Source organism: Triticum dicoccoides, chromosome 4B (assembly GCF_002162155.2).
Source record: "Triticum dicoccoides isolate Atlit2015 ecotype Zavitan chromosome 4B, WEW_v2.0, whole genome shotgun sequence".
Taxonomy (NCBI): Eukaryota; Viridiplantae; Streptophyta; class Magnoliopsida; order Poales; family Poaceae; genus Triticum; species Triticum dicoccoides.
This window is the reverse complement of record NC_041387.1, coordinates 547,054,963-547,127,051: the sequence shown is the minus strand read 5'-3', so window position 1 is coordinate 547,127,051 and position 72,089 is coordinate 547,054,963. Positions and strand designations below refer to the sequence as shown.

The window sequence follows — 72,089 nt, the reverse complement described above, 5'->3', positions numbered from 1 at the left end:
ATCACCTAGTAATCCAGCCATGCTTTGTGTTCCCAGTGTGATGATTCTGGCCATCATTCTCGAAAGCATCCCGTGATGCCACCTAGTTAGTAGGCATTCTACTCCTGGGTTTTGAACCCAAGATTCACCCTACTTCATGTTGTTTGTATTTGCTAGTTCCTTTAAGATATTAGTAACCTTTGCGATAGTCCTCGAGGTCCATGGTATATCGTTCTTCCAAATACCATGAACCATTCTTGGCAGGAGTTCTTTTGAACCAAAAGATCACAACTAGAGTGCTTTTGATGAGTTCTCCATTCTATATTGTGAATCTGCCAGTTCTACCTCTCTGCATGGGTTATCCGGAAGAAATATGTTGAACTTCGTTCGACATGCTAAACCATGCATCCACAACTTAGAAAATCGTATGTTCCTTTGAGTTGTCCCGCTCTAGTTGTCTTCTGACCCTCGTCTATCAATTGATAGTCAAGAGTATATGTGCATTCGTTCATCGATGCCTATTACTCTTGTGGTCCATCAAGCCATTCTATTCCAGAGTGACTAGGAGAAACAAACTCCAGTACCCTTTTCCATTTCCAGGATTGGGTCAAAGCAGTTGTGTTCCGCAGATCAAGTTGCAATCCAGCTTCTAGTCTGTTCTACCTTGAGGTATTACCATTTTTATATCAGGAATATCATGGGAATTGCACACCATCCTATGAACTCTCGATACAGTGATACTCTCTCCATCATTATTCACTCCTCAGTACCCGTGTTGCTGCAACCGGAATGCCGACATGTCAACTATGATGTGTGAAATCAATCCTCCTAGAAACCTTGTTACTTGGTAGTAAAGGACAATAATTTCATTCTTAGTGTGTTGGTTCTTGAATCACCATTCTAAGATAGATTGTGCTACCTAGTCCTTATTTCCTGGTGCACTCTTTGATTAATGAGTTAGGATTTTGTCAAGTCCTCGCTCATTTGATCATATCATCTTGCCCTGAAAAGCAAGATTGTTCTCGAGCTTAGTAACATGTCGGTGGTTCGTGATTTTCCGTATACCTTCTCGGAAGTATTACCAGGTTGTCACCTGACCGCTATGTTGAGTTCATGATCAAGTTGGTTTATTCCTATAAACCACCCTTTCTCCAAGAATTCGTGTTGGATACCTCTGAGCTAGTTGGTTAAGCTAAACGACAACTTGGAGAGTTGGAAGATAAAAGCTTACCTAACTTAGTTCGTTTCAAAGGGATATCCTGGTGTTGGTGTGTTAGTTGAAGAAAGATGATATCTTCATCGATTGGTCCCTGTGATCAGTTATTGGACCTATTGTCTTATAAAAACTTTGATTTAAGTATGGGCTATCGTCAAATCAAATCAGAACCAACGATGTTCGAAATGTTGTCTTACTCGTGGCTGTCCCTCGAGCATACACCATTATATCTTTTGGTCTAACCAATACTATCACCTTGTTCACATGATGGTGGAAGTCCAGTGATATGGGAATTCCGATGAGTTGTTGTTGAGCCTATCAGCAGCATTTTGTCTCCCCCATGATTCATGTTGAACATCAACCTAGTGTTGGAAACTTTGTAAGCAATGCCTTCGTGTTCCGTTCATGAAGCCTATGCTTGGATGGAAGAAGTGACTTCCTCTAATTCATGTGCATTTGGTGCAAGTTGCCGCCGTGGGTTTGAGAAAGGTTTGTTTTGTTTCCTCTGGAATCGTCCCAAGTCAGTCATGCATGTGCAAAGTATACTATGGTTTGGTAGATTAATTACCTCCACTCCATATGTATTCCGTAGCACCCCAAGCCACTAATTGATTTGTTCAAGGAGAAGGAGTTCCTTCATAAGAGCTAATCCGGACTTATGAAAGAACTTCGATATCCTCAATGATGGCTCCCTACCAGAACTCGGTAGTGTTTTATTGTAAGACTACCATGTGATCATGATTGCCTGGAACAGCGTGTTCACACGTGCGTAGCAGAACCAGCTCATGCTTTGGAGCTTGCTATCGTAGTTCATTTCCCGAGAATCTCGCAACGTCATCTCGTCAATTTGTGTTGCAAACTTTCATTTTTCTTCCTAGACTCGATGAGTCTGGATTATTCTGACACCAACCAGATCTGAATCTCAGGCAGATATGATGGTTGGAACATTTCCCAAGAACTATAATATTGGTCCCTCGATAACTGGTAAAGTGGATGTCGTGGCCAGCACCACCCAGCCGAAGGACCTATTATTGTAGTATCTTGATTGAAGAAGTTGGCCACCTTCCCATAAGGACTTCGTAGGATTTACTCCCTAGTTGTGCCTTATGATTTTTGTGTTCCCGAAGTCTGACCTTACTTGATGTTCTAGATATCAAACCTTATGAATGGGATACACTAGCACATCAAGGAGAACATTAGAAGCGGAGTGCTAAATGTCTCTCGGTCGATCATCCAGATTTTGTTTCCTTGGCCTCGCTAAGGTGAAATCTGAGAAGGTGTTATCTTCCTTTGCATCTGCATCTTCCACCGGTATTCATCATGGTAGTAAGTTGTGTTGCCAGGATCCTTGACACGGATATTGGTAAAACCTTGATAAATATGGAAATGCTCAAGTTCTTGAGAGCACGCACAAGCAAAATCATCCCTTGTGCTGTTTTCAACAAGGTAATCCACATCATCCAATCTAATCCGGGTATGCCATTCTACCAAACCCCTCCAAACGATCGCTCGAGAATTGCCTTAGGCTGGTATAAAGAGTTTCAATGATCTTTGAATCAAAGGTAATTCTTTTTGCCACTTAAGGGGATATTTCTACGAGTCACCATCCCTAAGGTGCCCCATTATGGTATCATGGCAATTCAACTCCTCGCTACGTTGACAACCGATCACCACATTCTTAAGTCTGGAATTGTTGTCTACTTAGCGAGCCCTCGTCATCTGTCTCACTCCATTTCTTCAGATGTATGCTTCGTGTCTCAGCTCAAGAGATGTTGCTATGACTCACTTTGTGAGCTGATCCTAAGTTGATTGATCTTCGAGAAGATCGATTCTTCCGGAGTTGTCCTTTTCCTCTTGCTGTCATGCTAGTTGGAGTTCTCAGAGCAAGACGACGGGACAAAGATGGTGATCGAATCAATGCTTTTATGAAGTGCACCCTGGATCGTGAAGAGTATACTAGTTTGCGTTTCCCCTTCATCTTACCCTACGCTTGAATCTCGAGACGAGATTCTTGTTTAGTGGGGGTGAGTTGTCACATCCCTAGCTTCTGGTGCTGCCTAGTGTTTGCATCATGTTTAAAATTTTGAAACTTGAACTGAGGAAATTTGGAAGCCTCAAAAACTTAAATAAAAGAAGGGCAAAAACCCTAAAATCTCATTCATTGTTCCAAAATGCTCTTCTTAAATGTTTGATAATTTTTGGCAAGGGTTCTGGTCCCAACCAAAATATTGAACATTTTTAAGGACTTAATCTTGGGACTTTGAATTTAAATCATTAGCTATTTGAATTTTAATTATATTCAGATAATTAGAATATAATTTCAAATACCCCTGAAATATTTTATGAGCTTTTGGAAAAGTCCATCTAGCAAAATAAAAATATTCAGAGGAGTTTTTGGCATTGTTTGAATTATTTTAAATTCAAAACAGTGGCAAAACAAATTTTAAAAAATAAAACCAAACAGAAAATAAAATAGAGCACTTACCTGGCGTTCACCTCGCAGCCCACCTGGTGGCCCAACAGGACCGGCCCAGCGCGGCCCAGCCCACCTCCTCCTGTCGTCTTCCCCGCGCCAGTAGGCAGCGCGCGTGGCCGACGGGCGCCGACGCTGCCTCGGCCACCTCCTGCTTCCTCGGCCACCTCCTGCTTCCCCGGCCCCTTCTAGCGATGCCTGGAGGCGCCACGCAGCCCCCTGGTCCCTCTCGCTCACTCCCTCGAGCTCATCCCCCTCCTCTGTTCTCTCTCTCGCACGCAGCCACCGAACCCACCCACCGCCGCCGTTCGTTGCCGCCGTGGCCACAGCCACTGCTTCGCCCCGCCGATGCTCTCAGAGGCGCCGCCGCCACCTACTCTCCCTCCTCTCCGAGCTACACGAGCCAGGACGGCCCCAAGACAATGCTTGCAGCCTTCTTCTCCGATCACGGCCGCCGGATGCCGCCGTCCGATTCGCCGTCTCCACCGCCTCCCCGAGCACGCCGACCTTCTCTTCGAACTCACCATGAGCCCCTGTCCATTTCCCCTCTCTCCCCGTGCCTGTCCGCACCTTCTAACCACCGTGGCTGTCAGAGCCGACAGTTCCTCGCTGCCGGCGATGACGCAGACGAGGCTAGAGCCACCGTAGCTAACTCCCGACCACGGCAACATGCTCAGCACTCTTCCAGGAGACGGGCGCGCCCACCCGTGCTACCTGCCGTGCCCCCAAGCGCCAACCCCGACCTCGCCGTGCTCCGGCCGCCACCCCGCTCGCCGCCGTCGCCAAGTCCGACCTCCCCAGCACGAACGGATGCCACGATTCGATGCGCGCACACACCAGCTACGCGTAGAGCCCCTCAGTCGCCGATTTGGTCGCCGAAGGAGCGTTTCCGACGCCCTCCGCTATTGCTGGCATCACCGGCGACGAGCCGCGAGTCAACTCCAGCGAGTTTGACCCAGGTTTGACCCCAGTTGGACGCCCCTGACTCAATGACAGGTGGGGCCCAGCCATGTTAGCTAATTAGGATTAGCACAATCGAATTAGTTAAACTAATTTCACTGACATGCGGGACCCACGTGTCAGGTTTGACCCGGACCGTGCCTCGTTGACTTGCTGACGTCATGATGATGTCAGGCTGATGCAGTAAGTCATTTTCTGGATTTATTATAATTCAGGAAATTTCAGAAAATAGCTAAAACTTCTAAAATTCATAGAAATTCAACCGTAACTCCAAATGAAATAATTTATATATGAAAAATGATCAGAAAAATCCAATCTATCCATCTGTACTATTTTCATGCATGTTAGAACAACTTATAGCTGCAGTTTAGCACAAATCATATAAATGACATTTGAATTTCACATATGGAGTTTGGTTTTGAACTTAGGGTTGAAACCAACTTCATTTAACTTTGTTGCTAGCTGCATTAGCTCAAACCACAGCATATTGCCATGTCACACTCATGCATCATATTGTTGCATTGCATTGATTGTGTTCTTCTCTGTTGCCGGTGTTTGTCCCCTCTCGATAGACGTGGTTCGACGATGAGTTCGATGACACCGATGAAGAGCTATACTATCTTCAGAAGTGCCAGGCAAGCAAAACCCCCTTGTTCATTCCGATACAATCCCACTCTCTCGCTCCTTCTCTCTTTTACTGCATTAGGACAACACCGATTCAACTGTTACATGCTGCGGTAGTTGAACCCCTTTATCCTCTACATGACCTGTCATTGCCACAGTAAATAGATGAAACCCACTAGCATGAGTAGGAGTTGTTTGAGCCCTGTTGTGCCTACTCATTCATGCTTGTTTGTCATGCCTGCTACTGCTTAGAGTTGAGTCAGGTCTGATTCATCGGGGATGAATCAGAGGTGTGTGAACATGTCCTACCGTTGAGAGCTAAGTGTGTGAACACGATTTGGTAAAGGTAGCGGTGAGAGGCCATGTAGGAGTAAATGGTGGGTTGTCTCATTGCAGCCGTCTTCAGGAACTGAGTTCTGTGTTTGTGATCCATGACCAGTTACTACCACACATTGGGTTCCGGTAACTCGACCCCTCTCGACTTATTAATCAACATGATCTATGTCCAGGAGTTGCAACTAGTTTCTGGTGTTTGTAGGTAGTGTTAGTAGTCTACCAAGTGGCACCCGGTACAGGTGGGCTTGGGACAGACTAGGCACAGTGGCACGGTGTACCAAGCGTAGATCCACCCGTCGAGGTGGGCTTGGGAACCCTGCACACATCGTTTGGGGCCGTGAGTGACACCCCGGCCGGATCTCCTTGCGGATGGAACCCGAATAGGCGACAAACTTGGACGAGAGACTTGTGTGGTTAGTCAGGTCGTGGCCGACTCCCTCGCCAGGCTTCCGCTTGAAGGTTGCCGAGATACACGAGGTGTACATGGCGGTAAGTGGCGAGAGCATGTGTGAAGAAGTACACCCCTGCAGGGTTAATATGATCTATTCGAATAGCCGTGTCCGCGGTAAAGGACTTCTGGGTTGCCTGTACAGTTCATAGACAAGTGAAAGTGGATACTCTAAAATACGCAAGATAAGCGTGAGTGCTATGGATGGCGTTCTCGTAGGGAGACGGGAGCGGATCCATAGTGGTGTATTGATATGGTGAATATGTGGACTCATGTTCGCCACCTCAAAAGAGTTACTTGCAGTCGTAGTTCAGGATAGCCACCGAGTCAAAGTTGGCTTGCTGCAGTTAAACCCCCACCATCCCTTTGTTGATAATGATGCATATGTAGTTAATTCTGATGTAAGTCTTGCTGGGTACATTTGTACTCACGTTTGCCTATTTTATGTTTTTGCAGAGAGACTTCGGTCTCGCTAGTAGTTCCGCGTGGACTTCGATGTTTAGCTTGTTACCTCAGCTACGATCTTGTGCCTTCGGCAGGATCTGGTAGATAGTCAGGCTTCTTAGCCTTTTTCATTTGTAGATGTCTGTACTCAGACATGCTAAGCTTCCGCATGTGCTTTGCCTTGTATGCTCTGAATGTTGGGTCATGAGACCCCTGTTTGTAATATCTCGCTCCCCGGAGCCTTTTGAATAAATACTTGAGTCGTAGAGTCATGTTGTGATGCCATGTTGTATTTGCACATATCGAGCATATTGTGTGTATGTTATTGAAATGCTTGGTATGTGTGGGATCTGACTATCTAGTTGTTTATCTTTAGTAGCCTCTCTTACCGGGAAATGTCTCCTAGTGTTTCCATTGAGCCATGGTAGCTTGCTACTGCTCCGGAACACTTAGGCTGGCCGGCATGTGTCCTTCTTCGTTCCTGTGTCTGTCCCTTCGGGGAAATGTCACGCATTGAGTACCAGAGCCCTGTTAGCCCGCTATAGCCCAGTTTACCGGAGTCCTGCTAGCCCAGTGCTACAGCTCGGACCCACTTGCTGATGACCGACACGTTCGATGCTGGGTCATGGATGCCTGTCCCTGTAAGTCTGTGCCACTTTGGGTTTACGACTAGTCATGTCAGCCCGGGCTCCTTATCATATGGATGCTAGCGACATCATCTTATACGTGAGCCAAAAGGCGCAAACAGTCCCGGGCAAAGGTAAGGCGACACCCGTGGGAATACCGTGCGTGAGGCCGCAAAGTGATATGAGGTGTTACAGGCTAGATCGATGTGACATTGAGTCGGGGTCCTGACATGAGAACTCCCATCATGCTGTGCTGGTGTATAATAAGTCATGCCGGGTTATGAAAAACACCGGATGATCATCCTGGCGACGTATAGCCAATGCCAGACCGGGTTAACAATCACCGATTTATAATTGAATGTGGTCTAACAACTTGTAGCTGAAAGCCAAGCCGGGTTAACAAACACCGGGTAAATTTGATGACTGAAAAGCCAGACCGGATCAAAATATACCGGTTCAACATAAAATTCATCCAAGAAGAGAAAACTTCTGACAAAGGCAAATAAAACCGTGTAGTCGAGGCTTTTCAAGGGCTGCCAGGCCCAAATTCGAGGCTTTTCATGGGCTGCCAGGCCGCTGAGTTAAACCATTTGACAAAGCCTTTTAAGATGGACCTCCAACTAACTAATCGTCATTTTAACTTTGACAAGTTCAGGGTCTATATAAGAGTAACTTGTCAAACGTTCGGCGGGTCATGCCAGGATTACCTGGATAGGAGTGGCTTACTTGATGAAGGCAGGTTAACCCGGGGTTTTAGGTGAATACACCAGGCTTCCAAGCCATGGGTCGATACCCAGCTACAAGGGTCCTTTCAAACTCTTTGTTACTTTACACAAAGATCCCCCAAGTAACTTGATGAGCTGTACTCATTGGGTGCCTATGTTCGAGTTGTGCGTAGCAACAAGACTCTCTTTGGCCCCTTGGGTGTGAAGCTCCCAAGCTTTGTTGTGGCGTGATAGCCGGATTAATGGACAGAACTCCGCTTTGTCAGCTGAAGCCCTCATGTAACCAATAATATGATAAGCCAATAAGGCGGGAAACCTATGTTTGAACCGCGCATCATGGCAGCAGGTCCTCTTCGGCAACTTTTAACGTTTTGCAAGAGATAAATTCTTCTTGAACCGGATATTGAGAGCTTCAAAGTTTTGTGGGAGACATCTTTCCCTTGAACCGGATTTTAAACCGGAATCTTTATTTTCAGCCGGAAATTTTCTGATGGCCTTTAAACTCGAACTTGCGAGAAGTTAATTCCTTTTTGAACCGGGCATTTTTAAACCGGATTTGAGAGCTTCAGAGCTTTGTGGGAGAACAGATTTCTCTTGAACCGGATTGTAAACCAGATATTTGAGAGCTTCAGTGAGACTGACTTCCCTTGAGCCGGATTGTAAACCGGAATCCTTTATGATGACCCGGAACTTCTTCATTGAGCCGGGATTTTGTAACTGTCATATACTTTCTAAGCCAGAAATTTTCTGACGGCCTTTAAATTTTCATGAATATAACAGTAGCCTCCGGGACCGGGTTATCCTTCCCTCCATCGTACTGGGGTTCTTAAATTTGCTAAAACTGGCAAGATTTGCTGAGTCATTGTAGCCCCTGAGTCTCAAAGGTGACTCGAAGAGTTGGCTTGAGACTCTTCCATATTTGACCGTGATATAAACCGGCATAACTTGTATATCATTGGTGTTGACAGCATGATGTGAATCCACAGAAGGTTGAGGTGACTGCGGCGGGTTATAAATGATCCCGTATGAGCCGTGTCAGCAACTCGGCCAACGGTTCCTTTCAACTGGCGATTCGAAGTTTAACCAAACTGTAGTGGCGGCGACTTGTGCGCCTGCCCATTGAGCCACCCAGCGTATACGGCGGTTGATGACAATTTGCCACCAATTTGAAATAAAACCGGGCTACCCAAGCTGTGACTTGCTTTATACTCAATAAACACCTCATGCAGACAGGTGCGGCCCGGTGTGTTGATGTAAACCAGGCCACGAGAGGCGGACGGAAAAGATGACCTCAGCATCAGAGGTGGCTCAAACAGATGAACCGGCTGCGGTGTTGTAAACCAGTCTGAACGGGGAAAATCGACACCGGTGTCATAAACCGGTACGGACGGGCGAGGTAATCGTGGGCACGGTCCCGGCAAGCTGATGTAAACCGGGCCACAGGGACGGTGACTTGCTCACGTTCATCCACCAGGTGACATGACATGGACGAAACGCCAGTGCCGAACGTTACTAGCGCGTGCTCCGTGCCCGTAATATAACGCCTTATTTGTAATGAACAATTGTCCTGCGTCAAAAAATATCACATGCCATATGCGCTAATAAAATAGGCCCTAGATGGATATCACCTGATATGTTAGGCCGGAAATTATCCACCGCGGAGTTGATAACCACCATGGTGACGCTGAAATCAATCACGACGGAGTAGACAGATGAGTCGGCCGAGGTGCTGTAAACCGGTATGGACAAGTAAGTTGTCCTCCGCGTTGTAAACCGACGCGGACGCGTGAACCGGTGGCCAGGGCGGACTGGTGAGTCGTCTGTGGTGTTGTAAGGTGGTGCGGACGGGCGAGTCGGTCGGCGCGTTGATGTAAACCAGACCGTGATATGTGTGTCTGTGAAGCTGCGCGGCACAGCCGAACGTGCCTCCGCGGTATAATACCACCCCTTTTTCTTTTATTAGTCGTCATGCATAAAAATATTACATGCCAGAGTAATTGTTGTTGGATAAATTAGCATGTACTTATAAAATACATAAGAAAAATAACACCTGGTATTTTTTGCCGGATGAACACAGATACATAGGACGGAGTGGCCGCTTGCCAACGGAGACCGGCTCAGGTGGAAAGCAAGCCAACAATATGCAGTTGCGACAGCAGAGTCCAGGTCGTAGTCGACTTCCAACTCTCGTCTGATCAAGTGTCCAAACCGGTATAGCAGCTATCTTGTACTTGCCCTTCTTTTTGATTCCCATGTTGAGTGGATGTACTTGGCTTGTTCCTTTCCTTCTTTGATTTGACTAGCCCTTCTTCTAGCACCATATACGTTGTTGTTCATGCAATTGTAGCCAGCCCATCCAATAATTTCCTTTGTTTTTTCTTTTTTTTCTCTAATCTACTAGTACTCAGACAGTACTATCCTTTTTATAGTACTAGTAGAAGTGCTCGGGGATTCTCTGGATTTGGCTCGGTCTTCAGGCCAGAAAAAAGTAGCAGCAATGATAACTCGATGATTTGACGCATACGCTGCTAGCTTTGCCTCTGCTGCCATGATTTACCCTTGGGAGCAACAACCATCAAAGTAACCCATACTGGGTCAGTACGTCTAGATTTAAACGCAGAAAAATAGAGCTCCGAATTGGATTTACAAACGGACACAGAGGCATCAAATCTGTCGGACTCGGCGACTTGTATCTCCTATTTCATACTGATTGATTTCTGAAAGAGACTTCGACTTGCTGCGGCAGCAAAAATTAACCCGGCCTCTGATCATCCGGTCGTGTGTGCTGGCGCCTAGATGCAACCCTAATTTTCTCTTGATCTTAAATCCTGTATATGTCGCTTTGACTGTTCATCGGACGTCTTCTGTGCCGGTTCTTTTTCATCCAACACATCGCAAACTTCTCAATCCCTGAAATACATCCCTCCAAGAACTCAACACCACCGTGCGCGGGCCCCACGGTGGGCGCCAACTGTCGTGGAATTAACACGTCAGATGTCCTTAGTTTCAGGACTTAGTCGCGAGGCCACACATCTATGTGATAGCTTGAGAGGGGTTGAGCGGAATCGAGAGACGCAACACAAGACAAGGGTTTAGACAGCTTCGGGCCCCGGGAAACATCATCCGGTAACAACCCTACATGCTGTTTGAGGCTAGATCTCATTATCATCACGAGGGAGTCGCCGTAAACTGGCTCTCCTCTAGTTGTGTCTAGCCCTAGAGATTGTTTCTTGCTTGTCCCTCTTTGGGGAGCCCTGCCCCTCCTTATATAAGTTGAAGGGGCGGTTTACATGACTAGTCCCAGTTGGATTAGGATTACTCTATTACAAGTGGAGTCCTAGTCTTGCTTCCTTTGTAGTAGAATACTCCTTATGTCTTCCTCTTAAACCAGCCCACCATAGCGTGATCCGGCCTTCCATAAACCGCCCGTTGGGCCACCGAGTCTTGTCGCTCCTCTGACCCGCCTGCCGGATTACCAATGAATCGTAAACCGCCAGGTCCAAGTGGGTCACCAGTGAATCGCCAAACTCTAGCCGGGTCATACATCCGGCGGTTTATACCGTGGGTTATATCCCCGACATATAGGGCACTCTGAATTTGTTTAATTCAAATGAAGATTTTTCAAAGTTTTGACAAACAAAAACAAGGGAGTATTTCTTGACCACCTAACTAACCTAATCTGAAGATGCTGAACTATATGACCTTAACAAATTGAAATTTGTCGTGTCCCCTCAACAGAAGGATTTAGCCATAAAGACGCAGATACTTCTTGCCTTCTTTTTTTCTCATTGTCATTTTGTGCGCCACCTCACAACTAGCAAGTCGGGACTATCAACGTTCACATCATAAACACCTCACTATAGCTCTGGACAACGTCGCAAATAAAAAGGCTTCCCAATATCAGTTCCCTCCAGCATCCCAAAGATCGAGAATTGAGTGGCTCGCATCAGGAGACAAAACACCGATTTTTTGATTTGCGTGCAAGTATGAGAAGAAAGAAGAATATGATAAAAGCCTTAGCAAATTCATTGGGAGCACAGGTTCAGGATTCGGCGGAATTGAAGGAGATGGTTACTGCATTTTATAAAAGCCTATACACAACGGAGGGGGTGACAAATATGGACCGAGTGCTCCAACATGCTCCAAGTAAAGAAACACCACAGATGAATGAGATGCCGGTGTAAGTGCATCTAGTGCCCCTTAGTGATTTTGGTGTATTGAAGACTTATAGGTTGAGGGACTGATGCGTTTGTGAGTGTACACAGGTCTATAAGTCTATGAGGAGTTTGATGTTTACAGAGAATGTCGACCCCTAAAAATAAAGTTCTTCGACTAAAGACTTTGGATTTCTGAAGACTTTCTGAAGACTTCGAAAGTGAAGAAATTGGTGTGACCTTGAAGACTTGGTAATCATTCGAGGAACATGAAGCGTGAAGACTTTTGTTTTCGTAGTTTAATTTTCTCTTTCTTGAGTCATAGGAAACATCGTACTGTTAAAGGGGGTCGAGGAAATACTAAGGAAAAATTTCCATGTGATGCTCAACTGAAAATCCTCTACCTACCAATCCTTTCGAGTGAAGCCATTGGAAATCTCGCACAATTCAGTCATGTTCTTCAGTGACAGAGACGAAGTTCTTCTGGTCTCTAAGGAATTTGTTCTAGCTGAAGAGTTCAGAATTTGCCAGTGCAGATTGCCTACAAAGTGAGGAACATGATAGTTCTGAGGAATTCGAACCTCAAATATTCCGACCGTTGTTGTGCTACGCGCCAGCTGTCCAAAAATATCTACCCACCTAACGGTCATATCAGACAAGGGCATTTATGTCTTATCATGACGGGCTGCTCTCCGGCTATAAATAGCCGCCCCCTACAACCACTAGTTGGTTGGTTGCTCCGAGATAAACTGACACTTGTCATTTGAGAGCAACCCATCCTCCAAGGACTTTGAGCGAAAATCATCAAGTGAGGAAATCCCAAACCCAAACCTACAAAACCCCAAAGTGATTGAGCATCACTGAAGAGATTGATCCTGCGTGGATTCGACGCTTGTTTCCTTTGAAGACTGTGCTTATTCCAGACGGTTAGGCGTCAAGGTCTAGAGCATCCAAGAGGAATTGTGGATCGCCGAGTGACCGAGTTTGTGAAGGTTTGGAAGTCACCTGAAGACTTACCACAAGTGATTGGGCGAGGTCTGTGTGACCTTAGCTCAAGGAGAATACGGTGAGGACTGTGTGTTCGGGACTGGGTGTCCTCGAGTTTAAATACTCAGCCGCTCCAACCAGATGTACAACTAAGACAGCAGTTGGAACTGGTCTACCAAATCATTGTCTTCACCGAGCTAACTGGTTCTATCTCCTCAACTCTTTCATTTCCTCATCTATGTTGTTGTGTGTCTGCTCATATCTGTTTGAAGACATTGACTAAAGACTTTCTCAATTTCCTCATTTCTATTTCTTCAGTCTGTCCGTCTTCTTCCTTGTGTTATCGTGTGTTTACGCTTTCTGTACTCTGTGTTTGTCTTCATTTCATCATGATGACCATGCATGTGTTCTGTTATGTTCCTTTCTGAGTACTTATTCCACTGCACGTAGTTCTTCATTTAGGAATTTCCTCACCAGCAAATTCCTCAGTGAATAATTTATAAAAATCACCTATTCACCCCCCTCTAGTCGATATAACGCACTTTCAATTGGTATCAGAGCAAGGTACTCCCTTGTTTTGTGTGATTTTGGTTTAACCACTTGGAGTTCTAGTTATGTCGACCGCAGGTATGATCAAGGTCTCTGCTGGGTGTCCTACCTTCGATGGCACGGACTACCCCTACTGGAAGAATAAGATGTGAATGCATCTTGAGGCAATTGACAACGATCTCTGGTATGCTGTGGAAAATGGTGTTCCCTAAGTCACACCTTCCCTGAATACTGCTGATGTGAAGAGCTTCAAGAAACTCGATTCTCAAGCAAAGAATATCATATGTGGCCATCTGAGTAAAGGGCAGTATGGTAAGTGAGTGCTTTGGAAACTACCAAGCTTATCTGGGATAGGCTCTCCAAAGTAAACAAAGGAGTCTCAACTCAACGTAACTCTCGTGTTGACGTTCTTCGCAATCTCTTCAACCGCTTCAAAAGACTCGACAATGAAAATGTTCAGCAAACCTTCGATCGCCTCACTGATATCTCAAATGAGCTTCAAGCGCTCGGCGCCGCTGACATCACCAACCATGAGGTGGTGAAGAAATTGCTGAGATCGCTCGATTCATCATTTGATACTCTGGCACTGATGATCCAAGAGTGTGCTGACTACAAGTCACTTCATCCCGCTGATATCCTCGAGAGGCTAAATACTCATGAGTTCTAGCTTGCTAAGAAGAGAGAGTCTATGGTCCGAGCTATGGCAAACCACGTGCTCTGAAGACCAAGGCAGTCTCTGAGTCTGAGGAAGAAGACTCTACCAGCAGCCTTGGTGATCCTGAAGAACTGAGTCAGGAACTAGCACTGCTCGTGAATAAATTTCAGAAGTTCTCAAGACGTGGTCGCTTTGGAAAATCCTCAAGGAGCAACGATTCCTCATCTAGTGACTACAAGAAAAGGATGTGCCACAAATACAAGAAACCTGGTCACTACATTCAAGATCGTCCTCAGTGGGACAAGGAATTAAAGAAGAAGAAATACAAGGATTACAGTTGTCGTGGAATTGTCACGTCAGATGTCCTCGTGAAAAGACTTAGTTGTGGAGCCATCGCAACTAGGAAGCTTGAAGGGGTTAATCGGGACAAAGGACACGGGAGGCTTTTATACTAGTTCGGCCCCTTACGGTGAAGGTAAGGCCTACGTCTAGTTGGGTTGGTATTGATGTTTCGGTGACCAGGGAGCGAGATACGCTATGCCTGGCTCTTGTTGAGTTGTTTCTTGCCCTAAGCCGCCAGCGGGTCGTCCCCTTATATACACGGGTGGACGCCCTGCGGCTTACAGAGTCCCGACCGGCTTATAAACAATGTCCGGATCGGTGACTAGTTAAGTCTACCTTATAATACAAGTAATATTATTACAGCGGTTTACTACAACGGGCCTTAAGTCGCCTGTGGGCCTTAAGCTCTCTATGAACCGCCATCTTCATGCTTTGGTCTTGGGTTTCTCTTTGGTGAATCCTCTTTGCGTAACCCGGCCCCCTCCTGGGCGGCTTACACAAATAGTTATATCCCCAACATTAGGCCCCAGATTGATTTGAACCTGTTCATGTCAATCTTAAAATACCTTATGAACTATCCTGCAGTCTTTTGTCTTGCTGAAGAATTTTAACCCGTCGTGACATCATCATCTAGGTTCGGGTTAAATCACCGTGACGTCATCTTCAATAAAACTTTATTTTTATTCCGTCATATCTTCAACGGATCTTTGTCTTTACTGACCATCCCGAGAATCGAGGCACCAGAGCTGTTGGATAATAAATGTTATCTCCTCGTTTTTCGCACCCTCTCGGTCAGTCTTCTCTTATAAATAGGGCGACCTAGGTCTTTCCGTCTTCCTTTCTTCATTCGTCTTCTTCCTCTTGCTTTCTCTCAAGCTCCGCCGCCGCCGTCGAACCCCTTGTCTTCACCGACTCAGGCCGCTGCATCAACCTGACTCTGACCAGAGATCGACGGCGCACCTCGGCAGCTCGTCCGCATCCGTGAGTTCCTCTCGTTCCCTTTCTCAGATCTGCATTAGGACTTGTCGAGTTTGTCGGTGTTCATCACTGCCTGACGCAAACCCTCGCTAGTTCTTACCTTCAATGCCCTGCTTAGATCGTAAAAACTATGTAGAACTGTTGCGGTACTTGTTTGTGTTGACCTTGCATAGAAATAGATCTCATTTCCCTTGTTTGGAAACCCTCTTCGAATGTACGAACTTCTCTGCCCTGTTTTTAGGTCTTGAAAATCCTCTTTTCAGAGAAATACTTTGATCCAGAGTAATAACTGTTATCTGTGAAACTTGTTTCTATCACCCGGAAACCTCTTCTGGTAAATGCCCTGAAACACAACTGTCGAGGTGTCCGGCTTAAATAAATGATCCGAACAATTTTTGAACTGCTGTTGATACTTGTAGCGGCTTAAATATTGTTTGCATAGTCATCCTTATATCATTAGGCCCCTCATTAAGCCGCCACTTTGAATAATTAGGTTTTTTCTCCTGGGTAAAAATTGAACCGGATCTTCTTGTTTTTTCATAGGCCAATTGTTGTAATGGCTCCTAAGGCTACCAAGGCCCCTGTAACTTGCAATTGGGTTCCATCCGTAGTTACCAATAGCAAACTAGCTGAGTTTGTGAAGTCTGGGCATCTGCCAAAAAAGGATGTCATGTCTTACCGTGCCCCTGACCCGTCTGAAGAAAAGCCTCACCCCAAAGCAGGGGAAGTAATAATTTTTACGGATCATATGAGCCGTGGATTTGCTCCTCCCGGCTCAAAATTCTTCAGGGAGGTTTTGAATTTCTTTGACCTTAGACCTCAAGACATTGGACCCAATTCCGTGTCAAATATTTGCAATTTTCAAGTCTTCTGCGAGGTGTACCTGGGTGAGGAGCCAAGTCTGCTATTGTTCAGGGAACTTTTTTACATGAACCGGCAAAATGAACGTGCGAATGGGACCAGTCTTGAGCTTGGCGGCATCTCAATCCAGCGACGGAGAGACTGTCTTTTCCCTTATGCTGAGTTGCCGAGTCACCCAAAATCTTGGAACCAGACGTGGTTCTACTGTCAGGACACTTCTCCGGCTGATGAAAAACCTCTGCCCGACTTTCGTGCCCTGCGCCTTGAGTCTAACCATCAGCTACCAGACAAGCTGACAACCCTTGAATGCGTGCCTCTCAATTCCACTATCAGGAAGATTAAAGGTCTCTTGGGAAATGGTTTAAACGGCATCGATTTGGTCCGAGTCTGGGTCACTTGGCGAATACTTCCATTAAGCCGCCGTCCCGGCTTAATGTGTACTTATACAGGCGAGAAGAATGATCCGTTACGCCATAGCCCTAACGACTTACCAGATGACGTGGTGGATGCTACGACCTAGTCACTGCTGAAGGAAGGCACTGTGATGAGCAACGCCTTCGGCTTACTTCCATTTTGCAAGAATAACCCGGCCCCCGCAGTAAGTTATCAATCGTAACAAATACTTATTGCTATACTATACCTTTCTTGGTACTCATAATTCCTTAACTTTTTCCATAGGCCGATGATAACTTCTGGAAAGCCAAATATGACCATGAGGCTGCCAAACAAGCCAGGACAACCAAGAAAGCTGAAAGGAAAGCCGCCATGGCAGGAACCTCAAAGAAGAAGAAACCCAGCACCTCCTACTTACTCAGATTGGAGGATAGCTCTTCGGATGATGAAGAGGTAATCTTTAAATTTTCTTAAGTCCTTTGTTATCACCTGTCTGACATTCTATCCCTTCATGAGGATACGGGGAACAGTCGAGCAGCCAATGAAGAGGTAACTATAATCTCCTCCGACTCAGAGCCTTTGCCAAAGCAAAAGATCCGAAGGGTGACCCGGAAAGTAAGATTTTCACATGCACTTGCTTATCAAGATCCTCAATTTTTTTTGAAGCAACAACATCTTGAGAGCCGGAGGCAGACCCGGAGCAACAAGGATGCAGAACTCTCCTCCGGCTTACCTGACGTAACCAGGAAGCGTCGGACTGAGGTTATCTCTGATTTACATTCTGTTTTACCTTTAGTGGCCTTAATTCATCATCCTCTCAATTCGTCTGACTCCAATTATCAGGATACTTCTCCTTCTTCCGGTGAATCCATGCAGTCAAACATGCCGACTTTCAAAACTGCTCCCGAGTAATCTAACCTTATGCACTTTTACTTTACCCATGCTTGCATATTTATCCTTCTACTTTTGTTAACAGCATGCAAGTGAAGCCCAGTAAACGGGCAAAGAAGAATAAGCCATCCGAAGAACTGGTCGTAGTTGAACCGGTGATTAATGCATCTGCTCCAGACAACTCTGCCCATCAGCCACCGCCAGATCCGGCTTCTGATATTCCAATGCCAACTTCTGATCCACCTGCCGAAGATACTTTCCACACAAGTGACCCGGAAACTCCTAGCCCGGTCAAAACAAATGAAGCGGAAGTTGAGATTGTGAAGTCTCAGTTTGTTGAACCAGGACGGCCTACCGTCCTTGCCAAATGTACCGCCAAGGAAGAATTTGCCCAATGCCAAAAAGCCAAGCAGGACATTACTAATTTTACTCACTTAAGCATTGGTGATATAGTCTCGGGCTATCTGAATCAAGTGCATAATAGCTGTGACCTGGAAATTGACATGGTGAAACAAATACAGCACAAATCTGAGGTATTACTTATACTTTTTACCTGAGTCTTACATACTGTACCAGCCCCCAAGTCTATTGCGTATTGAACAAATATGCTGTAGACTTTAGAAACCTGCTTTACCTGTTAACTTATCCGGCTCAAAAAGAATTTACTTAACCCGGTTATAACATAAGGCTTTTAAATTTGCACTACACATTAGCCCCCAAGTGTCAAGTATCTTTACTTGTAAGGTGCTTGAGACTTTAATATATGTGACCGGCAAAAGAAGGTTTAAAATTCTTCAGCATACATTAGCCCCCAAGTGTCAAGTATCTTTACTTGTAAGGTGCTTGAGACTTTAATGTTACCTTATAATCCTTACCATAACCTATTGTCAATGCAGGCTACCATAAGTCAGTTTGAATCAGAGCTTGCGGTTCTGAAGAGTCATCTGGAAACTCAAGAACTTGAGACACAGAATGCTAACTCCAAATTTGAATTCAGTGTCTCTGAAAATGAGAAACTAAAGAAAAAATTTGAGTCAGAGAAGAAAACTTGGGCTGATGAGAAGGCTTCCCTGGTGACTCGGGCCGAAACAGCCGAAGCATCTCTTGCAGAAGCAACAACCGAGCTATTCGACTTAAAACAGCAGATATCTCAAATGGTCTCAGCCATCTTCGGTAAGTTATTGTAAAACAGCCTTAAACATTGTAGCCTTATAATGACTATTGCATTAATTACTTTCGGCTGGTGGTTATGCTTATGCACATATAGGCCCCAGGAGTACCAATCTGAAGCAAAATATGCTGATCAAGCTTAAAGCAGTTTACACCTTAGTAGAACAGTTGTACGCCGAGTCACAACGCGCCTTGGCCGTTGTAGCTTTATCAACTCCACATCCCCGCCTTCTGCAAGACGTGTTGAAGAGCCTCGCTTTTCTTCCTCAGCGGATCCAAGACTTAAGGCGGGCGTCCTCAAGAGCCGGGGCTGGTGCCGCATTGAGCCTGGCTAAAGCATCGCTCCCAGAACTAGACCCGGCCGACCTTGCCCTTGGGTACCCAAGTCTGAAGGAGGACGACACTGCATTTGATGACCATGATTTCACCGCCTGCGTCAGAGCCATACGTCCGGTGGCAACCCTTATTGGAAACAACACTGATCTTAGCAAGTATGCGTCGGCTTATGACAGTGAAAACCGAAGAATACCAAACGCTCCAGATGATCAAATCAGCCTGATCCCTCCAATTCGTAAGCATACTTTTGCCCCTGAAGTGGACCCGGCAGGTTTAATAGATGACGAAGCTGAGTTTGAAGCTTTGAGTGGCATTGACTGGGCCTCGTCAACTTTCCAGGACAAAACAGTCGACGGAGAAGCGAAGAAGGATAACCCGGAGCCTTCCAGCCCACCGAAGGAGTGAATCGCGAGGCGTTTTGTAAAAAACAATGCTTCATATATTTAGACTCGGGGAGTCTTGTAATAGGGTAGAAAAAACTTCCCAATACTCGTCATGCCTTCGTGCATGCTCTTATCGCTTAACGCTTTCCGTAAGCCGCCATGGCTGTATATTTCTGGCTTTAGTTCCTTGGCATTTTAAATTTTGCTTGCCTTATTCTGCACAGAAAGTATTGATAACCTGGAACACAAACCAAAAGACTTATATGCAGGCTGGTTTAAGACTATTTTGTTAAACTTAAGCATAATAGCATACCTGCGATCCTTTGATAATCTCCCGGCTCATATAATGTTCACCCGGCACTTAACAACCTAGGGTGATGAATATTAAACCGGCAAGACAAAAAACATCTTATAATGCTTTCCACAAGGTTTCAGGATAATCAAAATACTTTACAGGCTTCTGATTCGGATACGATCAGTAAACCGTTCCAAAGGGGTTAAGCTAAGATTCGGATACGATCATATAGCCCCCAGTGGCTTGGCGATGTCGATCAAGTGGGTATCGACAGCTATGTTCTCTTTAGTTCGAATACGACCTATGTTTGAACAGGAAGCCCCCAAGTGACCATAAGATTTGTTTAATGACGCTGATTCGTATACGATCCACGTCAGCCCTAAAGGGGTTAAGCTGTGATTCAAATATGATCAAGAAGCCCCCAAGTAGGTTTGGCAGTATGCCGATCAAGTGGGTATCGACAGCTATGTTCTCTTTGGTTCGGATACGACCTATGTTTGAACAGGAAGCCCCCAAGAGATCATGGCTAGATTCAGATATGATCATAAGCCGGACCAAAGGCAAAGCCGGATTCAGATATGATCCAGTCCCTATTGGTTGTTTCCACCACCTGTCAAAAAGACATATACACTTTTTTGAGGGTGGAAAAAGGATAGAGGTCCTACTTTATTACTTTATATAATATATACATTGTCAAAAAATATATACATCTAAAGAGTCGGTGGCTCAAGTATAGTAAGGCCGAAGATGGGCTATATTCCACGGCCGGCGGGCCTCCTCCTCCGACTTACATGAGTCTTTGTGCTATCGAATATCAATGAGGTAGTATGACCCGTTGTTCAAATTCTTGCTGACCACAAAGGGTCCTTCCCAAGGAGGGGATAGCTTGTGCATATCGGACTGATCCTGGATGAGCCGGAGCACTAGATCGCCCTCCTGAAAGGTTCTGCTTCTGACCCGGCGGCTGTGATAGCGATGAAGGTCTTGCTGGTAAATCACCGAGCAGGCAATTGCCAAGTCTCGCTCCTCATCCAACAAGTCAAGAGCCTCCTGTCGAGCCTTCTCATTATCAGCCTCAACGTAAGCCGCCACACGGGGCGAATCGTGCCGGATATCACTTGGCAGAACTGCCTCTGCTCCATAAACCATGAAAAAAGGTGTGTAACCCGTGGATCTGTTAGGCGTAGTGTTGATGCTCCACAGCACAGAGGGCAACTCTTCCACCCAACAACCCGGAGTCCGTTGTAAAGGGACCAAGAGCCGTGGTTTGATACCCCTTAAGATCTCCTGATTAGCTCTTTCTGCTTGACCATTGGATTGAGGATGAGCAACAGCCAAAACGTCAAGCCGGATATGTAACCGTTGACAGAACTCTTCCATGGCACCCTTGGAGAGATTAGTGCCATTATCAGTTATGATGCTATGTGGAAAACCAAAACGAAAGATCACCTTTTTGATGAACTGAACGGCTATGGCCGCATCACACTGAGTGACCGGCTCTGCCTCAATCCACTTTGTAAATTTATCCACTGCCACCAGGAGGTGTGTCTTTTTATCCTTAGACCTTTTGAAAGGTCCCACCATGTCAAGCCCCCAGACTGCAAACGGCCAAGTAATTGGAATCATCCTCAATTCTTGGGCCGGCATATGAGCTCGTCGTGAGAATTTCTGACATCCGTCACACTTGCTAACAAGATCTTCTGCATCAGCATGAGCCGTCAGCCAATAAAAACCATGACGGAAAGCCTTGGCCACCAGAGATTTTGAACTGGCATGATGACCATCCTTCATGGATCTCTCGAAGTATCTCTTGACCCTCTGCAGGTGACACACAACGCTAGAACGCCCCTGTGACACTGATGTCATGTAACTCGCCATTAACAATTGTCATGGATTTGGACCGCCTGACAATTTGTCTCGCCAAGGTCTCATCCTCAGGCAGCTCTCCCCGGGTCATATAAGCCAAGTATGGCAATGTCCAATCCGGGATGACGTGAAGTGCGGCCACCAACTGTGCCTCCGGGTCTGGCACCGCAAGCTCTTCCTCTGTAGGTACTTTGACAGAAGGATTATGCAGAACGTCAAGAAAGGTGTTAGGCGGCACCAGCTTACACTGAGAGCCCAACCGGCTTAAAGCATCAGCCGCCTCATTCTTCCTTCTATCAATATGCTCCACATGATACCCTTTGAAGTACCCAGCTATAGCATCTACTTCACGGTGATAAGCCGCCATAAGGGGATCCTTAGAATCCCATGTGCCCGAGACCTGTTGAGCCACGAGGTCTGAGTCACCCAAGCACCTTACCCGGCTTAAATTCATCTCCTTAGCCATCCGAAGACCATGGAGCAAGGCCTCGTATTCAGCTGCATTGTTAGTACAGGGAAACATGAGCCGGAGCACATAACGAAATTTGTCACCTCGAGGGGAAGTTAAGACAACTCCAGCCCCTGATCCTTCTAACTGCCTGGACCCATCAAAGTGAATAGTCCAATACGTATTGTCCGACTTTTCCTCGGGTTCCTGCAACTCTGTCCAATCATTGATAAAATCAACCAAGGCCTGAGACTTGATGGCAGTGCGGGCATATACTTCAGATCATAAGGCCCAAGCTCAATGGCCCACTTAGCGATTCGTCCTGTGGCTTCCCTGTTCTGAATGATGTCTCCCAAAGGAGCTGAACTTACCACCGTTATAGGATGACTTTGGAAGTACTGCTTCAACTTCTGGTTTGCCATGAACACACTGTAAACAAGCTTTTGCCAATGTGGATACCTTTGTTTAGACTCAATGAGCACCTCGCTGATGTAGTAAACCGGCTGTTGAACCGGATGCTCCTTGCCTGCCTCCTTACGCTCCACCACGATGGCAACACTGACGGCCCGTGAGTTAGCAGCCACATATAACAATAGTGGCTCTCTATCAATGGGAGTTGCAAGAACCGGTGGCTCAGACAACTGTCTCTTTAAATCTTCAAAGGCAGTGTTAGCAGCATCGCTCCAGACAAAAGTGTATGTTTTCTTCATCATCTGATATAGCGGTAAGGCCTTCTCCCCTAACCGGCTTATGAACCGGCTTAAAGCAGCAACACGTCCCGCCAGGCGCTGAACATCATTGATACATGCCAGCTTAGCCAGAGAGGTAATCGCCGTGATCTTCTCCGGATTAGCTTCAATGCCTCTATTTGACACCAGAAAACCCAAGAGATTGCCTGCAGGTACACCAAACACACACTTGGCCGGGTTAAGCATCATCTTGTAAACCCGGAGATTGTCAAAGGTCTCTCTCAAGTCGGATATTAAAGTTTCCTTTTCTTTGTACTTCACCACGATGTCATCCACATAAGCATGAACATTGCGCCCAATTTGATCGTGCAAACAGTTCTGCACACATTGCTGATAAGTTGCCTGGGCACTTTTGAGCTCAAACGGCATAGATACATAACAGAAGGCCCCAAACGGAGTGATAAAAGCTGTCTTCTCCTGGTCCTTAACTGCCATCTTGATCTGATGATAACCAGAGTAAGCATCCAAAAAGCTCAAACGTTCACAACCCGCCGTAGCATCAATGATTTGATCAATATGGGGGAGAGCAAAGGGATCAGCCGGACAAGCCTTGTTTAAGTCCGTGTAATCCACACACATCCGCCAAGTGCCATTCTTCTTGAGCACCAGCACCGGGTTAGCCAACCACTCCGGATGAAAAACTTCAACAATAAACCCGGCCGCTAAGAGCCGGGCCACCTCTTCCCCAATAGTTGTCCGTCTCTCTTCGTTGAACCGTCGGAGAAACTGCCTGACCGGCTTATACTTCGGATCAATATTGAGAGTGTGCTCAGCGAGTTCCCTCGGTACACCCGGCATGTTAGAAGGCTTCCATGCAAAGATGTCCCGGTTCTCACGGATGAACTCAATGAGCGCGCTTTCCTATTTAGGATCCAAATTGGCACTGATACTGAACTGCTTAGATGCGTCTCCCGGGGTGAAGTCAACAAGCTTTGTCTCAGCGGCCGATTTAAACTTTAACGTCGGGTCATGCTCAGTAGTTGGTTTCTTGAGGGAGGTCATATCCGCCGGGTCAACATTATCTTGATAGAATTTGAGTTCCTCCGCGGCACAGGCCGTCTCAGTGTAAGCCGCGTCGCCTTCTTCACATTCCAAGGCCACCTTTCGACCCCCATGCATAGTGATGGTGCCCTTGTAACCCGGCATCTTGAGCTATAAGTAAACATAACACAGCCGCGCCATGAACTTAGCGTAAGCCGGTTGACCGAACAGAGCGTGATATGGACTCCTGATTTTGACCACTTCAAACATCAACTTCTCTGCCTGGGAATCATACTCATCTCCAAAGGCCACCTCTAGTTCAATCTTACCAACTGGGTAAGCCGACTTACCTGGAACTACCCCATGAAAAACAGTATTGGATGTTCTCAGATTCTTCTCAGTCAACCCCATGCGTTGGAAAGTCTCATAATAGAGGATATTGATGCTGCTACCTCCGTCCATGAGTACTTTAGTGAATTTATATCCACCAACCTGGGGTGCTACCACCAAGGCTAACTGGCCTGGATTATCGACTCGTGGAGGGTGATCCTCTCTCCTCCAAATGATAGGTTGCTCTGACCATCTCAAATAATGAGGGACTGTCAGCCCGAATTTACAGCCCTCTTATGAACCTTCCGGTCACGTTTGCATAAGCTAGTGGTAAACACATGGTACTGCCCACCGCTCAACTGTTTTGGCTGGCTCTGGTAACCCGACTGCTGCTGCTGTTGTCCTCCCTGACCAGCTTGCTGCTGATTATTTCCACCCGGCTGTCCCTAAAAACCGGAATTTGAACCGCCGCCCAGGCCATGAAAGCCGCCAGCCCCTGAACCGCCGCCAGGTCCGTGACTACCATGAAAGGTATTGAAATTTTTAAATGCCTTCATGATCGCACAATCCTTCCAGAGGTGTGTAGCGGGGTGCTCCCGGGTGCCGTGTTTCGGGCAGGGCTCATTGAGTAGCTGCTCAAGAGATGGGCCTGACCCGCCGGATCAAGGCCACTTACCCTTACGTCTCTGATTGTTACCCTATGTACTAGCATTGGCCACAAGCTCCGGGCTGCCGTCCGCCTTACGCTTATTGCCGCTTTGATTCCCCGGGTTGTGCTGTTGACCCTTTCCATTACCGTTCATTTTTCCCTTCCCTGTCTTCTCATCGTCAGACGCGGGGTCCTTGGTACTATCAGAATCAGCATATTTGAATAAAGCCGCCATCAGCGTTCCCATATCGCTACAATCACGCTTAAGGCGCCCTAATTTCTGCCTCAGCGGTTCAAAGTTGCAATTTTTCTCCAGCATGAGGACAGCAGAGCCGGCATCCATCTTATCAGATGAATGAATTATCTCCTTGACTCGGCGTACCCAATGGGTGGTGGATTCACCCTCCCCCTGCTTACAATTCGTCAAGTCCATGATTGACTTAGATTGCTTACAGGTGTCCTTGAAGTTTTGGATGAAACGGGCTTTTAACTCCTCCCACGAACCAATGGAATTAGGTGGTAAACCTTTTAACCAAGACCGGGCCGTTCCATCTAACATCATGGTGAACTATTTAGCCATTGCCGCGTCACTGACCTCCAACAGCTCCATGGCCATCTCATAACTCTCAATCCATGCTCCAGGCTGTAAGTCGTCCGTGTAATTCGGCACCTTTCGAGGCCCCTTGAAGTCCTTGGGCAGGTGCACGTTGCGCAAAGCCGGTATTAAACAAGGAACACCACCGGTTCTGGTGGCTACTCCCATCTCAATAGAAGTCGTTGGATACTATGGAATATCTTGATGAGCCACCTATTGACCCGCCTGTTGAGCCGCCAGCTGAGCCGCCCGCTCGTTCTCCTGACGTACTCGGTCTTGCACCGGGTTATAGCCACCATGTTGGTCACGGCGTTGGGCGTTGCTTGACAAATCTTCGGACTCCATGTGCCTGCTGTAACTTGGGCTCCGGTTCTGACGAGGTGGTGCTAACCAAGGCGGAGGGGTTGAATGAATCCTATCCCAGCTGTAAGAATAAGTCTCTTGCTGGGCCAGGGCCGTCTGGACAAGCTCCCTAATCCTCCGGGTCTCCACTGCTGTTGGATCATCACCATCCACTGGAAGAGCCACCAGACGCGCTGATGCTGCGATTAAATTCTCCATGGGGTTGGAAAAGTGACCCTTTGGTATCGGCACATAACGCAGTGGTGCCATGCTCATATGAGGAGGTGGCATCTCTCGACGCTGAGCCGGTCCTCATGCTCCGGATGTCATAAACTGATTAGCATCGGGCGGGTTACTTGGGCCGGCTTCGGGTGTAGCGAAAAGAACCCTAGGGTCGTAATTCGGAGGTAACCGGGATTGGGTCTTCTGGTGTCTCCTCCTCATTACCTCATTGGACGCATTTAAGCTCATTGTGAGCTGGTAAGCCTCTGACTGCAACCGCTGTGCCCGGGCGTCGAGAGCCGCCCACTCCGTGGCTAGTCTAGTATCCTCAGCTGCTAAGGCCTCCTTGGCCTAAGCTATCTCCTCACGTACCCATGCTACCTCTGCGTCATGCTCATCTTTGTTCGCAGGGATAACCGTGGCGGTTAACAGGGCCGTAAGCTTGTCCATGAGATCTATCAGCACTTGAGCCGGTGGACGCACAGGGCCTCCTGCCCCGGTCGCTCCTAACCCGGACGTAATTGCAGTAGCAGCCTTAGAATTTTGACCGGGTTGAGTCCCAGCCATGAAGACTCCTGCCCAATTCGTCGATTCACAGGGGTCCGGAATACTGAAGCCATCGGAACAGCCCCCGAGCACACCGTCTTGAACTTGATATAGAGAATCTGTTGAACCGGCGGATGAATCACCGTCAAAGTGGACGGCCGTCTCACCACCGTCTTCAGGTCCTTCAGAAAGATCTTCTCCGTGGACGCAGCCCACAAAGACACGCTTTACGCCGGGTTGAGCTCGGGCGGGTTTCGCACGCTGAGCCGTCTCGACGAGGTCGGTGCAGTTGTCCGGCTCAGGCCCCGGCTCACCAATCCGGCCGATGAAGACGTGGATCCCTCCGAAGGGGACCCGGTACCCGTACTCAATTGAGCCGGCATCGGGGCCCCAGCCTTCGTCGTCGATGTAGATCTTGCCGCAACGACTCTTGGTCATCCGGCCCACTATGTATCCCTTGAGCCCTTCGAAGTTGCCCTTCAAGAAATCAAATCCACCGTGCGCTGGCCCCACGGTGGGCGCCAACTGTCGTGGAATTGTCACGTCAGATGTCCCCGTGAAAGGACTTAGTTGTGGAGCCATCGCAACTAGGAATCTTGAAGGGGTTAATCGGGACAAAGGACATGGGAGGCTTTTATACTAGTTAGGCCCCTTACGGTGAAGGTAAGGCCTACGTCTAGTTGGGTTGGTATTGATGTTTCGATGACCAGGGAGCAAGATACGCTATGCCTGGCTCTCGTTGAGTTGTTTCTTGCCCTAAGCCGCCAGCGGGTCGTCCCCTTATATACACGGGTGGACGCCCTGCGGCTTACAGAGTCCTGACCGGCTTATAAACAATGTCCGGCTCGGTGACTAGTTAAGTCTACCTTATAATACAAGTAATATTATGACAGCGGTTTACTACAACGGGCCTTAAGTCGCCTGTGGGCCTTAAGCTCTCTATGAACCACAATCTTCATGCTTTGGTATTGGGCTTCTCTTTGGTGAATCCTCTTTGCGTAACCCGACCCCCTCCTGGGCGGCTTACACAAATAGTTATATCCCCAAGAACAGTTCTGATGATGCCAAGAAGAAGAAGAAATCTTCAAAATCTTCATCATCAAAATCCTCGAAGTCTTCATCTCACAAGAAGAGCACTCCAAGAAGGCTCGGGCATTCATTGGCAAGGAAATGGATTCTGAGGCTGAATCTAAGGATCATGAGGAAGAGGAGGCATCCAAGGAGTCCGAGTTTGGTGCGGCAAGCCTGGCTCTTGCTACCGCATTTGTCAGCAAGTTTATCTTCAACTCTGAAGAAAATGGCAACACCAACAATGCTGATGAAGGCAATGATGACTATGCTCCCACCTATTGCTGCATGGCAAAGGGTGTCAAGGTAACTAAATACCCCTCCTCTGAATCAAGTGAGGATGAATCTGATGAAAACCTTAAGCCAAGCTACTCTAAACTTGCTAAGATTGTTGTGAAACAACAAAATGCTATTGAAAAACTTCAAAACATGCTAGAAAAAAGTGATGATATGTTCGGTGATGAAATGGATCGCACTAAAGACTTAACTGAAAATCTTCACAGACTTCAGTCTAAGTTTGACAACCTTCAAAGTCATCATAACACTCTCTTATCTGATCATGAGAAGCTTTCTTATGAATTTCTTCAAAGAAAGCAAGATCTTGAAAAGCTAAGAGTGTGTTATGAAGATCTTCAGAAGGAGCGTGATTCCTTACTTGCTCAACAAATCAGTGCTACTCAGCAAGAATTTGTTCCTCCATGTCTTAGGTGCATAGAACGTGAATCTACTAATTCTTCACCTGAATGTTCAAATTCTTCAAAAGTCACAAATTCTTCACCTATCTCTGCTATCACTAATTCCTCATCTGAGAACAATGCTAGTACTACTAATGATGCAGGGCTGAAGGAATTGTACACAACAGGCATGTACAAAAGCCTCAAAGGGCATCAGATTCTTTGTGATGTGCTCAAAAAGCATATCCTCAACAGAAACCCTAGGAAAGAGGGTATTGCCTTTGAGACCAAACTCAATGCTGATGGAACATATTGGAAGCCTGAGTAGTACCCCAAAACCTCATGGGTTGCTGCAAAGGGACCTCCAGTTGATCCATCCAACTTATCTGGCTTTACATGTGAATCTCCTCATTCTTCTGATGAGTCATTTGACTCTAACTATAAACTGTTCAAAAATCAGAATGGTGAAGTATTTGCTAGATATGTTGGCACTAACTGCAGGAACGGTTCCCCTATGAAGAAAATCTGGGTTCCCAAAAGTTGCCTTGAAAGTCTTCAGGTGAATGTCCTCATGACACCACCAGTGAAGAACAGGAACCCCAGATCTAGTTCTTCATATGGACCTAATTCTTCATATGGATCAAATTCCTCAAATGGATCAAAGTCCTCATATGATCATTATCGTGCTAACCCTTCTGTTTCACAGGGTAGAGCTAAAGGCTATGAATATGTGCATTATTCTTCAAATCATTATGTTCATAAGTCCTCGAAGAATTTATCTGCTTATTCATATGCTTACCCTAACCCCTCTTATGTGAAACGAAGTGGACTGGCGTCCATGCCACCTTTCTCATATGTTGCTCGCAGAGTGATGAATTCTTTGCCACCCCTTCAGATGTGGGTGGTGAAGAAAAAGAACTAATCTCTTATGCAGGGTCAGGTCTCCAGTCATGCTCAAAACGACTGAAGAATTTGCTGGAGACCTGAACAGTGCCTGAAAGGACGCAGGCTAATCATGAAGAAATGAACTTTCATTTCTCACGTCCTCTTACTGATTTATCTGTGCTATTTCTTGATGAAATTGATCTGATGATATTGATATCATATTCTTCACTGATGAAGTATATGAATTCGTAAGTTGCACTAATTCATCTGCAGGATGATCAACCCAAAGCAAACGAGTGGGTCCTCGATAGTGGATGTACGAATCACATGACTGGTGACAAGAATCTATTGATGGATGCTCCTTTATCACCGTCACATCTGAAGCATATCATCTTTACAGACAAAGGCAAAAGTCAGGTATTGGGTCTAGGTAAGGTTGCGATCTCAAAGGATCGACACATGGACAAAGTCATGCTTGTCAAGTCCTTAGGATACAACCTCATGTCTGTCTCAATGCTTTGTGATCTCGATATGGTTGTTGTCTTTGGAAGATATCGTTGCGTTGTGATCATGGAAGCTGACCATTCCAAAGTCTTCGAAGGCTTTAGGAGAGGAGATCTGTATATTGTTGATTTCTCTACAGGACCGCAACCAGCCGTGTGCTTACTTGCAAAAGCTTCAGAAGGCTGGTTATGGCATCGACGACTTGGTCATGCTGGCATGAGGAATTTGCACACGCTTGCAAAGAACAAGCATGTCATTGGCATTGAGAATGTCAAATTCCTCAAGGATCACTTATGCGGAGCTTGTGAAGCTGGAAAGATGACAAAGGCCAAGCATCCTGCGAAGACTGTCATGACTACCACTCGACCATTTGAATTGCTTCACATGGATCTCTTTGGTTCTAACCACTATTCTGCAATTCTGAATGATGCATCTCAATATGGATTTGTTATTGTTGATGATTATTCTCATTACACATGGGTGCACATTGTCACTTACAAACATGAAGTGCAGGAAGTCTTCAAGAGATTTTCCTCGAGGGCTTCAACCAACTTTGGTGTGAAGATCAAGCACATCAGAACTCACAATGGGATCGAGTTCAAGAATTCCGGTCTAGATGGCTATCTTGATGAACTTGGTATTACTCATGAGTTATCTGCTCCTTATACTCCTCAGCAGAATGGCGTCGTGGAGCGCAAGAATAGAACCCTTGCTGAAATGGCTCGCACTATGCTTGATGAATACAAGACGCCTCGTCGCTTCTGGATTGAGGCAATTGGTACTGCGTGCCAAGTCATCAACAGGGTATATCTTCACAAATTCTTCAAGAAAACTGCGTATGAACTCCTCACTGACAAAAAGCCCAATGTGAGTTATTTCAAAGTCTTCGGTGCTAAATGTTGGATTAGTGATCCTCATCACACTTCTAAATTCTCACCGAAAGCACATGAAGGTTTTATGCTTGGTTACGGAAAGGACTCACACACCTACAGAGTCTTCAATAGCGTTCTTCACAAAGTTGTTGAAACTGTAGATGTGTGGTTCGATGAATCTAATGGCTCGCAAAGAGAGCACCTACCTTTTGTGATAGATTAACCAGCACCTGAAGATTCTATCAAGTTCAAGGCTACTGAGGATGTCATTCCTACCGAAGAATCTAAAAGAATTCATTCCTGATCGTGATGATCACCGGGCTGGCGCACCTGAAGAAAATGGTGCTGAAGAAAATGCTCCTGAAGGGAATGCTGATCAAATTCCTCAAAGACAACCCACTCATCCTTGCATTGCTAACGAAGTGCAAATTGAGAAGATCATTGATGATATTGAAGCACTAGGTCCTCTCACTCGCTCAAAATCTTCACATTTATCTAACTTTTGTGGGCACTTTGCTTTTGTCTCTATCTCAGAGCCCACTAAGGTAGATTAAGCATTTTTGGAGCCTGAGTGGATTCAGGCTATGCAAGAAGAATTACATCAGTTCAAGCTCAACAACGTCTGGGAACTGGTCAAACGTCCAGATCCTCGCAAGCACAACGTCATTGGCACAAAATGGATCTACCACAACAAGCAAGATGAAAATGGCCTTGTGGTGAGGAATAAGGCATGGCTTGTAGCTCAAGGCTACACACAGGTTGAAGGAATTGATTTCGATGAAACTTTTGCACCTTTTGCTAGACTTGAGGCTATTCGCATATTACTTGCTTATGCTAACCATCATGATATTATCTTACAACAAATGGATGTGAAAAGTGCATTCCTCAATGGTAAGCTTGAGGAAGAAGTATGTGTTGCTCAACCACCAGGTTTTGCAGATCCAAAGAATCCCGACAAAGTCTTCAAACTCAACAAGGCCCTGTATGGCCTCAAGCAAGCCCCTCGGGCGTGGTATGATACTTTGAAGGAATTCTTCATGAAGAAAGGCTTCAAACCCGGTTCACTCGACCCAACTCTTTTCACTAAATCTTATGATGGTGAATTGTTTGTGTGCCAAATCTATGTTGATGATATTATCTTTGGCTGTACTGACCAACGTTATAGTGATGAATTTGCCTATATGATGAGTGAATAATATCAAATGTCTATGATGGGAGAATTGAAATTCTTTTGAGGTCTTCAAATTCGTCAGCAACGCAATGGCATATTCATATCTCAGGAGAAATACCTCAAAGATGTATTGAGGAAATTCGGCATGCAAGATTGCAAGGGGGTCAAAATTCCAATGCCCACAAATGGCCATCTATGCACTGATGAAAATGTTAAAGACTTCGATCAAGAGGTATACCGCTCCATGATTGCCTCTTTATTGTACCTAAGTGCATCTAGGCCAGATATTTTGCTTAGTGTTTGCATGTGTGCCCGATTTCAAGCTACACCGAAGGAATCACACAATAAGGCTGTGAAGCATATTCTTCAATATCTAGCTCACACACCAACACTTGGATTATGGTATCCCAAGGGCTCTTCATTTGATCTCATTAGATATTCAGACTCTGACTATGTTGGTGATCGCGTCGACCGCAAGTCAACATCAGGCACATGCCATTTCCTCAGACGGTCTTTGGTCTGTTGGTCCTCGAAGAAACAGAACTATGTATCTCTCTCCACTGCAGAAGCTGAGTACATTGCTACTGGATCGTGCTGTGCTCAATTACTATGGATGAAGCAAACACTCAAGGACTATGGCATCGATGTGAAGAATGTGCCTCTCTACTGCGACAATGAGAGCGCTATCAAGATTTCTCGCAACCCAGTTCAGCACTCGAAGACAAAGCACATCCAGATTCGTCATCATTTTCTTCGTGATCATGTGTTGAAGGGCGACATCTCCATCGACCATGTCAGCACTGAAGATCAGCTGCCGATATCTTCACTAAGCCCTTGGATGAGAAGAGATTTAGCAAGTTGCGGTGTGAGCTAAATATCTTAAAATCTTCGAATGTTCTTTGAAATGGACACTCATCCTAACACTTATGCTGACTTGATGACTTAGATGTGCAACACACGAAGTAACGTTTTTCTTCAATCAATGAAGACTAACCCCCTAAGTGTGAACAAATTAACGAAGAAATTGACTCTCAGAGCCCTACAACAATTGTACGCGGTGTCTGAATCCAACTTTCTTATACGGTGGGTTACGCCACCACAAAAGGTTGAAAATCTTCAATTTGAGTTTTTTTTCTCAGATTTGAAATTCCTCAGTTTTTCAAATTCTTCAACTTTGCATTGTCTTCACAATTTCCATCATTTGTCTTCATTTGAATATATATATATATATATATATATATATATATATATATATATATATATATATATATATATATTTGAGTTTATGTCCTCTACATCATTCACTTATTGCTAATTCTTCAAGTTGACTTCTTCTGCTAAGTGAATGTGATCGGACCCTTCCCCCTCTATGCTAAACTCAATCTAATCTTTTCACAAATTCTTCATGTGCGTTCTGATTTGAAACTCGTTCAAAATCTTCACTATGTCCTTAACGGCTGAAGAAATTGCGAACGGAAACCTAAAATAATCTTATCTGAATTTTCGGCTTTGCCGCTCAAACCGTTCCGCATTTCACGATAAAGTACTTATCTATTCACACACGATCCTACAAGATCGCCACCTCACAGTACGTGGGTGACACATGTCATGTGAATGAGAAGGGCCAGGGGCACGTCCGTTCGAAATCTTCGGGCGCACAGTTTTTCACTACCGTTATAAATACCCCTGCCTCTTCCTCACTTCACTTTTACTCCGCTCGACCTCTCTCCTGCTTGAGCTTCCCAAACCCTAGCACCGCCGCTACTTCATCGTCGCCGGTGAGGAATAGCTTCACTACCTCGACCTCATTGCCGTCGTACTCACGCCGGTTGCGGATTTCTTCACTCCGCCGCCGCCGTAGCTGTCTTCCTCTGCCGAGTTAGGGCGTGGAAGATCTGAACGGACGAACTTCACCTCAACACTTCCCAGTTCGTCGTGTTCTTCACTTCGGGTAATTAAAAGTTACTTTTATTACCCGCTTTGATTCATGTGTTTTCTCAAAAATCTTCAAAGGTGTTTATTCTTCAAATCTTCACACACTAAACACCTCACATGTTATCTGTTCTTGATTCATTTCTCTAAGCAATGATTTTCTTCAAGATTCCTCAATTGTGTGGATTTTCAAATCTGTACAACTCTGGAACCTAAGATAAAGAATGCTTAGCGAAATTCTTCAAGACTCATCGGTCAAATTCCTCAAACCTGTTCTCTTTTGAAAATCTTCTCAGAACGCATATGACCTCTCCAAATTCCTCGCAACTATACTCTGTTCACAGGTACAAATGTCCGCTGCTAAATCACTAGGTTCTCATCAACTTAACTCATTTGCAGCATTCCTCGAAGAAAAGTTGCATACCTCTTCAGAAACTTCAGTTGTTCATCCTCAGCTGAAGAAAATGAGTGACAAAAGGCCGCATAAGGGAGGAAAGAGGCCTGAGGTCAATACAGCATTTGAAATACCTGAGGATATTTATGCTAGATACTGCACTCGTGATGAGGCCAAGTTTGGCAAGGAGGACAAGAATCAGCGCAAAGTGCGCATACAACGGAGAGGAGATGGGCACGAGAATGGAGGGAGTACAGGTATGTTATTCCCAAGTACATGAAGAAATTCGCGCTCAACCCTCCATGCTCAAGACCTACATTGCGACCTGGCCAACTAGCGGATCCCACCAGCCTCAAGCGCGGTGAGGACTATGCTGCTGAATGGGCTAGGCGCCAGGCCAAACTGTCTAAGCAAGCAAAACAAGCAATGAGGAAATTCAATGAAGATTCTGCTGCTGCTGCTAACGCTGTTGAGGCTTCTGGTAGTAAGCCCAGGAAGGCTATGCCAAAGAAGCCTGCCCACAAGTCTAGTATTTCTCCTTCAATGCCCTCACGGCCAAGCTCCTCAGCAATGCCCTCAAGGCTAGATTCTTCAAAGCCCTCATGGAAAATTCCTCTGTCTGCTCCTCCTCCAAAGTCCTCGGTTCCTCCGACAAAGTCTTCGGCTGCTCCGACCAAATCCTCGGCACCTGTGCATCTTGCCACGTGCCAAAGGACTCAAGGCATCTCTATTGCCTCAGGAGCATCTACTAGCTCCACTGCTGCACCAAGTTCCTCAGCCGGACCATCTCTGCTGAAGAAAAAGGCCACTATTGGACGAGGCCTTTGCCCAAGTCCTCACAAGAAGCAGGTTGCCTTCCAAATCCCCTCTGATGATGATGAGGCTGATGATGAAGAACTTGCCGAAATCATCAGGGACAGGCAAGCCAAGGCCGCTAGAGCCAAAGGCAGCAATGTGCCACTACTTCTGGATCCCAAGTTGATCCTCGACTTCATTGACTTATGGCACAATGACCCCACTACACCTTTTCCGGAGATGAACCTCACTCCTGGTCAAAGTCATGTTCTCACTCACTTCATTGAGGAAGAGAAGTGGAAATATGAAGAAGGACGAAGGCTGAAGAAAGCGCAATACAAGAAACAACGCTACCTCAAGGACAATGTCCTCACTATCACTCCTAAACAACTCATTGTTGTACAAGCTGAAATCAAGCAATTAAGTGATGATTTCAATCAGTACCATGCTGATTGGAAGGGAGCAAAGGTTCGGTTCGTCAATTTGACGAAGACTTTCTCTTCAACTGCCACTACTCCGGTGCACGTTGAAACTCCTCAGGCTGAAGCATCTGCCCAGCCTACTAAAGAACATGCCAGCACCGCTGATGTAAGTCAGGCCGCTGAAGAAAATGAGAGTGCCAGGGCTGATGACTTTATTCCAGCCAATGAAGAAATTGCCAGGGCATCCACTAGTGGTGCGCCTGAGGAAAGTGAACAAGTCAGGGCAACTGCAACATTTGTGCCTGAAGAAAATGCACCAACATCCTCTGCACCTCCTGCGCCTACACCAACTCCTATCCTTCCATCTGCCTTAGATGTGAAGAAGACCAAGGCTGCAGAGCGTGCAGCGATGAAAAAGAGGAAGGCATCAGCTTCATCAAATTCTTCAGCTCCAAAGAAGATGAAGACTCTGATCAGTTCTATTGACAATCCAATTGATGTTGTTCCATTATCATCAATGCCATCAAAGGACCTTGTTCCTTTTGGTGAAGAATATGTGATTCCTGATGAATCTGATGAAGAAACTCCTTCTGCTGCTTCGATAGAGCAGTTGGACGAAGAAATTGAAGTGGATAAGATCCCTTCAACTCCAGTCATCTCCTCACCTATGCTTCAGTTCACTGCTGAAGAGGCAGGTGTTGAAGAAATGGAAGATGAGGACGTGGACATCGGCTGTACCACACCCATTCTGAATGATGATTTTTGGGAAAGTCAGCATCCCAACTCTCCATTGTTCACTCCTCTCCAAGCTGTTCCTCAGTCCCCAGCCGCTACTGAAGTACAAGTGGGATCTGATGAACCTCGTGCAACCTCGTCTGTCCATGAAGAAATTCCAGCCACTAGTGTTGAAGAAACTGTGAATGAAGAATTGATGACCCAGGCTGCAACTACAGAAGAACCTGAAATTCCTCAGCATGAGGAACCTGAGATTGCGATTCCTGAGGTGGTTCTGCAGATCACTGACACCCTTCAACCCAAGCCAAAGAATCCCTTCTCCAAGAAGCCAAAATTCAAGGCTGGTGATTTCTTCGGCGAGCACGTATTCTTCACTGAATTCAACCCCTATGACAATGCTCGTCTTAGAAGGAAGCGCTTCTGGACTGCCAGCCAGGCGAACTTCTATTCCTCAGTTCTTTTCTACAAGGACAAAGTCTTCGATCACGAGCACATTCCTCACGTGGACATGGAATCTATGCCTTGCTTCACACCGGTTCTCAGTATGCTTCACGATACAGGTCTGCTTAACTTTTGCACTGACATCATTGACTGGAATGAAGAGCTAATTCTTCAATTCTATGCAACACTGCATATCACTGGTGAAGCACATGACATCAACTCCTGGGTGTTGGACTGGATGACATAAAACACTCATTACAAGGCACCAGCCTCTGAGTTGCTTCGTGCCTTGCCAATCAGTCCTCCACCATAAGGCGCTCGTTGTCTGTATGATGAACCTGAACTCACTAACCACTATATGCAAGTGCTCATGAAGCCGCTGAAGCCTGGACAAGCCCAAAGGACCAATTTCCTCGTGAAGGAATTGATGTATGTACCAAGGACCATCTATCGCATTCTGACAAAGACTATCAGTCCAATCAAAGGTCATGATTCATCAGATGAAGAAATTGTGGGGATGATGAAGAATATGCTCTTCAACATCATGCATGGTATCCCTATCAATTACCATGATTTCTTCATGAGGACTCTAGCGAATGTTGCACTCTCACCGTTTGAGCTGAAGCCTTATGCTCCATGGATCATGAGATTCCTCAGATCAAGGTCTTCACTCAACTATAAGGCTGATTTTCAGAATCATCTCAGCTACTTGCCCCCGATTGAAGTCCTCAAACGGACATATTCCTCATCTGACAGAAAGGGCAAGGCACCTGCTATTATCGATGAAGGCACTCGTCCATTGCATGGTCAGTTCCGCAAAGCAGCGTCTTAGTCCACCAATGATGACTCTGCCACTCATGATACTGCTGCTAATGCTCCCAAGTCAAGTCCTCAAGCTACTGCTCCTCGTGTGATGACTGGCCCTGAGCTGCTTATAAGTCTTCACCAGAAGGTGGATCGAAACCACAAGTGGGTTAAGCGTCAGTTTGGCTCTATTCTTCACAACATGACCTCTACGCATAATGCAGTGAAGAAAAACCACTACTACCTCCATGAAGTGTTTGATCGCACCTGGGCTATTCTGTCACATCTATATGGTGAAGAAGATCTAAAGCAAATGGGCTTCAAGGAAGACTTTGACTGGTCTGCACCTCCATCGAAGAGATACAAGAAAGTCAAGGTTCCTTCCTTGGTGGCCAGCTCATATTCCTCATCGCGCGCCACGGACAAGCATGAAGACTTGGAAGACACTGCAGCAGGCCCTACAACGACTCAAGACCCTGACAACGCTGGCGCTCCTCCATCAGCATGATATTCTTCAAGGGCGTTAGTCCTCATTTTCAACCCTTTTGGTCATTCAATGACAAAGGGGGAGAAATTTGAGTTAGTCTTCAAGCGGGTCTATATATGGGTTTTTTTTTGCTAAGTTACAACTCTCATTCTTCTGATGACTTTGCTGATCGAGTTGTAATCTTAAACTCTATGGTGGTCTGATACTTTTGCTATGTTCTTCTGCATGCTTATTCCTCATTTAATGTTAATGCACGCATGCTGAATTACATCAGTTACCATATTTCATCATGCATTTCAAATTCTTCATATTATATATCAAATGCGTGTACGAATTACAAGATATAGGGGGAGATCTCCATGATTATACTCTTCAAGTGTGCATTGCTTCAAAAGCAAATCCCTCATTATGCACATCTTCAGGGGGAGTTCTTCTATATCTTGCAATCAAATTCCTCAATATCAGTATTTACACTTCACATGTTTATCCCCGTTGAAAACTTAACCTATATTGTCATCAATCACCAAAAAGGGGGAGATTGTAAGTGCATCTAGTGCCCCTTAGTGATTTTGGTGTATTGAAGACTTATAGGTTAAGGGACTGATGCGTTTGTGAGTGTACACATGTCTATAAGTCTATGAGGAGTTTGATGTTTACAAAGAATGTCGACCCCTAAAAATGAAGTTCTTCGACTGAAGACTTTGGATTTCTGAAGACTTTCTGAAGACTATGAAAGTGAAGAAATTGGTGTGACCTTGAAGACTTGGTAATCATTCGAGGAATGTGAAGCGTGGAGACTTTTGTTTTCGTAGTTTCATTTTCTCTTTCTTGAGTCATAGGAAACACCGTACTGTTAAAGGGGGTCAAGGAAATACTAAGGAAAAATTTCCATGTGATGCTCAACTCAAAATCCTACACCTACCAATCCTTTCGAGTGAAGCCATTGGAAATCTCGCACAGTTCAGTCATGTTCTTCAGTGACAGAGACGAAGTTCTTCTGGTCTTTGAGGAATTTGTTCTAACTGAAGAGTTAGGAATTCGCCAGTGCGGATTGCCTACAAAGTGAGGAACATGATAGCCCTGAGGAATTCGAACCTCAAATATTCCGACCGTTGCTGTGATACGCGCTAGCTGTCCCAAAATATCTACCCACCTAACTGTCATATCAGACAAGGGCATTTATGTCTTATCATGACGGGCTGCTCCCCGGCTATAAATAGTCGCCCCCTACAACCACTACTTGGTTGGCTGCTCCGAGAGAAACTGACACTTGTCATTTGAGAGCAACCCATCCTCCGAGGACTTTGAGCGAAAATCATCAAGTGAGGAAATCCCAAACCCAAACCTACAAAACCCCAAAGTGATTGAGCATCACTGAAGAGATTGATCCTGCATGGATCCAACGCTTGTTTCCTTTGAAGACTGTGCTTCTTCCATATGGTTAGGCGTCAAGGTCTAGAGCATCCAAGAGGAATTGTGGATCGCCGAGTGACCGAGTTTGTGAAGGTTCGGAAGTCACCTGAAGACTTACCACGAGTGATTGGGCGAGGTCTGTGTGACCTTAGCTCAAGGAGAATACGGTGAGGACTGTGTGTCCGGGACTAGGTGTCCTCGAGTTTAAATACTCAGCCGCTCCAACCAGATGTACAACTGAGACAGCAGTTGGAACTGGTCTACCAAATCATTGTCTTCACCGAGCTAACTAGTTCTATCTCCTCAACTCTTTCATTTCCTCATCTATGTTGTTGTGTGTCTGTTCATATCTGTTTGAAGACATTGACTGAAGACTTTCTCAATTTCCTCAGTTCTATTTCTTCAGTATGTCCGGCTTCTTCCTTGTGTTATCTTGTGTTTACGCTTTCTGTACTCTGTGTTTGTCTTCATTTCATCATGATGACCATGCTTGTGTTCTGTTATGTTCCTTTCTGAGTACTTATTCCACTGCAAGTATTTCTTCATTTAGGAATTTCCTCACCAGCAAATTCCTCAGTGAAGAATTCATAAAAATCGCCTATTCACCCCCCCCCTCTAGGTGATATAACGCACTTTCAGCTGGCGGATCCATATACGAAAGAGGAGATAAATAAGGCGCTTTTCCAGATGGGCCCTACAAAGTCACCGGGACCGGATGGTTTTCCAGCCCATTTTTACCAGAGGCACTGGGATATTTGTGGTGACGAAGTGACTGCAGCAGTTTTTCGGATAATTAGAGGGGAGGAAAGTGTGGTGTGTGTTAATGATACAGTACTAGTGCTTATTCCCAAGGTAATGAACCCCACTCTCCTAACCCAATTCTGGCCCATCAGTTTATGCAATGCCATATACAAAATTGCCTCCAAGGTTGTTGCAAACATGTTGAAAATCATCTTGCCCGACATCATATCAGAGGAACAGTCCGCCTTTGTTCTAGGCCGGCTTATAACTGATAATATCATTTGTGCTTACGAGTGTTTGCATTTTATGAAGAGGAGTAGGTCCAGGTCAAACAGCCATTGCGCACTGAAGTTGGACATGATGAAAGCATATGACAGAGTGGAATGGCCGTACCTCAAGGCAATTATGATCAAGCTAGGCTTTACACATCAGTGGGTTGACATCATCATGAGCGTGATCAGTTTTGTCTCTTTCTTAGTGCTATTTAATGGGGAGAAGTTAGAGTCTTTCACACCATCACGAGGTATTCGACAGGGAGATCCAATCTCCCCTACCTCTTCTTGATCGCAGCAGAGGGCCTTTCATGCCTACTTAAAACCAATTCTCAGTCATCTGTGTTGGGTGGGATCAAGGTGGCAACTCCAGCTCGGGCTGTAAATCACCTCCTATTTGCGGATGATAGCCTGTTGTTGTTCAAGTCGAGTAATGAGGGGGCAGTAGAGGTTTCAAACCTATTGGATGTTTATTGTAGGGCTTCGGGACAGAAAATCAGCCACGGCAAATCATCAATATTTTTTAGCAAAGGATGTCCACAACAGTTGAGAGATAGCATCAAGGCAACTCCGAATGTTCAGAATGAGTCTCTTAACGAGCGTTATTTGGGCATGCCCATTGATGTCGGCCATTCAAAGATGGACACCTTCAGATACCTTAGAGATCGGGTGTGGGAGAAGGTGAAGGGATGAATGGAGGAGCTTCTGTTGGCAGGGGAAAGGAAGTGCTAATCAAAGCAGTGGCACAAGCACTTCCGGTTTATTCCATGGCATGTTTCAGACTTCCAAGGGGACTCTGTGAGAATATAACCTCCATCATACACCAGTTCTGATGGGGGTTAAGGCCGGCAAACGAAAATCAGCGTGGGTGGCATGGGATATTATGACACGGCCGAAGCACCTAGGGGGACTTAGATTCAGGGATATGGAGATTTTTAACCTTGCCTTATTAGCAAGACAGGCTTGGAGAGTCTTGACAGAACCAACATCGCTGAGTGCGCGTGTTTTGAAGGCCTCACATTTCCCTGAAACTTCCATTTTGGACGCGGAGCTGGGGGCAGACCCTCGCAAATCTGGCGAGCAATTTTAGATGGCAGGGATATGCTTAAGCTGGGTATAGTCCGGAGAATTGGCAACGGGCAAACAAAGTTTGGACACACAATTGGATTCCGAGATCGGGAATGATGAGACCGGTGTCGCCCTTAATACCAAATCCGCCACATTTGGTGTCGGAGTTGATAAATGTCTATGAGGCCACTTGGAATGAGCAGCTTGTCCAGTCTATCTTTTTGTCCGTTTATGCAGAAGCAATACTGTCTATTCCTCTATGTACTCACAACATAGAAGACTTTTGGGCATGGAGTGGAGAAAAGAAGGGTAATTTCTCTGTAAAATCGGCCTATAGGCTGATTGTGCAAGCAAAGTTAGCGGGGGAGCAGGGAATTGAAGATACTGAAGGAACATCAGCATCTGAACATGCGAGTAATGAATGGACAAAACTATGGAGGACGGATGTGCCGTCGAAGGTGAAGATGTTCCTATGGCGTTTTGTGCAAAGCTTCATCCCAACAGCAGAACTCCTCCACCATAGAAATATGTCGACTACAGCTACATGTGTGTTATGTGGTGCCAGGGACTCATGGAGGCACGCTTTGCTTGAATGCCCGATGGCAAGCAGTGTGTGGGCTCTATCTGATGATGCTCTTGTCGAACATATGAGTCAGCATGACGGTGAAAATGCAAGGGAATGAATTTTTGCATGAATGTTTTGTACGTATGACGGTTACCTTGTGGGCAGTTTGGGCAGCAAGGAGAAAAACCATCCATGAGGATATATTCCAGAGTCCTTCAACTACACACTCTTTCATTAATTCTTTCCTGAGTGATCTACAAGTCGTCAAGAACCTGAGCAATTCAGTGGTGCAGCCAGAGTGGCGTGACCAACACACTGGTTACAACCGCCTATAGGCATCTCCAAAGTAAATGTTGATGCGACCTGCATGGGAAGTTCAAGCATTGGTTCAGTTGCGGCGGTGTGTAGGAACAGGGAGGCGGGTCTTCCTCGGTGCATCTGCTATTGTGGTCAAGGGTATCTCCGATCCTACGGCCCTAGAAGCCATGGCAGTCAGAGAATCAATGGCACTAGCAGGGGACCTTCACTTGCAAGCTATTCACGTGGCGACATATTGCATGGACGTGGTGAACGGCAGAAGAGTAGCCCGAGCTATGGGCCATTATACATGAGATTATAGAGTACTCTAGTAGCTTTAATTTATGTACTTTTGCTCATGAGTTTAGGAACTCGAATTTCGAAACTTACAATCTAGCGAAGCATGCTTTGGGACTAGGGATAGGTCATCATATTTGGTTAGGCCACCACGGTAATCTTAATTTCATTCCTGTAAACATTGTGACGGTTTAATAAAAGCTTCACATGATTGTCTCAAAAAAGAAAAAACAGTTCTTCCAACTGTTACTAAAAAAACAGTTCTTCCGACTTGATTTCTAGGGTAAATTGTGAAACTCTCTTTCTTTTTTTTTTAAACTCTCTTTCAATAATTTGTGCTTGAACTTCAGAACTTTTCTGCCACATTCGCTTACACAAATCGTTTAGTACATTTAATCATGCACGTTCAACAAAAACAAAACAAAAATCACCCATAGCGCTATCTGAATTCCGAAAACGCAAAAGATGAGCACGGTGAACTGCTTCAAAACAAAGTGTCATGTGTCATTGATGATGCATATACCATCTACAGTTCCTGCAAATTACCGCGACCTGTTCCATTTGCCCCAATGGCAATTTGTACTGAACTTGCAATGTTTCACCACAAAACATCAGGTGCCACCTCAACTGCTCAGGAACCCAACACAGGGTTCTTCCTATTATTGCTATATATCTATACGCAATTGCCCCAAGCAGTGGTTGGCAGATGAAGCCAGTACTCATCAGCTTAAGCGTGCCGCGCACACAATTAGCTTGCATCAGTTTGGTGAAGACCAGCCACTGACGCATGTCTACTGCAGCACATCTTGGGACACATAATCAGATGTCACCAGCTTCCTATGGTCAGAGGAGAGCTCAACGGGAGTTCAGCTGCAGGCGCCTCCAATGTCACCTGAGAGATACGGACAATGAGCTCTAGCAAGGAAAGATGGAGCAGTAAGTATTGACTACTGCTGCTGCAATAGACTAATATGTTTTTATACGTCCGTGACATACTTGCAGTGGTGTCAACATCTTGTAAAACATGGAGGCAACAAGCTTACTGTTACTAGCAAGACATGAAGCTGCTTGGAATAATTAATCGAACATCATAGTACCAGACAAGTCATGGAGGATTGTAACATTTTCAGTAACAAGAATCTATAGTATGCTGAGATAGTATTTGCAGAAGTGGGAGTGTCAAAAATCCATACCTCCTTAAAAACTGCACTATGGGAAGCATCCTTGAAGCCCTGAATTCAGACCACAGAACATACAATTGTGATCAGTAATCAGAAACAAGCGAGGAAAAGGGGGGGAGAACGGTGGGTTTATCTGCTCACCAATTTTCTGAAGAGCTTTAACGATGCAGTATTTGAGTCACTAATTTTTGCTCTGAAAGTGTGAATTCCGTATTTCTCTACTGCAAATGACATCATCATTAAGGTCACTTCTTGACCTAGTCCCTTTCCACGGCTGCAACATGAAGCCATGGAAGTATGGAACCATGAGTAACATAACTAAACACCATCAGTCCATTACAATCTCATTTCAAACAACCTGCTAAACTCTACATTATACATAAATACTGCATCAAATAATAATAGTAGAGGTAAAGGACTGTTAATTATGTTCTGTTCGTTAACAATTTAATTACTTCATAACAGTGAGATCATGTCAAGGGCTTTCAGGATCATGAGCGTTTGGGCAATACAGAGGTTAAAGATTCGCAACACTAAGTTTATGTTATCTTGAGAGAAAACATATTCCTAGTGGATTATTAAATAGTACTCCGAAAGTTAGTACAAAGTTGAGACACTTATTTTGGGACGGAGGGGGTAGCATATTGATGAGATTTCATATGAGTGCAGTTGGTGAAAAAGTATCAGTGTATCACACTACTGATAATTCAAAGGATAATAGGTTGAGTAGTTGCAATTGTTGCTAGTTTAAGCTAAAACAAATACTCAGGACCTACAGAATTCAATGTGATGCCCAAATTGGACTATCAAAGCCTATTGGCTGTCAGACTGGACAGAATATGCATGTAATTTCCCATGAATCAAAAATAATGAAATATAGAACATATATCTAAGGTGATGAGAAGAGGTACTAGACCAATACTAAAAAGATGGTACCTCTTTTGTTCAGCTATCATAATCTCTATCTCCGCAAGTTCCAAATCATCAGGGTCATTCATATAGATGTTGACATCGCCAATCATAGCTGCAACAGATTAGGAAGAGCATTAGCACTAGCAGGACCTGGCAAGCTGCTGAACGTGAAATCAACGCAAATTTAACTAATCACATTCATACACTGGATTATTTGAGGAGACCTTGCTTGTGCTAAACCAATCTACTGCTAGGAGATTCTTGTACATTGGTTGGAAGTCTGAAGTTATGAACATATACTAGTAATTAAGGCTGAAGGACAGGCAAGTGAGCTACAGAAGCTAGAGGAGGAGAACAGTCCTGTCATAACTGTTGTATGCATGGAACAATGATCTAGACTTATAGATCACTAAATCAACATCAGGATCCTAAAACACTATAGTAGAGGCGTGAATTCAAATTTAACTTGAAGAGTACATTTGGGCCCTATAAATACTGGTAGTGAAACTTCTGTAAATTCATTTGAGTTGCTTTCTGTGTCAACTAGAGATGTAAAGTTTATATATAACTGACATCAAATACACGGTTTGATGATCATGCAGTCAAACGCGTATTGTTTCTACCTGCAAATGTGTATTATCCATCTCTATGTTCTAGTAACCCTGGCATATAATTGAAGGACTGAACTGGCATTCCTCCTCCCCTTATCCATGTTCCAACTGGAAGATCTGGGTGCTCTCCACCCCGCTTGACAGCTGAGCCTCCTCCTCCCAACAACGTTGCTGCATTGCATAACTCTAACACACTAAATTTCATTTTCCCAAACCGTTCCTCTTTTGAGGAAACTCATTCCGTAATGGCCTACACATTCCATCTCATCTCACTACAGGGAATAACTAAAGGTACAGAAATGGCATGGTTTTGTGTTTGCATTCTGAACATTCGAGCTTCAGTCAATCTACGCTTACACCAGAAGCCACAAATATGTATGCAAAATTTCAACCAGAATCGTACCAGATCCATGTAACCTCTGATTTCCGATTCATGATCATGGACTGAGCTAAGCAAGTTAAAACATTACTAAAAGCAACGTAGATGAGAGAGTAGCAAACCTTCAGTGTGTGGGTTCCCGACTACGAACTCTCCCTCGATCAACTCCTTATCCAGCACTATGAAAGTATGTTCTGCAAACAAACAAGCATCTCACCGAATCAGTCACAGTACGTCAGCTCACCACCAAATCGAGGGAAGCTAGAGGGAGATCAGGGGAAGCAGCGAGGGGGCAGGAGCCGAACTGAGAGGGTCGAGGGTCCAGGAGCGGTGGACCTCGAACTCCTGGGCGAGGGAGAGCGGCTCCGACGCGGTGGCCTCCAGCAGAGCCGGGTCCTGCATCCACTCGTGGTACCGCGGGACGTGCTCCCGCAGGTACGGCACCAGCACCGCGCGCTCCCCCACCGCGTACCAGCTTCCCTTCCGACCCCTCCCGTCCTCCTCCCCGCCCATGGCCGCAGCAGCGGCCGCCGCCTCCATTGCAGCCGCAGGGTTTCAACTTCCCCCCACGGTTTTCTCAGATATTTTTTGTTTTTGCCCCCACGGGCCACCTAACAGCGGGTCACCATAACACCTATAGGCTTATTCTGCTAACACCTGATTATTGTGAGTATGAGCGAGATGGGTCCACCACGTATCGACGTCCTCAGGCGATAGCTGGCGATCACGAGGCGGCCGTGCGGCTGTGCTAGGGTTAGGGTTTCGTGTACGGGGGTGTTGTGATTCCGGCGGTGATCCAGGGTAGCGACAACGCTCTCCTGGGCACTGGCTGGTTCTGCAAACCTGCTCTGCAGCGGTGCTGATGGCGGGAGGTGTAGAGGGAAGGACGCCGACGGTGACTCCGAGGAACTCCACGACGGCCCCTGCCAGGTCGATGGCTACACTGGTGGGGAAGGGGACCGGATCTGCGGGCCAAGGAGAGTCTGCATCACCCGTGGAGAGCAAAACGCCAGATCCGTCAGCGAGTCTTTCGGCGAGGCTGGGCGGGATGGCCCTAATGGAGAAGGAGGAGGCAGGTCTCGTGTTTGAAGATCCAACCCCAACCGCCCAGAAACGCCACAGATGGGCGGCGGTGGGGAAGGTTTGCTCGCCGCGACCTCTGAAGATGTCTGTGCTAGAGAAAACGATGCCGAGGGCGTGGGGCTGCACCGAGAAGCGAAGATCAGAGAGATTGGCCCTAAAACCATATCTATCCAATTTGGTAGCGAGGGCGACTGGAGACATGTCCTCAATAATGGTCCATGGCAATATGATTTTACGGTGTTGGTGATGAAAGACTATGAAGGAGACAAGAGGCCCTCGGAGATGATATTCGACAAGGTGGATGTCTGGGTAAGGGTGGCTGATCTACCACCTAACAAGAGGACAGAGATGTTTGGGAAGGCACTCGGGAATTGGCTGGGTGAAACCATTAAGGTCGATGTAGACAGAGAAGGTGTGGCACGTGGAAACCAACTACAAGTTCGTACTAAGATTTCTGTGTTTGAGCCTCTAGTTAGGGGTTTCTACCCTAAGAAAAATGATGATGATCAGGAAAGGACGTGGTTTGAGTTTACCTATGAAAAGATCCCTCATTTTTGCTTCGATTGTGGAAGGTTGGTTCATGCAAATGGTATTTGTGTTTCACCGGTAGAACATGCAGGTCAATGGGGCAGTTGGCTGCGGTATGACTCGGGGATTGCCGCGCCAAGCAAGGAAGGAGCGGCCAGTGCACCTGTAAGCAGTGGAATTAGTATGGACAGCTCTCGTGGTGGGGGTGCATCCGAGGGCAGAGACCAGCAACCCAAGGTGAGGGATCTACCAACCAAAAGGAACCTGGGCACAGAGTTCTCCCGTTCTGCTGAGAATCGCACTGGCGATAAGCAGGGCCACGGCAAGGAGGAGGTAATAAGCCCGTGCAAGGACAGACGCAGCCATGGAGCGCCATCAGACAGGGCCCTTCGGGATGAGTTAGAATCCAGGAGGGAGCATGATCTTCGAACAAAACTGATGGACCAATAGTCTCAGAGGAGCGACGATAACCACATGGAAGTGGAAAGAGAGAGGAAGGGGAAAGATAAACTGCCGGAGTACACGCAACGCTACATGCATGAGGGTCGGGTTTGTCCACCGGGTCAACCTGCTATGCATGGGAGGCATGATAGGCCAAGAGGACGCTACGTAAGAAAGCCGAGGCAGAATTATGAGGGGAGACAAAGGGAGATTTTCAGGGAGGATCACGAAGGGGAAGGAAAGAAGAGGAGACCAAGATAGGTGTGGGTGGCGAAGGATGACCCTGGTAGGAGAGGCAACACGGATGTGTTCATTCGCGACACGAGGCAGAAAACGGCCTCGGTGTTTGACCGCATCTCTGATAACAACAAGAGTAGATCGGCGGACCCCGATTCTCGGGTCCGCCGGGATCAATGAACGTGTTGGCCTGGAACTGTCGAGGCTTGGGGTTGGACTCGACAGTTGGCGAACTTCACGACCTGATTAGGTCCCACAACCCAGCGGTGGTTTTCTTAAGTGAAACAAAGAAGAGTTTCGGGCTATGGAAAAGCTGAAGTGGAGTATGGGCTTTAGGAGTGGAGTGGCGGTCAGCTATGTAGGCAGAAGTGGGGGCCTTGCGATGTGGTGGAGAGAACATGTACAGGTGACAATCAGGCCATGGTGCCAATATTTCCTGGATGCAACTATATTGTTGGATGGGAAAACCTTTAGAATCACTGGATTCTATGGGGAGCCCGACACCGAGAAAAGAAAGAAGTCGTGGGATGCGTTGCGGTTTCTTCGGAGTCAGGACAATTTGCCTTGGCTTTGTGTGGGCGACTTCAATGAAGCCATGTTCCAATCTGACCGGCAAGGTGGCAATCTGCGGAGCTTTACACAAATGGAAGATTTCAGAGATTGTTTGGCAGAGTGTGGCTTAGCGTACTTGGGCTTCTCAGGTTACAGGTACACATGGGATAACAGGAGAGATGGTGATGCTAATGTGCAGGTTCAGCTTGATCGTGCAACATGTACTGATGCATTCCTAGAGATGTATCCGGAGACTAATGTTGAGAACCTGATCACGGAAGAGTCCGATCACTTAGCCCTCCTAATACATGTGTTGGAGATGGATCCAACACAACGGCAGAAAGGAGTGTTTGCTTTCAGATTTGAGGAGCCTTGGACCAAGCACGACGACTACGAGCGCATGGTCCAAGATGCATGGGCTGAAGCGTCAAACGATGTAACTGGAATTGCGGCAGTTTGGGACAAGATACATCAGGTATCGGAGGATATGCAAAGATGGAGTAGGGTTGTGTTTGGGTCAATACGAAAACAAATTACAAAGCTAAAGTCCAAACTACAAGAGGAAAAAGAGAGAGCATTGGGGTCGGGATCCTCACTGGAGGTCCGCGATCTAGAAAGCCAGCTCAAAGAAATCTATGCCAGGGAGGAGGTTTACTACAGAAAACGTTCCCACATTGACTGGTTAAGGGCATGCGACCAGAACACCAAATACTTCCAGGGTCGGGCCTCGCATAGGAAGAGAAAGAACACGGTTCGGGCTTTGAGAAGGGAGATGGCTCGAGGTGTTTGGTAGACGAGGAGATGAGAGAGATGGCAGCAACGTTTTATGAATCACTTTTCACATCGAAAGGGTCGACCGGCGTGAATGAGTTTTTGGAAAACATACAACCCGCGGTGACGGATGAGATGAACAGAAAACTTACATCCAGAATCTCAGAGGAGGAAATTGAGGCTGCGCTTTTTCAAATGGGACCGACGAAGGCCCCGGGGCCGGATGGTCTGCCCGCGCTCTTTTACCAGCGGCACTGGCCATTGGTGAAAGGATATGTTTATCGAGCGGTCTAAGACTTCCTTGGAGGTGTTGCAGCCCCGGACTCGTTCAATGCGACCACGATAGTGATGATACCGAAAGTTAACTCACCGGAGGTACTCTCACAGTTTCGTCCTATCAGTTTGTGTAACGTCCTATACAAGCTTGCAACCAAGGTACTTGCGAATAGGCTCAAGGTTTTCCTTCCGGTTCTCATCTCAGAAGAACAAAGTGCATTTTTACCGGGAAGGATTATTACGGATAACGTGATTGTGGCATATGAGTGTGTGCATGCCATATGGACTTGAAAACGTAAAAAACCTCTATGTGCAGTAAAGTTGGATATGACTAAGGCTTATGATAGAGTTGAATGGATGTTTCTGGAGCAAATGCTAGCTAAATATGGCTTTGTGGAGGGGTGGATCAGGATGGTAATGAGATGTGTAACTTCGGCACGGTTCACTGTGAAGCTAAATGGTGGGCTCTCAAGGGGTTTTGTTCCTTCAAGGGGGCTAAGGCAGGGAGACCCACTCTCCCCATACCTGTTTTTATTCTGTGTCGAAGGTTTTTCTGTGATGTTGAGGAAGGTTCAAGAAGAGGGAAGCGTTAATGGTGTCGATTTTGGGAGCACTGGCCCCCCAAGTCACGCACCTATTATTTACAGATGATAGTATTGTTTTCTTGCAGGGTACCCCGGAAAATGTCCATGTGCTAAAGAACATCCTAGTGAGATACGAAGCAGCGTCCGGGCAAAAAATAAATATGCAAAAATCTTCCATTTTCTTTGGGAAAGGGTGTGGACAGCAACAAAAAGATGTTCTGAAGCAAGCTCTTGGTATTGAACTGGAAGCACTTAGAGAGAGATACTTGGGCCTGCCAACGGTGGTGGGAAAGTCCAAGGATGGTACCTTCAAGTATGTGAAGGAATGTTCGAAAGGAAAAGTAACAGGATGGAAGGGGCAGGGGCTGTCCAAAAAGGCCCGGGAAGTGCTTGTGAAATCTGTTTTGCAGGCTACACCTACTCTCACAATGAGTTGTTTTCACCTCTCGAAGAAGATGTGCCGGAACCTGACTTCAATCTCTTCAAAATTCTGGTGGGGTGCAATGAATGGTGAGAGGAAAGTGCATTGGATTGCTTGGGATAAGATGTGCCAATCTAAAAACGGACAGGCGGCATGGGGTTTCGTGACCTGGAAACTTTCAACCAAGCCCTTCTTGCCAAACAGGCATGGAGGATCTTGCAGACGCCGATGTCCTTATGTGCAAGAGTTCTTCGAGCAAGGTATTTCAACAGCATGTCAATCATGAGTGCTACATGCCCTTCTGGCGGATCTTACACTTTCAGGAGTATTTTGCATGGGAGAGACTTGCTTCGGGAGGTGTGATATGGCGCATTGGTGATGGATCGACGGTGAACATACACCATGACCCTTGGATCCTGCGACAAGGGAGTCTGTTGCCACTGGGCGCAGTCTTCATACCAGGTATATATACAGAAGGTAGCTGACTTGTTGAACCACACGGGCGAAACTTGGGACAACACAAAACTCCATGCAACGTTCTCCGAAGATGAAGCCACTGATATTAAGCGGATAGTTGTTGGAGGACCTGGAGCTCACGATTACATCACATGGAATTATACAAAAATGGTATCTTCACTGTCAAGTCAGCCTACCACCTGAGAATGGCCATGAATGCAGCAAAAGAGGCCAGCCAAGACCCTCTTCGGCTGCTCTGACCCACCGTGGCTGGCTGTCTTTGTGGGATACCTCGGCCCCGGGGAAAGCAAAAATTCACATGTGGCGTCTGATGAAGAATGGCCTGGCTACTGGAGCTGAATTACTGCGGTGCCGCATCAAGGCCGGGGTATTTTGCGCTGCCTGTGGTCGCGAAGAAACAGGTCACCACCGGTTCTGGGGGTGCTCGCATTCAGTGCTTTTCTGGAAGCAACTTTGCTCGGTGTTGGGAGTCTCGGTGGCAACACCACCATGCAACATCGATTCTTAGAGCAAGTTGGCCAGTTGGCTGTTGGAGTGGTTTGCACATGCGCCGGAGATTGAGAAATCTGTGATGGTTCAGGCTGTTTATGGATTGTGGTTAGCGCGTAATGAGGCGCGGGACAGGCGGAAGATCACTGCAGCACATGAAATATCAGCTACAGTTGCTGCACTTGTCAAAGAATGGGACGAGATTCATAAGAAGGAAGTGACGCCGAAGCCACCCAAGGAAAGGGCAGTGTGGGCGCCGTCGGATACAGGTTGGATCAAAGCCAATACGGACGGGGCGATGTCGAAACATATGGAAAAGGGAGGTGTTGGTGTCATTTTGCGTGACCACGAAGGGGCGTTCCGAGCGGCGTCATGTCACGCTCTATTGACAGCCACCCAACCGGAGATGGTTGAATTCCTGGGTTGCAAGAAGGCGATTGAGCTGGCGACAAATGTTGGAGTTCACAAGATCCATATTGAGTGCGACTCAGCAGGTGTAGTATCCATGCTTAATAACCATGAAAAGAATCTTTCTGCCGTAGGTCCTCTTGTGGAAGATGTCAAATCAAGGTTGAAGGAGTTTGATGATTTCAGAGTCTTGTGGGTTAGCCGAAGTGCTAACGCCGCCGCTGATAGATTAGCTAAGGTGGGAATGGGAGATGAACTTACAACTGTATGGCTCTCTTCACCACCAGACTGTATTTTGCGTTTTGTCTCGGATGAAATTCAGGTACTCTTTTAATCATTAAATAAAGCGGTGTGTGATTTACCATAAAAGAAAACAGCGGGTCACCGTGTCAAACTGCTTTGCCCCGGGCCCCTGAGTGACTCATCATAGAGTACGCCACCAGGCAAGGAAGACGTACAACACAATCTAATCAAATTGTCTAGATTTCATTATGTTTCGAATTGTCTAGATTTGTCGCCGCCAAAAAATACCCAAATTAGAACACCACAATCTAATCTTGTACACAAAAAGTCCTAGGAAACAACACCATCATTTTCAGAGAGAAAAAACAAAGAGAGATTAGTATGCCCGTATGCCCGAACTGGACCACATCATTAAACTGTGTAGGCCCACCTGTTATATATTCCATTGGTATTGATTTGGGTATTACGACCGAAATTGATATCTGGCACACATCCATAGGATATTAAACCACTAGGATGCCGAGATCCAAGGAGCTCGTCAGCTGAAAATCCGTTCTCCACTAACATGCTACTACAGCGAACCAATTACAAGAGAAAATTCGGAACTGAGGCAGTGGAAACCTCATGGCCTCACGCAGATGGGTCTCGGATTCGTTAGCAAGCATAGGGACTGAATGACTAAACATGCGTATTCACAATTGGACATGGAGAATAGGTGATCGAGAAAACTGACATGAGTCGGGAGGTATAAATATAGCCATGACTAGTCTTAGGCCCTGTTCGGAGACCCGCCACTCCACCACTCCGCTCCCGGAGCTGGAGTCAAAAGGCACAGAGCTGGGAAAGAGATGCTCCAGCTCCTCGTATTTTTAGGAGTTGGAGTGACTCCGAACAGGGCCTTAGTCTATTTGTAACCATGAAAGGAGAAAGGTACATACATGTAGCGAACAACATCCAAAAGTCAGTCATTGTGTATGGACATGTGCAGAGCAACGCGACTCGTTCTGGTGTAAAATGAACTGGGATGCTGGAGGGAACTGATATTGGGAAGCCTTTTTATTTGCGACGTTGTCCAGAGCTATAGTGAGGTGTTTATGATGTGAACGTTGATAGTCCTGACTTGCTAGTTGTGAGGTGGCGCACAAAATGACAATGAGAAAGAAAGAAGGCAAGAAGTATCTGCGTCTTTATGGATAAATCCTTCTGTTGAGGGGACACGACAAATTTCAATTTGTTAAGGTCATATAGTTCAGCATCTTCGAATTAGGTTGGTTAGGTGGTCAAGAAATACTCCCTTGTTTTGTTTGTCAGAACTTTGAAAAATCTTCATTTGAATTAAACAAATTCAGAGTGCCCTATATGTCGGGGATATAACCCGCGGTATAAACCGCCGTATGTATGACCTGGCTAGAGTTTGGCGATTCACTGGCGACCCACTTGGACCTGGCGGTTTACGATTCATTGGTAATCCGGCAGGCGGGTCAGAGGAGCGACAAGACCCGGTGGCCCAACGGGCGGTTTATGGAAGGCCGAATCACGCTATGGTGGGGCGGTTTAAGAGGAAGACATAAGGAGTATTCTACTACAAAGGAAGCAAGACTAGGACTCCACTTGTAATAGAGTAATCCTAATCCAACTGGGACTAGTCATGTAAACCGCCCCTTCAACTTATATAAGGAGGGGCAGTGCTCCCCAAAGAGGGACAAGCAAGAAACAATCTCTAGGGCTAGACACAACTAGAGGAGAGCCAGTTTACAGTGACTCCCTCGTGATGATAATGAGATCTAGCCTCAAACAGCATGTAGGGTTGTTACCGGATGATGTTTCCCGGGGCCTGAAGCTGTCTAAACCCTTGTCTTGTGTTGCATCTCTCGATTCCGCTCAACCCCTCTCAAGCTATCACATAGATGTGTGGCCTCGCGACTAAGTCCTCACACTAAGGACATCTAACGTGTTAATTCCACGACAAGCGGGGAGAGTGTGTCTACGTACCCTCGTAGATCGAAAGCGGAAGCATTTAGTAACGTGATTGATGTAGTCGAACGTCTTTGCGATCCAACCGATCCAAGTACTGAACGCACGGCACCTCCACGATCAACACACGTTCAGCTCGGTGACATCCCTTGAACTCTTGATCCAGTTGAGGCCGAGGGAGAGTTTCGTCAGCATGACGGTGTGGTGACGATGATGATGAAGTTACCGGTGCAGGGCTTCGCCTAAGCACTACAACGATATGGCCGAGGTGTGTAACTGTGGAGGGGGCACCGCACATGGCTAAAAGATCAAATTGTGTGTTCTAGGGTGCCCCCTCCCCACGTATATAAAGGAGGGAGGGGGAGGCCGGCCGGCCCTAGGGGGCACGCCCAAGGAGGGTAGTCCTACTAGGACTCCTAGTCCTAGTAGGATTCCACCAAGAGGGAGAGAGGGGGAAGGAAGGAGAGGGAGAGGGAGTAGGAAAGGAGGGCGCCGCCCCCCTTCCCTTGTCCAAGTCAGACTGCAAAGGGGGGAGGGCTACCCTGGCTGCCCTCCTCTCTCTCTAATAAGGCCCATGGTGGCCCATTAGTTCCCCCGGAGGTTCCGGTAACCCCTCCAGCACTCCGGTTTTACCCGAAACTATCCGGAACACTTCCGGTGTCCGAATAACATGGTCCAATATACCAATCTTTATGTCTCGACCATTTTGAGACTTCTCGTCATGTACGTGATCTCATCCGGGACTCCAAACAACCTTCGGTCATCAAATCACATAAACTCATAATACAAATCGTCATCGAACGTTAAGCGTGCGGACCCTACGGGTTCGAGAACTATGTAGACATGACCGAGACACATCTCCGGTCAATAACCAATAGCGGAACCTGCATGCTCATATTGGCTCCTACATATTCTGCGAAGATCTTTATCGGTCAAACCGCATAACAACATACGTTGTTCCCTTTGTCATCGGTATGTTACTTGCCCGAGATTCGATCGTCGGTATCATCATACCTAGTTCAATCTCGTTACCGGCAAGTCTCTTTACTCGTTCCGTAATGCATCATCCCGCAACTAACTCATTAGTCACATTGCTTGCAAGGCTTAGTGATGTGCATTACCGAGAGGGCCCAGAAATACCTCTCCGATACACAGGGTGACAAATCCTAATCTCAATCTATGCCAACCCAACAAACACCTTCGGAGACACCTGTAGAGCATCTTTATAATCACCCAGTTATGTTGTGACGTCTGATAGCACACGAGGTGTTCCTCCGGTATTCGGGAGTTGCATAATCTCATAGTCAGAGGAACATGTATAAGTCATGAAGAAGGCAATAGCAATAAAACTCAACGATCATAATGCTAAGCTAACGGATGGGTCTTGTTCATCACATCATTCTCTAATGATGTGATCCCGTTCATCAAATGACAACACATGTCTATGGTTAGGAAACATAACCATCTTTGATTAACGAGCTAGTCAAGTAGAGGCATACTTAGGGACACTCTGTTTTTGTCAATGTATTCACACATGTACTAAGGTTCCAGTTAATACAATTCTAGCATGAATAATAAACATTTATCATGATATAAGTAAATATAAATAACAACTTTATTATTGCATCTAGGGCATATTTCCTTCAGTCTCCCACTTGCACTAGAGTCAATAATCTAGTTCACATCGCCATGTGATTTAACACCAATAGTTCACATCACCATGTGATTAGTTCACATCGTCATGTGACTAATACCCAAATGGTTTTATTAGAGTCAATAATCTAGTTCACATCGCTATGTGATTAACACCCAAAGAGTACTAAGGTGTGATCAGGTTTTGCTTGTGAGAGAAGCTTAGTCAATGGGTCTGTCACATTCAGAGACATATGTATTTTGTAAATTTCTATGTATACAATGCTCTGCACGGAGCTATTGTAGCTAAATGCTCCCACTTTCAATATGTATCCAGATCGAGACTCAGAGTCATCCAGATCGGTGTCAAAGCGTGCATCGACATAACTCTTTACGACGAACTCTTTATCACCTCCATAACCGAGAAATATTTCCTTACTCCACTAAGGATAATTTTGACCGCTGTCCAGTGACCCACTCCTGGATCAATATTGTACCCTCTTGCCAAACTCATGGTGAGGTTCACAATAGGTTTGGTACACAGCATAATATACTTCATAGAACCTATGACTGAGGCATAGGGAATTAATTTTCATTCTCTTTCTATTTTCTGCCATGGTCGGGTTTTGAGTCTTTACTCAACTTCACACCTTGCAACACAGGCACGAACTCCTTCCTTGACCGTTCCATTTTGAACTACTTCGAAATCTTGTCAAGGTATGTACTCACTGAAAAAACTTATCAAGCGTCTTGTTCTATCTCTATAGATCTTGATGCTTAATATGTAAGCAGCTTCACCGAGGTCTTTCTTTGAAAACCTCCTTTCAAACACTTCTTTATGCTTTCCAGAAAAATTCTACATTATTTCCGATCAATAATATGTCATTCACATATACTTATCAGAATTATTGTAGTGCTCCCACTCACTTTCTTGTAAATACAGGCTTCACCGCACGTCTGTATAGACCATATGCTTTGATCACCTTATCAAAGCATATATTCCAACTCCGAGATTCTTGCACCAGTCCATAGATGGATCGCTAGAGCTTGCACACTTCGTTAGCACCTTTAGGATTGACAAAAGCTTCTTGTTGTATCATATACAACTCTTCTTTAAGAAATCCATTAAGGAATGTATTTTTTGACATCCATTTGCCAAATTTCATGAAATGTGGCAATTGCTAACATGATTCGGATAGACTTTAAGCATCGATACGAGTAAGACAATCTCATCGTAGTCAACATCTTGAACTTGTCAAAAACCATTTTCGACAAGTCGACCTTTGTAGATAGTAACACTACTATCAGCGTCTGTATTCCTCTTGAAGATCCATTTTATTCTCTATGGCTTGCCGATCATCAGGCAAGTCAACCAAAGTCCACACTTTATTCTCATACATGGATCCCATCTCAGATTTCATGGTCTCAAGCCATTTCGCGGAATCTGGGCTCATCATCGCTTCCTCATAGTTTGTAGGTTCGTCATGGTCAAGTAACATGACCTCCAGAACAGGATTACTGTACCACTCTGGTGCGGATCTTACTCTGGTTGACCTACGAGGTTCGGTAGTAACTTGATCAGAAGTTTCATGATCATCATCATTAGCTTCCTCACTAATTGGTGTAGGAATCACTGGAACTGATTTCTGTGATGAACTACTTTCCAATAAGGGAGCAGGTACAATTACCTCATCAAGTCCTACTTTCCTCCCACTCACTTCTTTCGATAGAAACTCCTTCTCTAGAAAGGATCGATTCTTAGCAACAAAAATCTTGCCTTCGGATCTGTGATAGAAGGCGTACCCAACAGTCTCCTTTGGGTATCTTATGAAGACACATTTCTCCGATTTGGGTTCGAGCTTATCAGGTTGAAGTTTTTTCACATAAGCATCGCAGCCGCAGACTTTAAGAAACGACAACTTGGGTTTCTTGCCAAACCACAGTTCAAATGGTGTCGTCTCGATGGATTTAGATGGTGCCCTGTTTAACGTGAATGCAGCCGTCTCTAAAGCATAACCCCAAAATGATAGCGGTAAATTAGTAGGAGACATCATAGATCGCAGCATATCTAATAAAGTGCGGTTACGACGTTCGGACACACCATTATGCTGTGGTGTTCCAGGTTGCGTGAGTTGCGAAACTATTCCACATTGTTTCAAATGAAGACCAAACTCGTAACTCAAATATTCACCTCCACGATCGGATCGTAGAAACTTCATTTTCTTGTTACCATGATTTTCCACTTCACTCTGAAATTCTTTAAACTTTTCAAATGTTTCAGACTTATGTTTCATCAAGTAGATATACCCATATATGCTCAAATCATCTTTGAAGGTCAGAAAATAACGATACCCGCCGCGAGCCTCAACACTCATCGGACCGCATACACCAGTATGTATTATTTCCAACAAGTCTGTTGCTCACTCCATTGTTCCGGAGAACGGAGGTTTAGTCATCTTGCCCATGACGCATGGTTCACAAGCATCAAGTGATTCATAATCAAGTGATTCCAATAGCCCAACAGCATGGAGTTTTTTCATGCGCTTTACACCAATATGACCTAAACTGTAGTGCCACAAATAAGTTGCACTATCATTATTAAACTTATATCTTTTGGCTTAAATACTATGAATATGTGTATCACTATTATCGAGATTCAACAAAAATAGACCACTCATCAAGGGTGCATGACCATAAAAGATATTACTCATATAATAGAACAACCATTATTCTCTGATTTAAATGAATAATTGTCTCACATCAAACAAGATCCATATATAATGTTCATGCTTAACGCTGGCACCAAACAATTATTCAGGTCTAAAACTAATGCCGAAGGTAGATGTAGAAGTAGCGTGCCGACGGCGATCACATTTACTTTGAAACCATTTCCCACGCGCATCGTCACCTCGTCCTTAGCCAATCTTTGCTTAATCCGTAGCCCTTGTTTCGAGTTGCAAATATGAGCAACAGAACCAATATCAAATACCCAGGCGCTACTACGAGCATTAGTAAGGTACACATCAATAACATGTATATCAAATATACCTTTCACTTTGCCATCCTTCTTATCCGCCAAATACTTGGGGCAGTTCCGCTTCTAGTGACCAGTCCCTTTGTAGTAGAAGCACTCAGTCTCAGGCTTAGGTCCAGACTTGGGCTTCTTCACTTGAGCAACAACTTGCTTGCCGTTCTTCTTGAAGTTCACCTTCTTTCCTTTGCCCTTTTTCTTGAAACTAGTGGTCTTGTTAACCATCAACACTTGATGCTCCTTCTTGATTTCTACCTCCACAGCCTTTAGCATCACGAAGAGCTCGGGAAAATTGTCTTATCCATCCCTTGCATATATAGTTCATCACGAAGCTTTTGTATCTTGGTGGGAGTGATTGAAGAACTCTGTCAATGACACTATCATTAGGAAGATTAAATCCCAGTTGAGTCAAGTGGTCATGGTACCCAGACATTCTGAGTATATGTTCACTGACAGAACTATTCTCCTCCATTTTGCAGCTATAGAACTTATTGGAGACTTCATATCTCTCAATTCGGGCATTTTCTTGAAATATTAACTTCAACTCCTGGAACATCTCATATGCTCCATGACGTTCAAAACGTCATTGAAGTCCCATTCTAAGCCGTAAAGCATGGCACACTGAACTATCGAGTAGTCATCAACACGCGACTGCCAGGCATTCACAATGTCTGCAGTTGCTGGCGCGGGGGGTACACCTAGAGGTGCTTCTAGAACGTAATTCTTTTATGCAGCAATGAGGATAATCCTCAAGTTACGGACACAGTCCGTGTAGTTGCTACCATCATCTTTCAACTTAGCTTTCTCTAGGAATGCATTAAGATTCAAAGGAATAGTAGCATGAGCCATTTATCTACAACAACATAGACATGCAAAATACTATCAGGTACTAAGTTCATGATAAATTAAAGTTCAATTAATCATATTACTTAAGAACTCCCACTTAGATAGACATCCCTCTAATCATCTAAGTGATCACGTGATCCATATCAACTAAACCATGTCCGATCATTACGTGAGATGGAGTAGTTTTCAATGGTGAACATCACTATGTTGATCATATCTACTATATGATTCATGCTCGACCTTTCGGTCTCAGTGTTCCGAGGCCATATCTGCAAATGCTAGACTCGTCAAGTTTAACCCGAGTATTCTGTGTGTGCAAAACTGGCTTGCACCCATTGTATGTGAACGCAGAGCTTATCACACCCGATCATCATGTGGTGTCTCGGCACGACGAACTGTAGCAACGGTGCATACTCAGGGAGAACACTTGTACCTTGAAATTTAGTGAGAGGTTGTCTTATAATGCTACCACCGAACTAAGCAAAATAAGATGCATAAAAAGATAAACATCACATGCAATCTAATAAGTGATATGATATGGCCATCATCATCTTTTGCCTTTGATCTCCATCTCCAAAGCACCGTTATGATCACCATCGTCACCGGCTTGACACCTTGATCTCCATCGAAGCATCGTTGTCATCTCATTAATTATTGCTTCTATGACTATCGCTACCGCTTAGTGATAAAGTAAAGCAATTATATGGCGATTGCATTTCATACAATAAAGCGACAACCATATGGCTGCTACCAGTTGCTGATAACTGTTACAAAACATGATCATCTCATACAACAAATTATATATCATCACGCCTTGACCATATCACATCACAGCAACCCTGCAAAAACAAGTTAGACGTCCTATACTTTGTTGTTGCTATTTTTACGTGGCTGCTACAGGCTTCTAGCAAGAACCGTTCTTACCTACGCATCAAAACCACAACGATTTTTCGTCAAGTGTGATGTTTTAACCTTCAACAAGGACCAGGCGTAGTCAAACTCGATTCAACTAAAGTTGGAGAAACAGACACCCACTAGACACATGTGTGCGAAGCACGACGGTAGAACCAGTCTCATGAACGCGGTCATGTAATGTCGGTATGGGCCGCTTCATCCAACAATACCGCCGAATCAAAGTATGACATGCTGGTAATGTTGGAAATATGCCCTAGAGGCAATAATAAAATGATTATTATTATATTTACTTGTTCATGATAATTGTCTTTTATTCATGCTATAATTGTGTTATACGGAAATCGTAATACATGTGTGAATACATAGACCACAACATGTCCCTAGTAAGCCTCTAGTTGACTAGCTCGTTGATCAACAGATAGTCATGGTTTCTTGACTATGGACATTGGATGTCATTGATAACGGGATCACATAATTAGGAGAATGATGTGATGGACAAGACCCAATCCTAAGCATAGCACAAGATCGCGTAGTTCGTTTGCTAGAGCTTTTCCAATGTCAAGTATCTTTTCCTTAGACCATGAGATCGTGTAACTCCCGGATACTGTAGGAGTGCTTTGGGTGTACCAAACGTCACAACATAACTGGGTGACTATAAAGGTATACTACAGGTATCCCCAAAAGTATCTGTTGGGTTGACACGGATCGAGACTGGGATTTGTCACTCCGTATGACGGAGAGGTATCTCTGGGCCCACTCGGTAATGCGTCATCATAATGAGCTCAAAGTGACCAAGTGTTTGGTCACGGGATCATGCATTACGGTACGAGTAAAGTGACTTGCCGATAACGAGATTGAACGAGGTATTGGGATACCGACGATCGAATCTCGGGCAAGTAACGTACCGATTGACAAAGGGAATTGTATACGGGGTTTGTTGGGGATATAACTATTTGTGTAAGCCGCCCAAGAGGGGCCGGTTACGCAAAGAAGACTCACCGGAGAGAAGCCCAAGACCAAAGTATGAAGATGGCGGTTCATAGAGAGCTTAAAGCCCGCAGGCGACTTAAGGCCCGTTGTAGTAAACCGCTGTAATAATATTACTTGTATCATAAGGTAGACTTCACTAGTCACCGAGCCGGACATTGTTTATAAGCCGGCCGGGACTCTGTAAGCCGCAGGGCGTCGACCCGTGTATATAAAGGGACGACCCGCTGGCGGTTGAGGCAAGAAACAACTCATCGAGAGCCAGGCATAGCGTATCTCGCTCCCTGGTCATCGAAACATCAATACGAACCCAACTAGACGTAGGCCTTACCTTCACCGTAAGGGGCTGAACTAGTATAAAACCTCTCGTGTCCTTTGTCCCGATTAACCCCTTCAAGCTTCCTAGTTGCGATGGCTCCACAACTAAGTCCTTTCACGAGGACATCTGACATGACAATTCCACGACAGTTAGCGCCCACCGTGGGGCCAGTGCACGGTGGATTTGAGTTCTTGAAGGGCAACTTCAAAGGGCTCAAGGGATACGTAGTGGGCCGGATGACCAAAAGTCGTCGTGGCAAGATCTACATCGACGACGAAGGCTGGGGCCCCGACACCGTCTCAATTGAGTATGGGTACCAGGTCCCCTTTGGAGGGATCCACGTCTTCATCGGCCGGATTGGTGAGCCGGGGCCTGAGCCGGACAACTGCACCGACCTCGTCAAGACGGCTCAGCGTGCGAAACCCGCCCGAGTTCAAACCGGCATGAAGCGTGTCTTTGTGGGCTGCGTCCATGGAGAAGAACTTTCTGAAGGTCCTGAAGATGGTGGCAAGACGGCCGTCCACTCTGACGGTGATTCGTCCGCCGGTTCAATAGATTCTTTGTATCAAGTTCAAGACGGTGCGCTCGGGGGCTGTTCCAATGGCCTTAGTATTCCGGACCTCTGTGAGTCGCCAAATTGGGCAGGAGTCTTTATGGATGGGACTCAACCCGGACAGAACTCTATAGCCGCGGCCTTAATTACTTCTAGGTTAGGAGCAGCTGGGGCAGGAGGCCCTGTGCGCCCGCCGGCTCAAGTACTGATAGACCTCATGGACAAGCTTACAACCCTGTTAACCTCCATGGTTATCCCTGCAAACAAAGATGAGCATGACGCGGAGGTAGCACGGGTACGTGAGGAGATAGCTCAGGCCAAGGAGGTCTTAGCAGCTGAGGATACTAGGCTAGCTACGGAGCGGGCGGCTCTTGACGCCCGGGCACAGCGGTTGCAGTCAGAGGCTTACCAGCTCACGATGAGTTTAAACGCGTCCAATGAGGTAATGAGGAGGAGACATCAGAAGACCCAATCCCGGTTGCCTTTGAATTATGACCCTAGGGTTCTTTTTGCTACACCTGGAGCCGGCCCAAGTAACCCGCCCGATGCTAATCAGTTTATGACATCCGGAGCGGGAGGACCGGCCCAACGTCGGGAGATGCCACCTCCTCATATGAGCATGGCGCCGCCACGTTATGTGCCGGTACCGGAGGGTCACTTTTCCAACCCCATGGAGAATTTAATCGCGGCGTCAGCACGCCTGGCGGCTCTTCTAGTAGACGGTGATGATCCAACAGCAGTGGAGACCCGGAGGATCAGGGAACTTGTCCAGACGGCCCTGGCTCAGCAGGAGACCTATTCTTACAGCCAGGATAGGATTCATTCAACCCCTCCGCCTTGGTTAGCACCGCCTCATCAGAACCGGAGCCCAAGTTACAGCAGGCACATGGAGTCCGAAGCTTTATCAAGCAACACCCAACGCCATAACCAGCATGGTGGCTATAACCCGGTGCAAGACCGAGTTTGTCAGGAGAACGAGCGAGCGGCTCAACAGGCGGCTCATCAGGATATCCCAGAGTATCCAACAACTTCTTTTGAGATGGGAGTAGCCACCAGAACCGGTGGAGTTCTTTGTTTGATACCGGCTTTGCGCAATGTGCGCCTACCTAAGGACTTCAAGGGACCTCACAAGGTGCCGAATTCCACGGCTGACTTACAGCCCGGAGCGTGGATTGAGAGTTATGAGATGGCCATGGAGCTGTTGGAGGTCAGTGACGCGGCAATGGCTAAATACTTCACCATGATGTTAGATGGAACGGCCCGGTCTTGGCTAAAAGGTTTACCACCTAATTCCATTGGTTCGTGGGAGGAGTTAAAGGCCCGTTTCATCCAGAACTTCAAGGACACCTGTAAGCAATCCATGTCAATCGTTGACTTGATGAGTTGTAAGCAGGGGGCAGGTGAATCCACCACCCATTGGGTACACCGAGTCAAGGAGATAATTCATTCATCTGATAAGATGGATGCCGGCTCTGCAGTCCTCATGTTGGAGAAAAATTGCAACTTTGAGCCACTGAGGCAGAAATTGGGACGCCTTAAGCGTGACTGCACCGATATGGGAACGCTGATGGCGGCTTTAGTCAAATATGCCGATTCTGATAATACCAAGGACCCTGCGTCTGACGATGAAAAGACAGGGAAGGGTAAAAGGAACGGTAATGGAAAGGGTCAACAACACAACCCGGGGAATCAAGGCGGCAATAAGCGTAAGGCGGACGGTAGCCCGGAGCTTGTGGCTAACGCGAGTACACAGGGTAACAATCAGAGACGCAAGGGTAAGTGGCCTCGAACCGGCGGGTCAGGTCCATCTCTTGAGCAGCTACTCAACGAGCCCTGTCCGAAACACGGCACCCGGGAGCACCCCGCTACGCACCTGTGGAAAGATTGTGCGATCATAAAGGCGTTTAAAAACTCCAATATCTTTGATGGTGGTCATGGACCTGGTGGCGGTTTAGGGGTCGGCGGCTTTCATGGCCCGGGCGGCGGTTCAAATTCCAGTTTTCAGGGACAGCCGGGTGGAAATAATCAGCAGCAATCGAGTCAGGGAGGATAGCAGTAGCAGTCGGGTTACCAGAGCCAACCAAAACAGTTGAGCGGTGGGCAGTACCATGTGTTTACCACCAGCTTATGCAAACATGACCAGAAGATTCATAAAGAGGGCTGTAAATTTGGTTGAACCGGCAGTTCCTCGTTATTTGAGATAGTTAGAGCAACCCATCATTTGGAGCAGAGAGGATCACCCTCCACGCGTCAATAATCCGGGTCAGTTAGCCTTGGTGGTAGCACCCGAGGTTGGTGGATATAAATTTACTAAGGTACTCATGGACGAAGGCAGCAACATCAACATACTTTATTACGAGACCTTCCACCGTACGGGGTGGTTCCAGGCAAGTCAGCTTACCCAGTTGGTAAGATTGAATTAGAAGTGGCTTTTGGAGATGAGTATGATTCCAGGGCTGAGAAGTTGACGTTTGAGGTGGTCAAGATCAGGAGTCCATATCACGCTTTATTTGGGCGACCGGCTTATGCTAAGTTCATGGCACGGCCGTGTTATGTTTACTTATAGCTCAAGATGCCGGGTTACAAGGGCACCATCACCGTGCATGGGAGTCAAAAGGTGGCCTTGGAACGTGAAGAAGGCGACGCGGCTTACGCTGAGATGGCCTGTGCTGCGGAGGAGCTCAAATTCTATCAAGACAATGTTGACCCGGCGGATATGACCTCCCTCAAGAAACCAACTACTGAGCATGACCCGGCATTGAAGTTTAAATCTGCCGCTAAGACAAAGCTTGTTGACTTCACCCCGGGAGACGCATCTAAGCAGTTCAGTATCAGTGCCAATTTGGATCCTAAATAGGAAAGCGCGCTCATCGAGTTCATCCGTGAGAACCGGGACATCTTTGCATGGAAACCTTCTGACATGCTGGGTGTACCGAGGGAACTCGCTGAGCACACTCTCAATATTGATCCGAAGTATAAGCCGGTCAGGCAGTTTCTTCGATGATTCAACGAAGAGAGACGGACGGCTATTGGGGAAGAGGTGGCCCGGCTCTTAGCGGCCGGGTTTATTGTTGAAGTTTTTCATCCGGAGTGGTTGGCTAACCCGGTGCTAGTGCTCAAGAAGAACGACACTTGGCGGATGTGTGTGGATTACACGGACTTAAATAAGGCTTGTCCGGCTGATCCCTTTGCTCTCCCCCGTATTGATCAAATCATTGATGGTACGGCGGGTTGTGAGCGTTTGAGCTTTTTGGATGCTTACTCTATCTATCATCAGATCAAGATGGCAGTTAAGGACCAGGAGAAGACAACTTTCATCACTCCGTTTGGGGCCTTCTGTTATGTATCTATGCCGTTTGGGCTCAAGAGTGCCCAGGCAACTTATCAGCGGTGTGTGCAGGACTATTTGCACGATCAAATTGGGCGCAATGTTCATACTTATGTGGATGACATCGTGGTGAAGTCCATAGAAAAGGAAACCTTAATATCTGACTTAAGAGAGACCTTTGACAATCTCCGGGTTTACAAGATGATGCTTAACCCGGCCAAGTGTGTATTTGGTGTACCTGCAGGCAAGCTCTTGGGTTTTTTGGTGTCAAATAGAGGCATTGAAGCTAATCCGGAAAAGATCACGGCGATTACCTCTCTGGCTAAGCCGGTGTGTATCAATGACGTTCAGCGCCTGGCAGGACGTGTTGCTGCTTTAAGCCAGTTCATAAGCTGGTTAGGAGAGAAGGCCTTACCGCTATATCAGATGATGAAGAAAACAGACACTTTTGTCTGGAGCGATGCTGCTAACACTGCCTTTGAAGATTTAAAGAGACAGTTGTCTGAGCCACCGGTTCTTGCACCTCCCATTGATAAGGAGCCGCTATTGTTATATGTGGCTGCTAACTCACGGGCCGTCAGTGTTGCCATCGTGGTGGAGCGTAAGGAGGCAGGCAAGGAGCATCCGGTTCAACGGCCGGTTTACTACATCAGCGAGGTGCTCATTGAGTCTAAACAAAGGTATCCACATTGGCAGAAGCTTGTTTATGGTGTGTTCATGGCAAACCGGAAGCTGAAGCAGTACTTCCAAAGTCACCCTATAACGGTGGTAAGCTCAGCTCCTTTGGGAGACATCATTCAGAATAGGGAAGCTACAGGACGAATCGCCAAGTGGGCCATTGAGCTTGGGCCTTATGGTTTAAAGTATATGCCTCGTACTGCTATCAAGTCTCAGGCCTTGGTGGATTTTATCAATGATTGGGCAGAGTTGCAGGCACCTGAGGAGAAGCCGGACAATACGTATTGGACTATTCATTTTGATGGGTCCAGGCAGTTAGAAGGATCCGGGGCTGGAGTTGTCTTAACTTCCCATCGAGGTGACAAATTTCGTTATGTGCTCCGGCTTATGTTTCCCTATACTAACAACGCAGATGAATATGAGGCCTTGCTCCATGGTCTCCGGATGGCTAAGGAGATGAATTTAAGCCGGGTAAAGTGCTTGGGCGACTCAGACCTCGTGGCTCAACAGGTTTCAGGTACATGGGATTCTCAGGATCCCCTTATGGCGGCTTATCGCCGTGAAGTTGATATCATAGCTGGGTACTTCAAAGGGTATCAGGTCGAGCACATTGACAGAAGGAAGAATGAGGCGGCTGATGCTTTAAGCCGGTTGGGCTCTCAGCGCAAGCCGGTGCCGCCTAACACCTTTCTTGATGTTTTACATAATCCTTCTGTCAAGGTACCTACAGAGGAGGAGCTTGCAGTGCCAGACCCGGAGGCACAGTTGGTGGCTGCACTTCACGTCATCCCGGATTGGACATTGCCATATTTGGCTTATATGACCCGGGGAGAGCTGCTTGAGGATGAGACCTTGGCGAGACAAATTGTCAGGCGGTCCAAATCCATGACAATTGTTAACGGTGAATTACATCATCTCAGTGTCACAGGGGCGTTCCAGCGTTGTGTGTCGCCTGCAGAGGGTCAAGAGATACTTCGAGAAATCCATGAAGGAGATTGTGGTCATCATGCCGGTTCAAAATCTCTAGTGGCCAAGGCTTTCCGTCATGGTTTTTATTGGCTGACGGCTCATGCAGATGCAGAAGATCTTGTTAGCAAATGTGATGGATGTCAAAAATTCTCACGACGAGCTCATGTGCCAGCTCAGGAATTGAGGATGATTCCAATTACTTGGCCGTTTGCAGTCTGGGGGCTTGACATGGTGGGACCTTTTAAAAGGTCTAAGGATAAAAAGACACACCTCCTGGTAGCAGTGGATAAATTTACAAAGTGGATTGAGGCAGAGCCGGTCAGTCAGTGTGATGTGGCCACAACAGTTCAGTTCATCAAAAAGGTGATCTTTCGTTTTGGTTTTCCACATAGCATCATAACTGATAATGGCACTAATCTCTCCAAGGGTGCCATGGAGGAGTTCTATCAACGGGAACATATCCGGCTTGATGTTTCGACTGTTGCTCATCCTCAATCCAATGGTCAAGTAGAAAGAGCTAATCAGGAGATCTTAAGGGGTATCAAACCATGGCTTTTGGTCCCTTTACAGCGGACTCCGGGTTGTTGGGTGGAAGAGTTGCCCTCCGTGCTGTGGAGCATCAACACTACGCCTAACAGATCAACGGGTTACACGCCTTTTTTCATGGTTTATGGAGCAGAGGCAGTTCTGCCAAGTGATATCTGGCACGATTCGCCCCGTGTGGCGGCTTACATTGAGGCTGATAATGAGAAGGCTCGACATGAGGCTCTTGACTTGTTGGATGAGGAGCGAGACTTGGCAATAGCCCGCTCGACGATTTACCAGCAAGACCTTCGTCGCTATCACAGCCGCTGGGTCAGAAGCAGAACATTTCAGGAAGGCGATTTAGTGCTCCGGCTCATCCAGGATCAGTCCGATATGCACAAGCTATCCCCTCCTTGGGAAGGACCCTTTGTGGTCAGCAAGAATCTGCACAACGGGTCATACTACCTCATTGATATTCGAGAGCACAAAGACTCAGGTAAATCGGAGGAGGAGACCCGCCGGCCGTGGAATATAGCCCATCTTCGGCCTTATTATACTTAAGCCACCGGTTCTTTAGATGTATATATTTTTTGACAATGTATATATTATATAAAGTAATAAAGCAGGACCGCTGTCCTTTTTTCACCCTCAAAAAAGTGTATATGTCTTTTTGGCAGGTGGTGGAAACAACCAACAGGGACCGGATCATATCTGAATCCGGCTTTACCTTTGGTCCGGCTTATGATCATATCTGAATCTAGCCATGATCACTTGGGGGCTTCCTGTTCAAACATAGGTTGTATCCGAACCAAAGAGAACATAGCTGTCGATACCCACTTGATCGGCATACTTGCCAAACTTACTTGGGGGCTTCCTGTTCAAACATAGGTCGTATCCGAACCAAAGAGAACATAGCTATCGATACCCACTTGATCGGCATACTTGCCAAACTTACTTGGGGGCTTCTTGATCATATTTGAATCACAGCTTAACCCCTGTAGGTCTGACGTGGATCGTATGTGAATCAGCGTCATTAAACAAATCTTATGGTCACTTGGGGGCTTCCTGTTCAAACATAGGTCGTATTCGAACCAAAGAGAACACAGCTGTCGATACCCACTTGATCGGCATCGCCAAGCCACTGGGGGCTATATGATTGTATCCGAATCTTAGCTTAACCCCTTTGGAATGGTTTACTGATCGTATCCAAATCAGGAGCCTCTAAAGTATTTTGATTATCCTAAAACCATGTGAAAAGCATTTTGAGATGTTTTTTGTCTCGCCGGTTTAATATTCATCACCCCAGGTTGTTAAGTGCTGGGTGAACATTATATGAGCTGGGAAGATTATCCAAGGATTGCAGAATAAGGCAAGTAAGTTTAAAACGCCAAGGAAGCAAAAGCCAGAAATATATAGTCATGGCAGCTTACGAAAAGTATTAAGCATGCACAAAGGCATGACAGGCATGGGGAAGTTTTTTCTACCCTATTACAAGACTCCCCGAGTCTGAAATTGATGAAGCATTGTTTTTTGGCCAAACACCTGGCGATTCACTCCTTCGGCGGGCTTGAGGGCTCCGGGTTATCCTTCTCCGCTTCTCCGTTGGCTGTTTTGTCCTGGAAAGTTGATGAGGCCCAATCAATGCCGCTCAAAGCTTCAAATTCAGCTTCAGCATCTATTAAACCGGCCGGGTCCACTTCAGGGGCAAAAGTATGCTTACGAATTGGAGGGATCAGGCTGATTTGATCATATGGAGCGTTTGGGATTTTCCGGTTGTCACTGTCATAAGCCGACACATACTTGCTAAGGTCAGTGTCGTTTCCAATAAGGGTGGCCACCGGACGTATGGCTTTGACGCATGCGGTGAAGTCACGATCATCAAAGGCATTGCCGTCTTCCTTTAGACTCGGGTATCCAAGAGCAAGGTCTGCCGGGTCTAGTTCTGGGAGCCATGCTTTTGCCCGGCTCAATGCGGCTACGGCCCAGGCTCTTGAGGATGAACGCCTTAAGTCTTGGATCCGCTGAGGTAGAAAGGCAAGGCTCTCCAATACATCTTGCAAAAGGCGGGGATGAGGAGTTGACAAGGCTACAACGGCCAAAGCGCGTTGTTTCCCGGAGTATAGCTGTTCCACTAAGGTATAAACTACTTTAAGTTTGATCAGTGTGTTCTGCTTCAGGTTGATACTCCTGGAGCCTGTATGTGCACAAGCATAATAGTCAGCCGGAAGTAATTATTGCAATAGTCATTGTAAGGTTACAATGTTTAAGGCCGGCTCACAATAACTTACCAAAGATGGCTGAGACCATTTGAGATATCTGTTGTTTTAAGTCGGACAGTTCGGTTGTTGCTTCGGCAAGATATGCTTCGGCTGTCTCGGCCCGAGTCACCAGGGAAGCTTTCTCATCAGCCCAAGTTTTCTTCTCCGATTCAAATCTCTTCTTTAGCTTCTCATTTTCAGAGACACTAAATTTAAATTTGGAATTAGCCTTCTGCGTCTCAAGTTCTTGAGTTTCCAGACGACTCTTCAGGGCAGCGAGCTCTGATTCAAATTGATTTATGGCAGCCTGCATTGACACCAGGTTATGGTAAGGATTATAGTAAGGTAACATTCAAGTCCCGAGCACTTTACAAGTAAAGATACTTGGCACTTGGGGGCTAATGTATGCTGAAGAATTTTTTAACTTTATCCTGTCGGGTCACACATATTAAGTCTCAAGCACCTTACAAGTAATGATACTTGACACTTGGGGGCTAATGTGTATTGTAGATTTAAAAGCTTTATGTGATAACCGGGTTAAGTAACTTCTTTTTAAGCCGGATAAATTAACAGGTAAAGCAAATTTCTAAAAGTCTACAGCATTCTTCATAAGCAATAGACTTGGGGGCTGGTACAGTATGTAAGATTCAGGTAAAAAGTATAAGTTATACCTCAAATTTGTGCTGTATTTGTTTCACCATGTCAATTTCCAGGTCACGGCTGTTATGAACCTGATTCAGATAGCCCGAGACTATATCACCAATGCTTAAGTGAGTGTAATCAGTGATGTCCTGCTTGGCTTTTCGGCGTTGGGCTAATTCTTCCTTGGCGGTACATTTGGCAAGGATGGTAGGCCGCCCTGGCTCAACAAACCGAGACTTCACAAATTCAACTTCCGTCTCATTTGTTTTGACCGGGCTAGGAATCTCCGGGTTACTTGTTTGGAGAGTATCTTCAGTAGGTGGATCAGAGGTTGGCATTGGAATATCAGAAGCTGGATCAGGCGGCGGCTGATGGGTAGAATTGTCTAGAGCAGATGTATTGATCACCGGTTCAGCCACGACCGGTTCTTCAGACGACTTATTCTTCTTTGCCCGTTTACTAGGTTTCACTTGCATACTGTTAACAAAAGCAGAAGGATGAATATGCAAGTATAGGTAAAGCAAAAAGTGCATAAGTTTATATTACCCGGGAGCAGTTTTGAAAGTCGGCATATTTGACTGCATGGATTCGCCGGAAGAAGGAGAGGTATCCTGATAGTTGGAGTCAGATGAATTGAGAGGTTGACGAATTAAGCCTGCTAAAGGTAAGATAGAACATAAATCGGAGATAACCTCAGTCCGACGCTTCCTAGTTACATCACATAAGCCGGAGGAGAGTTCTGCATCCTTGTTGTTTCGGGTCTGCCTCCGGTTCTCAAACTGTTGTTGCTTCAAAATAAATTGAGGATCTTGATAAGCAAGTGCATGTGAAAATCTTACTTTCCGGGTCACCCTTCAGGTCTTTCGCTTTGGCAAAGGCTCTGAGTCAGAGGAGATTATAGTTACCTATTCATTGGCTGCTCGACTGTTCCCCGTATCCTCCTGAAGGGATAAAATGTCAGACAGGTGATAACAAGGGACTTAAGAAAATTTAAAGATTACCTCTTCCTCATCCAAAGAGCTATCCTCCAATCTGAGTAAGTCGGAGGCGTTGGGTTTCTTCTTCTTTGAGGTTCCTACCTTGGCGGTTTTCCTTTCAGCTTTCTTGGTCGTCCTGGCTTGTTTGGCAACTTCATGGTCATATTTGGCTTTCCAGAAGTCATCACCGGCCTGTGAAAAAAGTTAAAGAATTATGAGTATCAAGAAAGGTATAATGTATCCGTAAACATTTGTTATGATTGATAACTTACCGTAGGGGCCAGGTTATTCTTGCAAAATGGAAGTAAGCCGAAGGCGTTGCTCGTCACAGTGCCCTCCTTCAGCAGTGACCGAGTTGTAGCATCCACCATGTCATCTGGTAAGTCGTCAGGGCTATGGCGTAGCGGATCATTCTTTTCTCAAGTATAAGTACACATTAAGCCGAGACGACGGCTTAATGGAAGTATACGCC

The 72,089-nt window shown here is 46.1% G+C and overlaps 1 protein-coding gene across 1 annotated transcript; it reads right to left on the bottom strand.

Moving 5' to 3' along the window:
- Positions 1-42,843: 42,843 nt before the first annotated feature.
- Positions 42,844-46,045, bottom strand: LOC119291392 (N-acetyltransferase 9-like protein). Its single transcript, XM_037570141.1, has 6 exons — positions 45,779-46,045; positions 45,596-45,667; positions 44,508-44,595; positions 43,713-43,845; positions 43,584-43,622; positions 42,844-43,282 (listed from the first exon to the last, which is right to left on the bottom strand). Exons 1-6 carry the CDS (start codon positions 46,011-46,013, stop codon positions 43,217-43,219), a joined length of 633 nt encoding a protein of 210 aa, XP_037426038.1. The 5' UTR covers positions 46,014-46,045; the 3' UTR covers positions 42,844-43,216.
- Positions 46,046-72,089: the final 26,044 nt, after the last annotated feature.

What these genes read in the sequence shown, in the direction of transcription:
- LOC119291392 (XM_037570141.1), bottom strand. Translation starts at nt 46,013, where the DNA reads ATGGAGGCGGCGGCCGCTGCTGCGGCCATGGGCGGGGAGGAGGACGGG. An exon ending in ATGATAGCTGAACAAAAGAG is followed by an intron (nt 43,846 to 44,507) that starts GTACCATCTTTT and finishes TTCATGTTGCAG; the next exon opens with CCGTGGAAAGGGACTAGGTC. An exon ending in ATAGTGCAGTTTTTAAGGAG is followed by an intron (nt 43,283 to 43,583) that starts GTATGGATTTTT and finishes CGTATCTCTCAG; the next exon opens with GTGACATTGGAGGCGCCTGC.